Source organism: Python bivittatus, unplaced genomic scaffold, assembly GCF_059951505.1.
Source record: "Python bivittatus isolate LINGU-HERP-01145 unplaced genomic scaffold, Pbiv_v1 ctg000350_np1212, whole genome shotgun sequence".
Taxonomy (NCBI): domain Eukaryota; kingdom Metazoa; phylum Chordata; class Lepidosauria; order Squamata; family Pythonidae; genus Python; species Python bivittatus.
This window is the reverse complement of record NW_028277074.1, coordinates 19,572,062-19,644,150: the sequence shown is the minus strand read 5'-3', so window position 1 is coordinate 19,644,150 and position 72,089 is coordinate 19,572,062. Positions and strand designations below refer to the sequence as shown.

Genomic DNA, 72,089 nt, shown 5'->3' with positions numbered 1-72,089 from the left:
ATCTAAAATAACTGTATAGTAGATAAGGTATAGACATTATTAAAAGCAAAATACTTTATTATCACACTCTTGCTAATATGAAGAACTTCTAGTGCTTGGTTTTTAAATAAGCACATGATTAAATCTCTCCCAACAAAACTAAGTGGTGAAGTACTTAACACCCTTGTGCCTTGCTCTGCATGATTGATCAATTGATTGATTGATTATGTGCTATTTAGTTGGTGTTGGCTCTTAGCAACAACATAGATTTTCTCCATGACAATCTATCCCTAGCTTGGTCCTTCGGGTTTTCCAACAGTGCACCAATTGTTGCTATAATTGAATCGATCAACTTTGCTGCTGGTCCTCTTCTTCTCTTTCCTTCACCTTTCTCAGCCTAGAAAGCTTTAGAGCTTTTTCCAGACAACTAGGTCTTCACATAATATGTCAGAAGTAGGATAATTTGAGCCTGTGAGCCCTACAAGGTAGACCACACAAGAAGCCAGTGTCATATAGGTCAAGACTACTTTTATTGCAACAGCTACAGTAACAAAATCTTGCAAATCTGAATGTGCTTCCTTCTCCTTCACTTTATATTAGTTTGAACTAGGGCAGGACTTTCTTGGTCTGGGCTCAAGTTCCGCTTATCTGACCATTGACTTGGTAGCGGCTCTTCATCCTGTCCTTCAAGGCCATTCCCTATGCCCTCTAAAAAGCCTGTCATTAGTGCTTGAGTGAGAACTCTGGATTGATTTGTTTGATGATCCACTTGTTTGTTTTCTTGGCTGTCCATGGTATTCTAAGGAGTCTCCTCAGACACTACAGCAAAAAAGCGTCGATACTTTGCCTGTCCTGCTTCTTCAAAGTCCAACTTTTGTTTCCATAGAGTATCACAGGGAATACCATAGCTTGTACAGTTCTGATCTTTGTAGGGATAGACACATCATGGCATTTGAATATCTTTTACATGGTCTTTGTGGCATTCTTCCTTCATCCATTGCAGGAACTCTTGCCACAATGAAGCAGCATAGCAGGAATTGGAGGGGTGCTATGCATGATACAAGATATTTATCGTGATGCACTGAACTGCCTGTTGCCTCATATATCTTCCATAGTGGGAAGAAGAAAGAGGATACCTGGAAATCCTTGAAACTGTATGGATGATATCAGGGTTAATCTCCTTTTACTGGTCAGGCAGGGCACTGCAGGGCATTTCAGGATACCTCACCCATAGTTTGTGCATACAGTGGAATATTTCAAATATGGGACAGACTTCATTGCTTTGGATTCTTTGCAGGTTTGTTTTCAGAGGGTAATATTCTGAAACAGTCTCACAGGAAAGGGAAGACATGTACAAAACAAAATATAAATACAACCAATAGCATTAGGTAATAGGTTAGAAGCTAAATTTAATAAATTTAAGAAATAATTTTAAAGTCCAGTGGGCTTTGAGCAGCCTCTGCAGTGCTCCACTGATTCCATGTCATTACCTGCAGAGGACAAGTCCTTAGCCAGCAGAGTCAGCATTAGAAGCAAGAAGTCCACGGCTGGTCACCTGGTGTACATTAACCAATGTTATCGTTTTTCCTTAGGCCTGGATGGCAGGTTTGCATAGCCAGGGATTTGCCACATTTCAGAAGCAAGTAATGATAATAAGGCTACCAGATTTGGATTCCAAAAATCCAAATGACCACAGGACGGCAGCAAAGAGTTAGTATTATTTATATAAAACAATGTATATAATTTACATAAAGATGCACACAGCAATGAAAAGAGGCTATTCATATGTCTTGGGCCAAATTTTATTTATATATATATATATATATATATATATATATATATATATATAAACAGAAATATTTATCACATTTGAATCTTCAAAACCCAAAATATTTGAAAACAATAACAGCAACAGCAACTGTTATTGTTTTCTGTGTCCTCCAAACAAGCTTTCAAAGGGTCCCCATATTTCTCATGTGTTTCAAGAAGCAAAGATTTTCTGGGGTAAATTATTATCCTGAAACTTTTGCAACATATTTTGATTCATTTTTTCCTAAAATAATTCCCTCCAAAAAGTGGAAATAGAAGCAAGTAGCTGGGGAGCTGAAGTTGAAACACACAAGGGAATTTAAGGAATCAAAAGAAAAGGGAACAACAAGAAAAAAGTTGTATCTTTATTGCTGTCTCATGCTGGGTCTGTATCTAGCTGCTTATTGTATATACTGTATAGCACAATTTCAGTTGCAAAGATGGTCCATCTCAAGGTAAAGCTAATTTCAATATGCAGTAATGTGCAGATCATAATCATACAAGCAAGACTGGCTGCATTTTATTGTAACCTTGTTTGCTGGGTGGTCCCTCACTGTGTGGAATCATCTCATCAAGAAGTCCAGGAAGGAGGAGAAAAAGCAAAAAGAGATTCAGCAGTACTGAAGCCATAGCAACTGAACATTGGAAGGAAAAGATTAAGCACAGACTATTTTAATCAACTTATTTATACTTCACCAAAAATGCTAAATGAAACAAAGGAATGTTCAGAGTATCCCTAATCCACAAAGCAGTCTTTTTCTTTCTATGGATGGAAAGAAGTAACATTCTGTCAGAAACAGCCTTCATATATGTAAGTGATTGCCTATCCTGAGAAAGACATATATACCACTGGTTTTTCAGAAATTGTTGACACCTAAATATTTTTACCTCTAGTTTATCTTGGTATTAAGGTTAAACACACACATGCTTAACTTAAAAACACACACACACACAATCATGTATTTGGGCAAACAACATTCTCAGTAGACATAACCATGCATATTATGTCTACGATTCTGAGGGAAATAAATCATTTGGGGAACATCATTGGTAATCTTGTTTTATATGAATACATCAATCTACTTGGAATAAACAAATTCCAATAAAGAACTACTGTGCTGCTGCACTGCCATGGTCAGGTCATGTGATCATCGTGTACCTCTGACCTCTTTCTTGCCTCCCTCTGTCCCCTGCACCCAATTGGCTGGTGGCAAGGCCCGAAGGGCGAGTGGCAGTTGGCTGCTTTGGAAACGAGACAGAAATCTGAAATCTATTAATGGCTGTAGGTGTTGAGGGAAGGAGGGAGGAGTGACTTGGATGCCTGCTGGCGAGGTAGGGCTGGCTGGGGGGGCACTGGTGGTTGACAGCTGAGCCCTCTTCCTCCTTTTAGGGAGGGGGCCCTTAGGGACATGCCAGAATGGAAAGCAGGGGGCAGTTTTTCTCACGGTCTGCGGCTCCCTTTGTTCCACCTCCTCCCAGCAAAATGGCAGGCAGTTCCATGGGTCAGTTGAGGAGGAGGAGGCTTCACTAGGGCTCTCCTGAGGGTTGTGAGGGGAGCGCAAATGGTGCAAGTCTATATTATATGTGGGAAGGAAGGAAGGAAGGAAGGGAGGAAGGGAGGAAGGGAGGGAGGGAGGGAGGGAGGGAGATTTCTGACACTCCCTGCCAGCTCCCCACAAGCAGTCCATGGGGAAGTCAGCAGCAAGTCTCAAGTCGCTCACACTCTCCCTGCTATTTTGCCCTTGGTCATTCTGTTTTTCTGGTAAGGAAATACCTCTGAAACAACGACCCAACGGGTCATGGGTTGTCTAGTTACTTCTATAAGATTCTGTACAGCCCATATAGAGTGGCCTTCTCCCTAGCTCATATAGATGCTTTTCCTACTAGAGTGACAGTTGGTCAATATGCCCATCTTCCATATGAAGATCGAGTATGCATCTGCTCAAATAAAGAGGTTGAGTCTGTTTCACAGCTCCTTGTAAAGTACCCACTGTATTTGCACTGGAGTTCAGAGTTAACATACCCAGTCCTGGGTCTGATAAACTCCATACATGATAAGGAGATTGAGGTATTCCTGTTAAATGACCAATACCCAAGTGTTTTGAAGGCAGTAGCAAAATTTTTATATATAGCCTTAGCCTATAGAAACTGTTTGGTCCCTTCTATGAAATGTTAACTTTATAGGCTTTCTTCCTTTTATATGTGTACGTACTATAAACAGTTACTTACACATGTATTAATGGTGTTTGGTAAGAGTAATGCTGAGAGGTGACGTCCCTCACTCAGTCATCACAGGACTGGTTCCATTACTTAGGAGTGATTAAAATAATTTGTAGCTCACTATCAGTAGAATCTCCTTTGTTGAACTGTAACAAAATCATTGGAAATTAGTTTTTTTTTAAAAAAGAGTTATTTTTTTTTCTACAAAAAAATATCTTAACTGTCCTCCATTTTCAAATAGTGACTGGCATTTTAAAAGAGGTATCTTTACATGTTGTGAGTTTGAGACAAAGTGAACTGTAACAACACTAACAGGCTTTAATGAAGAGATGTATAAGGTCTCTGAAGTATTTGAGGGAACCTTTGCTACTTGTGGTTTTGTATATGGTTATGGTAAATAACCATCTTGCTGATTTTTGTGGTCTGGCCTTTCCTGTGAGTATTACAACGTAACACATTTAACCCCGACCTTGCCCTAGATATAGCCTAAAAATAAAAATCGAGGAGCAATGGGGAGTAAATATAAATTAAAAGAAAGAGGAGGACACAGGCAGCCAGAGTGAAATTAGGAGGATGTGACTCAATGACATGGCTGTTTTCTGAGCTAAAATGTTTTGTTTGAACAATATTAAGAATATGGCTTTGTGATGCTAAGAGCTTAGGAAACTCTGTTAGATGTTAGGTTTATCTCTAAGAGCTTTCCTTTTACCCATGGCTGATTCCGGCACATTTTCTCCATAAATGAGCCCAAAAGGGAGTCCAGATGACAGGGTTGAGGCCCTGAACACCGTTAGCTGTACCTCACAAGGGGATAGCAAACTTTGCTTCTTGACAGAAGGCATTCATCCTGAACTGAAGCTGGAAGCGAGAATGAGTGTCACAATCTGCATATGTAGTCAGAAGCACATGTTTTGGACCTAAGGGGTTTTCCATGTGATGCTTTATCCATCCTGCATTATACTCAAAACTTCCTTGTTAAAAGGAAATTAATAATATCAGATCTGCCTATAAGCAGCCAAAGTAAACAAGAAAGGAACTGGAGAGACAAGAATTCATCCCATATTAATTATACTACTTCAGATCTTTTTTTTTTTTTTAAAACATTAATTTAGTTGCCCAGAACTTGGAGGTGAAGTGAACCATGTTCATTTCCCTTTAGCTCAGCCCTTCACATTTTGTCTACATTTAAAGCTTTAGTATATATGAAGGTTTAATTAACACAAACAATCTGACACATCTACAGTAGAAAGAAATGTATGCTGCGGTGTTACCTAATAGGATTTAACCTAATTAATTCTAGCTGGAACTGTATTATGCACTTTCTCCTAGTGCTATCAAGTTAGTTCACCCCAAAATCTGGTAAAAAAAGTATATTGATCTGAAATAATTTGTTGAGACTCACAGGATGTCTGGAAATTAATACCAGTTCTGAATGGAGTCTGAAATGAATGAAACACTTAGTTGACGTCAGCTATACTGGAACTTTCACTGCTGGACATTTCATCAAATTTACTGACAAAAAATGGTATTGCAGGAAAACCTGGATATATAACATGGCAGGAGTACAGATCTAAGATATTACTGAGCACACAATATTTGCAATGGCATCTGGGAATACTGAGAACTACAGGAAATATAGCTTCTACGTTTTTCAATATTCCTTTCTATTTTATTCAGAATTTACTTTGAGTAGCATTGTGGAATATTGGAAACCCTGGAAAATAAAGCAGTATATGAAGGAAGAAGTTAGGCAACAATAATACTAGGTTATTTCTTTTTTTAGATAAAACCCCCATAAAAATACAATTAGAAAACTAAAAATAAACTATATTGTTTAACTAAAAATAAATTATATTGGAAAACCCAACGAGAAAGCTCATGGAAGTTAATGTGATGTTGGACCATAATGCATTGTTCAATATTTATCCTAATAGCGGTTTTTAAATGTTTATTAAAATTGTAAACGCCATTTTAATCACTGTTCATATAAATCAGGTATGGGTAAATCATGACACACAGCCCTCATAGACCCTATAAAGTAGTGTTTCTCAACCTAGGCTACTTTAAGATGGGTGGACTTCAACTCTTAGAATTCCCCAGCCTGATGCTGGGTGGGGAATTCTGGGAGTTGAAGTCCACCCATCTTAAAGTAGCCAAGGTTGAGAAACACTGCTGTAAAGGTTTTGGGGTGGGCTCCAAGTCTTCTTCTTACTGGTTACTAAAAAATTAGTGGTGGCATTGAAGTTCAGGAGTGATGGAGCTTGCAGCAAATTTTGACAATAAATTATTTACTGTTGAATCTTGGCAGCCCAGAATCATTTTTACTGTTTGTGTAAAGAAATAAAAAGACATATAACATTACAGTCTATATTCCGCAACTCAGATTGTCTCAGAACAAAGAATTGATTAGAGGCCAATGATATACACCAAACCCCAGGACTCTGGAATCTCTTTTGGGTAGTCGTTGGCTACTGAAACCTAGTGGTATAATACAGCCTCACTCACATCGTGGACCTCATCACCAATTTATGATCAGAGCAGACTGAACTTAGTCAGTTTCAGGGGGAGGGGGGAAATATGGTTTTGCCCTATCTACTTTTTGCCCTGGCTACATCTTCTTTTCCAGATTGAATGTGATCTTCCATTCAAGAAATGTGGCCCTTTTTTTATATAAAATTAAATTAAATTAAAAAATAACCCTACTAGACAATTCAAACCAACTGCATATTTTTTAAAAATGAAACAATATTATTTCGCAGGCATCCCATTAGCTGCATTCATACTTTTAAAAAATGTTGGAAACAAAGTTATTACTTCTACAACTTGTGGAACTGGTATCGAAACATGTTTTATATAATGATTTATTTTTCACATTTTCACATTAGATTTATTCAACATAATTGTAAAATATCAATCAAATTGGCATGTTCTTATAACTTCAAAAAGGAATAGGCATAATTTAACAGGCTGCTTTTTCAACAGTGTCTCACTCATGAATTGGAAACTATATTATGCTTGAGGACACAACAGGACTGTTTGCATATATGCCAGCCTTAACTTACTTTTTCTCCATTGCACTCTTGTAAAATTGAACTGACAAATTGATTGGACAACAAGCTAAGCATCCAAGGTATTAAAATGAGTTTCATGTTAGCTGTTATAAACTACAGCTCTGATTTGTATCTCAGTACAGAATGTCTTCCTGGGGCTGTGCCAATGGTGCCTCGTTGTCTGATTTCAAAGCATTGTAATTGAACATTAATGGTGTGCTCCTTATTTCACCTAATACCAGGCCCAATAAACTTTGGAACCATTAGGTAGAAGCTAGGAACTCAATAAGCAATATATTTGCAAAGGAACAGATACATTTTAACATATTAAAAGAGTTGCTTGTTAAGATGAATGGCCATATAGATTTGCTAAATAAAAAAAAAATAAATCCCTTAACCATTACTACAAGTGTATCAAACAAATGATCTTAAATGAGATCAATTAATACTATGCTGTCTGGGTTTTTGTTACTTGGCAATAACTGTCTTTATGTAATCATACAACCATCACTTATTATAGAGTACTATAGAAGTGGTATCAAGAGACTGAACTGCAGACATGTCACAGTGCCAAATTTTTGAGAAAATTCCTTAAAGTTATTTAACATTTACTTTTCAATCACTCTTAATTTTTTAAAATTGTAGAGTTTAGACCATCCCATGCTTCATTCAGAAATTCAAATTAAATCATTCCCAACAGATGGCTATGTAGTAATTTATTTATTTATTGGATTTGGAAGCTGCCTGACTTCAGAATGATGTTGGGTAGCTTGAATTTAAAACAGAAAAAAATAGTAAACAGCAACTAGAGGATCTGAACATTAATATCCCACATAACAAAACATTGACAGGGCTCTACAACCACCATACCCAAAGATCTGGTAGAACAGCCATGTTTTCACAGATCTCTGGGACATAATTACGGTAAGAGCAACATGAATTTCTGGGGGATACCATTCCAGACAGCAGAGAAATCACACTTCCTTGGTCCTGATAGCTGGCAATATTTGTTTAAAGAGTCCTGAAGCACACCAACTCTATCTAATCTTATTGGAGGGGCAGAAACCATGGAGTTAGGCAGTCTGTATCATGTCATGAAGGCCTTCATAGGTGATATAACCAGCATCTTAAATTGCACCCAGGGCAGCTTGCAGAGCAGGGCAGTCACATAGGCATACCAAGGCATGCTCAACATTCCCTACACTGCTGCATTCTGCATCAGCTATAGCTTCCAAGTGGTCTTCAGGGGCAGCCCCATATAGAACTCACTGCAATAATTCAACTGTGAGGTGACTAGGGCATGAGTGCCTGTCATAACCTCTCTCAGTCTCCTCTTTTCAAGACTAAACATTCCCTGTTCCTCCACTCTATTTTCTAGTTTCCCATTCACCCTTATTGTGCTTCCCTGGACCACTTCTAGTTTTCTGATTCTTTCTTTAAGTATGGTGCCTGCAAGTGGACATAATATTCAAGGCGCCTTATGACCTACCAGAACAAAATGAACTATTACTTTCTGTGCTTTGGAAACAATACATCTGTTGATGCAGTATAAAACTGCATATAACTTTTAATTGCCACAATGCAATCTGACTTACATTCATTTGATAATCAGCTATTGTTTCAAGACCCATTTCTTGTCAAATATTATTACCAAGACAAGCATCCTCCATTCTATATCTGTGCATTTGACTTCTGTTTCTTAAGTGAAAAACTTTGCATCTGTGTTTCTATTACTTTCAGCCCACTTCCCTAATCTAATAAAATTACTTTGAATTTCCTTCCTTCCTTCCTTCCTTCCTTCCTTCCTTCCTTCCTTCCTTCCTTCCTTCCTTCCTTCCTTCCTTCCTTCCTTCCTTCCTTCCTTCCCTCCCTCCCTCCCTCCCTCCCTCCCTCCCTTGATATTTAGTTATCTCATAAAATTTTGCCTAATTTCAACTGTAAATGAAGTTTTACTTTAATTAGAGGTGGTATAAACTTGTTTCAAATAAATACCTAAATAGATTATCTTCAAATTTGATAAGCATTCCCACCCTTATTCATTCAACTGTAATTAATAAAAATATTGAAGACCAGAAGCTGAGACTGAATCTTCTGGCAGCCCAACTGATATCTCCCTCCCACTGATGAGTTGTTATTTATGAACACTTTTCAAATATGAATTTTAACCAAATATCCACTTAATTATCTTGTCTTCCAGTTTATATTTATCTGTCAGTAATTTGTTAGAAGCTTTGCCGAAATCAAAATATATCTTTAGCGTTCTACTATCTATAAAGGAAGTTACAAGAACAACAACAACAGGATATAGGTCTAGTCTGGAAAGACAACTTCTTGACAAAGTCATGGTGACTTTGTCAACAGTTACAACACTGTTTGCCTAGACAATCAGAAGGTTCCTTCAGCATCCTAGCAATTCTTCTGACTCTGGAGTTTTAAACTTATTCAAAGTACTCTCTGATCATGTTTCTATCAGTCTCAAGCTTCAGTCTTATCTTTCATACTGCTCATCACAATTTCTTAGTGAAATTCATATTCTCTTGATGAAAAAGACAGAGTCAAATTTGGAACTGAGTAACCTCACCTTTTGTTGTTGCTGTTATTGCTGTTGTTGTTATTCTTAGCGTCCTTTGCCATTTTTTGGTCATTCTGAGCTTTAATGACTCTGACACCATTTTTATTATTTTGTATGTTTTCTGTAAGATTACTGCCATGCAGCAGCATCCACTAGGGGCAGGGTCAACATTGGCAAGATGAAGGATGGAGTGGCACATTGCAAGCCCTACCCTTTATGAATTTGATGCAACAGCAATATTTGATGTTGCTTTCACTGCAACACTCTTCCTTCTTGCTGATTTTTATTCCTTCCCCAGACACTGCTACCTGTATATAATCTTCCCTGGTGGCCTGTTTCTCTTTCCTTCTCCTATGTGTGTCCTCTTTTTATGCTAATCTCTTTACTAATCTTCTTGTGCGACTACTTTAGCATCTTCAATTGTCTTCCATTTCTTTTCCTTAGAGGAATTATAGTTGTGCTTTTACTCTCTCTCTTTTCAGGGGCTTTCACCAGTTGCCTCCTGTGGAATCCTACTTATGCTCGATCTAAATTTATTAAAACTCACTTTTAAAAGTCCAATATACATGTTTAATTACAACTCAACTTTTAAGTTTCCCCTAAAATTAGGAAATGCAGGACTGCACTGTCACTTTTCTTCAATGATTCTGCTACTTTAATTCTTCAAACATGTCTTCTGTATTAGCTAGTACCTTTGGTCAGTGGGATATATGAAGTCGGTGGATGAAAGCTGAATGCAGAGACTATCATACGCTCAGGTTTGCCAAGCAGTTCAAGTAGTCACAGGTTTGAAACTCAATTTTCCAGATTGAAATCAAAACAAGTCTGACTTAAAGCCATGTGTTCACTCTTTTGGGGGGACGTTGATTTTGTAACCATCTTTTTGGGACTGGTAATGGTAATAAAAATAGCATTCAAGCCATTCATGAGAATTTAATTCAGTTCTGCTGGAAGCAAGGGAGCAAATGTCAAAGTGTCCATTATGATGTTGTGACACAAACCATGTAAATTACATTCTTGCATCTGATATTGAGGCCCAAATACCAAATGCTTCCTGTTCTTATTTTCAGTTGGCTCAATAGTTGTGCCATATATTCAGCTTTAGCAATCTAATGCCTGAAAGCCAATTCACAAAAAGGGAAGAACTGTAATTTATTGTAATCTCATGATAATTACAACATTGTTTTTTTCATCTTCGTGATTTCTGGTGGATGCCTATGTTCTTCTCAGGTTTCTAAATCAGGCTGTTCTCTTGGTGACATTCTGATCTTTTGTTCAAGGGATTATCCGATCCTGCAATAGTTAAGTTTCAAAATGACCATTTTAATTTTCTTCTAACCACAATCCCCAGGCATTGGTTAGAGATAACAATATTGTTCTCACCAAGTCACATATGACACAAAAAACTACCCAGCATTTACCACTCTCAATCTGTCAAGGGTCAATAGTGCAAAAGAATCATTCTCAATTGTCTATAGCACTTCCATCGTTGATCAAAAAGTTCAACAGGTTAACAATATCCATTTGTTTAGTGCTTATGTACCCTCTGTCTATAGAAAGAAGTGAATATGAAGCTTTTAAATGGATTTCTGTTTTGTTTTAATGGTTCTTCCATGTAGCGTAGCTATTAAAACATGAAGGCTATTGACCCTATGTTATGTTTATTTGGAGAATTGAAATGACACAGAAAATACAGATGTCAGATTTAAGGCATCTATGATCTGATATTTACAAGGCCAACTTAAAAAGGATAACTTACCTAATATTTTCTATCAAGTAGAACATATATTTTAAATGGAAAACTACTACTGTGGCTTGCCTGTTGCCTGGGTTACAATGCTACAGTATGTCCAAGAACAAACGCCAAAGTAGTATGCCCTGTAAGATTAAAAAAAAAAAATCTAGAAAGCAAGTATGTCTTTTTTAGGAGTTGTCACAATATTATCATAATCTAAGGGTGGATTCATTTTGTTTTGTTATGTTAGAAGAATCCAATAATCTTCAGCCCAGGTCAATTTAATAAAGTGTCTTTCTATAATAGATCACATAGGCTAAAACAATGAAGCAATTCTGCACACTAATCACTATTGTTATGATTTTTATGACAAAAGAATATGTGAAGGAGTTTGCAGCATGACACCCCCATAACAGCACTAATTCTAAATGAGAACTATAATTCTTCCTTTTTGTGAATTGGCTTTCAGACATTAGATTGCTGAAGCTGAATAGTTATATGGCACAACTATTGAGCCAACTGAAAATAAGAACAGGAAGCATTGTTTTCCATTTAAATTGGTTATGTGATATCAACTGGGAATTGGTTAAGATAATAGCAAGTGTATTGGAAAAAGTGGCCAATTAGATAAACATGAAGCTTGAATAACACAGTAATAAATCTGTTTTTTTTTTTAATCAATGAAGAAATAGGAATAAGCACTATGGAAAATGTAAGGAACTTTGATTATAAAAGTTCCAGTTTGGTAAAGTGTTTTGTTTTTTTCCAGGCAAGAATAATAACTTACAGAAAGATGTCATGCAAGTATTTTTCACATGGTGCAATCAGTTCCGAATAGTGAACATATCAATATGCACCTAGAAAAATAACTTTGGTGCAAAGTTTTTATATTATTGGATCACTCTCATATTGTTTTTGATAGTTTATTTTACCTATAACCGTGTTGCCAAAATTCTAATCTGTGTGATGATGTTCTTTACTTTACACTATAGTTTGAATGAAAATAAGGGGCTCTTAGTACACAAAATTTTATAAGAGAGGAATTACTCTACATAGGTATACTGTACTAACCAAGATGATTTACAGGTATGACAGTGTCAGTTTTGTTTAATCAGGAAAATAGTGTATATTTTTATATTATTTAGCGCTGGACATTAGAAGTAATTTAACAATTCTGTTTTCATGAGAATGTATTTGGTTTCTATTTAAAATATAGCCTAAAAGAGTCCATTGGAGTTGGCAACTTATACATTCACACACATACATACTATTCCAAGGTTTATTACCCTCCAATGTTTGTTTATTGTTTCATATCAGGGACAAGCTAAAGGGATTTTTTTCAGTTCAAAAGAGTTGTTGGTTGCAGAAGAATGATGAGGAATGGTGAAGTGTTGAGAAATGGTAAGGAATAAGATTAAAAGTTGCAATTTTCAGCTGCTCACAAGCTGCTAACGCCAACAATCATGCCTTCCAATGGATGATTTCCAGGATGGCTGCAAGGATTTCAGCAGCCTAATGGGATGGGATTGACATGAATGGCGCATCTGATGGTAAGCAAGGAAGGATAGATTAAAAGACTTAGATGGATATATGGTGGATAATACAGTGCATTTGGGCATAACATACATGTTGATTAACAGAGTTTGGAGTTATTTAGAGGAACCAAAGATTTGTTTTGGAAAACTCATATCACATTGTTGGCTTCATTACTCAGACTGATACACAGAAGAGGAGGGATGGTGGTAGAGGAGAAGGAGAGAGTTGACTGTATAGCAGGCAACTGTTGTTCTATCATTTAAAGAATACACATACATGTATAGAATTCCCTTCTCCAATCCAAGCACTTTTGCTGCAGACTAATCAAAAGCCAATCCACAGTGAAACACCTGGATTGTTGTACTGATATACATAGTTCCAAGTGGTTCCCTTGTGATTCATTTGTGATATTCATCTGTGCCTTTGGGTGTGCTGGGAATCCATTAAAAAATCAATGCCATAATTGGAAAACATATTGCATTCTAATGCCAACTAATGCTCATATGCATGATGACAAGCCTATACTCTTCTAGTGCATAGACTTTTCTCATGGCTTTCTGACCAAATGGGGGATGGTGATGGAATATATCTATATTTATCATGATGGATCTCACCTCATATCAGCCATATTCTTTCAAAAATTCCCAAGTTGTTATCTTCTGAAAATTTGAAAGGTCTAAATTTGGTCAATACTCTCAAAGAACATGTATTCACATGAATTTGTATCTGCATAAGTATAATCTGAGTTGTTTTTGTTATTTTTATTTTCCATTTTATTGATAAGTGTTAAAGTATATACATATTCAGCATATTGTGTGACAACAAGCAATAATCAGAAAGGTTTGGAACCAGGCTTTTATTTCCTTATTGAATGTAAAGTGTTTTCCATTCATAAAAAAGAAAAAAAATGAGATTGAATATAAGATCCTGCTGGTAAGTGAAGAACAACAATTTTGCGTGATTCTCCTTTTAGGCTCTTGCACCACCTTCCAGATTATTCCTGAGAGTCCTCTGAGCCTCCAGAAAAGCTTTTCTGAAGGTACAGAAGGCTCACAGCCAGTGATGCAGGTAAAACAGTCTCCCTGCCTTCCTCAAATAAGAAAAGCCAAAAAGTAGAACTTTACTCACAAGTAGGTTAGATCCAAGATCCAAGATCCAAGTTCTGTTACATTCAAAATATTGGATATTGATATTTGCAGTGCATAAGTACAACATTATAATTCAATTTCATTACAGAGAATATATTATATCCCTGACATATTCAGCACTATTGTTTCATGTTTATTATATAATTCCAAAATATCATTTATGATAAAATAATAATCATGCTATATTAACTAACATGTTCAGATTGGGGAATTAATGTTCCTGTCTGTGCATGAATAAGAGGTTACCACTGCAAACCAGTGCAGATTTATTTAGAAATTAATCCCATTATGTTTAGTAGGGAGTTTCTTCCTTGGAAGTGTGCTTTTAGAACTGTTTTCTATAAACAAGTACTTGTGAGCAATTTTCACTGAAAATAATGTGATTTTTCAGTAGTCGTGTTTAGAATTGCATTAAGTCCATTCATTTCAATAGGTCTACTCTAAACATGATCAATAGGCCATAACTCTTAAGTACATTCAATGTATTATGTTTCATACATTACATTGTATATACAGTAAACAAAAAAATGCTTGAAAAATATAATTTGTAGATATAAAAATATATATAGATATGACTTTCAGAGCTCAAGCTACACTTAACTCCTTTCCGTATGTCTTTGCCTTCATCTCTTTCAGTCTCATAAACAAGAAAATAGAATTTAATGTATTAGTTCTTTGAGTCTAAATCTAATCTCCCCTCCTTCTTCTCAATCTTCTTGAGACTCAAGGGATAGAAAATACTTTCAAGGGTCTCTTTGGGAAGCTTACTGCTCATATCTTCAGCCTTTGCTCTTACAAAAGGGCAATTATTACACATAAAGTATAATTTCAGTACTCGTACATCTTCCCTGATCCATTACCTCTCTTCTGTTTTCCGACAGTACATTCAGACCTATGCATCATTCAAAAGTAAAAAGAAAAAAAAAATACAGTGCATTAAACACTGCCTTCCCCCCCCCACTCACTCCTAAGTTCTCTTTCATAAAACTCTAGACAAGGGTTAACTTATACATATGCTTTTAGTCTGATGCAAAAGTTTTGTTAGATCAAGCTTGAATGACCGGTAAATTTGTAGATGCCAACCACCTGATGAACCAAGAAGGGGGAATTACTTGCATGCTTTCGGACAAAATTATCATTAGATACAGCCTTACAGATTTGCATGTTCTATTTATGTGTGAATTTCATAAAGCAAAGCACACCAACCACACTGGTTTTTCAAAGCTACAGTATAGGCATTTCCCAATATTGGAAATCTTCTAAGACTATTTTCATTGGCATTTTTGAGAAGGCAGTGTGTGGCCAATGATTTTCATACATTTAGTCAGGTAAGTTCTCATTTACATAAAAAGTACCGCTGTTCATTTAGTAATCAAAGTTTAATTTAAACATTTAAAACAAAAAAGGGGATGATGTAGATCCAGCAACACAAACTGAATATTCATATATCACCTTTCCTTATTGGGAATTACATTACTAAATGCAGTTCATAATTCATTTGTAATTCATGTGTATAGTATTTCATCTGTAAATTACCTCAAATGGTATTCCTGCACATTGTTGAACAACCTTTGAGTACTTTTTGACTTACAGAAATTAGTGCTGTTACAACAGCTGGTGATTATGCTAAGATAGGACTCTGTATATTAGACCCACTCAGTTGTTTCCCATTGGAAAATTTTATGCCACCAGGATGCTGACTGTAATCTGTGTCTGGTTGAAATAGCAATAAAGTCACTTTTTAAAATAGAAATAAGTTTATTAGTAGTACAACTTCCCTGCCATCTTTTATAATAGTAACCAATATTGATTTTTTCCATCCAAACCCTTCCTAACTCAATCCCTGAAATTGTTGAAATACTATCTGACAAATACTTCTGCCTAATGGGCACGCTAGAAGAATTAGCATATTTATGCTTGCTTAGATCATCTTCCAACACAAGATAGCTAAGGCAATCTGTGTGTCAAAAATAAGCTTCAAAACAGATTGCCTTATATGGATAATTGGTGCCATCCTAGACACCTGGAATCATGCAATTTTTACTTATTCAATACCTTGATCAAAAAAGTGATATTAATCAATAACTATTACAGGATTTTTGCCCAAAGAGAGGGGTTGGGTTTTTTTTTTTTAATGAATACTTTCATAACTGAATTTTATAAAATGCCTGGGGCCACTTTGTTTTTACAATTTGGAAGTGATTAGGGAGAAAACTGATGTTTTAAGCTTTTGAAAGGCATAACCCCCTAAGCAGGTCTTGGGGATGCCAATTCTCACAGCACAGTGCTTGACATGCAAACCCTGAGAAAGCCCACAAACTAATGGAAGTTGCACATTTTGTTCTTACAAGACCATTTTTCAGAGCCTGGCAACTGTCTTTTGGAAATCTGTATTAATGAACATAAGTACAAAATATTGGACTTAAGAGCAAAGCTTGGAATTTAAAAAGAATAATGTCCCAATCCTGATTCTGGGAAAAAATATTCAAAGGGTAATTCAAGTGTTTTATCGAAACACCATTATACTTGACTCGATCTCCAGAAAGCCAAGCCTCTGTGTCTTTCACGGGGAGGAAGAGAAGCATGGCTGGTAAGATGAAATTGAGGGGAAGTTTGTTAACAGCTACAATAGAAAGTCATATTACAGTAGACTTCACTTAATGACTGCCCTGTTTAGCGACCATTCAAAGTTACAACTGTGCTGAAAAAGTAACTTTATGACTAGTCCTTGCACTTACGACTGTCACAGCATTCCCATGGTTACATGATTGAGATTCGGGTGCTTCGCAACCAGTGGGCATTTACAAACATCGCAGTGTCTGTGGTCACGTGTTTGCCATTTGCAAGCTTCACAACTGGCTTCCAACAAGTGGAGTCAATGGAGAAGCTGGCAGTAAAATTGCAATTTGTGGTCATATAATGTCTTGCTTAACAACTGTGGGTGACTCAATTAATGACCACGGTGGAAGTGAGGTCATAAGTCTGTCACAGACACGTGATATCTCACTTAATGACCACATCGCTTAGTGATGGAGTTGCTGGTCCCAATCTTTATCATTAAGCGAGGACTACCTGTAATATCAATGAAATCCCAGCGAAAGAAGAAGAGGATTCCAGAGCTTTGCAGCACTATGTTCATTTCCTTTGAAACTTTACTTTTAATTATTATTTTGTGGGGTTCCAGGCTAGGCAGCTTTGGTGCATGCTGCAGGATTGCCCACAGCTACCCACTGTGGATGATTTGAGATGCCTCCCAAGGACACTCCAGGTTCATTACTTTCAGTAATCCTGCCATGTTTGCACCAAACCTGGAACAATTGCAATGTGCAAGTTGGGTGGCCATATAAATTGTTTAAATAAAAAAATAAAATTTGGACAGCACTCAGTTCCTCTTAGCCTTCTTTGTCAGTGCTCATTGAAGAAGGCTGAGAAGGGTTAAGCAGAACATAATCTTGTACAAGGGGACCACAGTGCTTCATGAAGCAGCTTCAGGAGGGAGTTTTGTGTGAAAGTTTCTTAAAATAAAGTACTGATTCAAAGTGTCTACTATATTGTATGTACCTGATTACAATGATATTGGTTTAATTTGGTATTTCACCCTCAGTGTATATCCTAGGGCCTTATATGTAAGATTCATTTAAAAAACATTTTAAATATTTGTCAAATATAAATTCTAGTTTTTAAGAATACAAACAGTAAGTGCTACAATAAATAATTAAAAGATTCCATAGAACTCTGACTATAAGAATACACCTAGATGCTTATCATGTTTTTGAAAAAACAATTTTAACTTTCTTTTTCAGCAGTGATTTTTTTCAGATATATCGAAGAGTTCTGACCTCAACAAATATTAATTCAGTTCATTTTTTTCCTACCTCCATGCCTTTCAAAATTGCTGTTTGTTACAATCCATTACAACTTTCTCCTGTTTACTTATGTCAGGATATGACTGTACAACTTTATTAACTGCAAGAAAACTATTGCCCTAGAAACCAACTGATCAGCTGATCAGATTGTAAATATCTGCAATGTTCATAGCTTTTTAATAAAAGTGGATATGATATAATGTGTAATAATTTTTGCTTTGTCCAGATATTATGCAGGCAATAGGTTTTCCAATGATGCTGGGGGCAAAATATTCATTTGAGACTTCACCCCAGTACTTTTCTCTCATTGGATCCTGTGTCTATGTCTTTTTTATCAATATTACCAAAAAAAAAAAAAATCCCAGTCTTTGCAAAAGATGGTTATAATGGCATGAGAATACACAAAACAATATGTAAAACTGAAAGATCTAAAATAGAACGATAAAGATACAGTATGTGCTGTATATGGTCTTTTCTCTTCCTCTTAATTAATGGAAATATATTCTTGGATCCATTGTAGAAGTTCAAGAAGAAGAGGAAGGTAACCAACACTTTAATAGTGATGGGCTTTCAGCACAAGCTAAGCTAAGCCCTTAAACAATGGATAATCAAAGAACAACTAGAGCGATCTTGCTTCCAAAACATATATTTTTAAAAAGCTAATCTTCTGGTTTCAGATCTCTTGGTGTCAAAATAAAGAAGAGCTTTAGCATCAGCACATTTTAATCTTTACCCAACTGCCATACTAGAAAGAAAATTCCGAATGCAGCACAGCTCTGCCTGCACGGTAACGGCATTATTGAATCAATAGGCAATTTTCTGTTATACAGTGCATTCTACAATTATTTTCATGCACATTTTATAACATATTAATTTTCCAGGTCATTGATATTCATTTTATCTTCATTTTTAACTATCTGATTTTAAATATTGCAAAATTGTGTTTTACTGCATGTAGAATTCAGCAGAACCTGACTATTTTACCCTAATTCTACTGTTTTAATTTATTTGACTATTAGCTTTTCTTGTTTTCTTGCTTTATTATCTGTTTTAATGAATGTTGGTCATTATACTAATACGCTAAGGCATATACTAATGAAACAGAAAGGGGGAAAAAGCATTGAAATGTTTATATTGCCTTTCAATAATTGTATTTCAAAAGAGCCTATTTTTATTTTTATATAATTTGAGTGTTATTAATTTTCTTAAAATGGACAAATCTTTGGTTTTAAAAGTCAGAATATATATATCCTTGGGCGAGTACAACCAGAATTTGTAGAAGAATTTATTAATTTATGCTAATCCACAATCCCTGAACACAAATTAAGATTGTGACCCTTTATACAAATCACACTCATTGTCTACCAGGAGATGGCAGAGGTCTTGCAATGAGCTTGGGAAATGCATTTCTGATAAAACGGAAAGAACACACATTCCTGGCAAACAAAAGATCAATTAATTTTCTCTCCTTTGAATTCATTTTTTTCCAAGAAGAATTCTCTACTCATAGGTAGAGAATAGGTTTTCTCCTAATTTACCCAAGCTTTCTTTTCTTTTATGAGAGAGAGAGAAACTACATGCATATGTCCAGCAAACAGTTACTGGAACCTCTGGATAGCTGCCTGGTGTGGTGAGCCACTGAACCATAGATCACAGCTTATCAGTGAAATAAACATACTCTCAAACCACTGGATTCTCTTGGATAGGAAATAATATAAGTGTGTTTCCAGCTTTAGCCAAGCCTTACTTGATCAACAAGGTCTTCCTGAACTCCAATATATTTTTGTGTCCTAGGATGTGCTACAGTTCAGTTGCTTATCAGCCATGATTTCTAGCTTGTTGTCAACTTTACTTCCTACTTTATATTTCAGACCTCTATCCTTTTGCTTGGTTGTTGGCATTAATGTAGCTAGGGCTAGTCTTCACAGCCAAAGTCCAGGTGGAATCCAGATGACCTTCTAAGGAATAGCAGATAAGCAAGGCAAAGATAAACATAATGAATAGACAAGTATCTGGGCTGGCATGAGCAAGAGACAAGCAATATCCCTTGAACACTGGGGGGTACCTCACCAAAGTCATTAGGAGGGAGTTAAACTATAACAAAGATGGGAGGGTGGCAAAAACCTAGAACTGAATATCCCATCAATGACTGGGCCAACAACACAAAGGAAAAAACACATGGATAGAGAGAAGGAGCTTAGAGATTGGCAGGAAACTACAATAACAAAACCTACAGGAAATACCACTTAATATCTTAGATGCTTCTATAGCAGTGCAGTGTATGGGAAACAAATAGGAAGAACTTCAAATCCTAATACAGGAGGACAAATATGATGTCATAGGCAACCCTATGACTTGGTATGACAACATGCATGATTGAGCACAGCCCGCGAAGGATACCACTTATTTAAAAGGAACAAAAGGACTCAACAAAGGAGGAGGGGACATTGCACTGTGCATAAAGAAAACACACCCACACAGAAATTCACAAACTGGAATGTGAAAATTTTATGGAAAGTATTTGAGTAAGAATAAAAGGAGATAGAAACAAAAGTGATATTGTTATGGCAATTTATTATAGACTATCTGGACAGGCAGAAGATATGAACGAAGCCTTTCTGTGTTAGATGACTAGACTTTCAAATAGGCATGTAATAGTAATAATAGATTTAGATCATCCTGACATAAGCTGGAAATCTAAATTTGCCCAAGAATGGGAAGTCCAACAAATTCCTCTCCTGTCTTGCTGAAATTTATCTAAAAGTGGAAGAAGGAACAAGAGGATCTGCTATTCTGAATCTCATCCTTATAAATATGGAAAAAATGATAGAAAAAAGGAAGCTAACTGTACCTTGGGAGAAAGAGACCTTGTTATCCTAGATATCCATGATAAGAGGAGTACAGAATAGTCAGAACTGAATAGTAGATTTCATAAGAGTGGATTTTGACAAGCTCAATTGGGAGACAGATCAGACCCAATGTATTGAAATCCTGAAGGATAAAAGTGTCTAGGAAGTATGAGAAAGGTGCAACTGCAAAAATTTTTACTGAAAAGGAAAATGAGAATTATCTCCACAGACCAGTGTGGATACCTAAACATAAAAAATAAAAAAGGGCATGTATATGAAATGGAAGGAAGAATCTGTAAGCAAAAGAAGAAGAAATTTGCCAGAAACTGTAGGGACTATGTCAGAAAGCAAAGCCCTGAATGAACTGAGACTTGCAAGAAACAGCCAGAAGAACAAAAAAGACTTTTTGAGAACACCAAAAACAAAAGGAAAGACAAAGAGACTGTAGGTCTGCTGGGAGAAAAAGGATGAATTGATGACATGCATTCTAGCGTAGTGGCAAGAAGGCAGAATGTCTCAACCAATATTTTATTTATTTATTATTTATTTGATTTTATGCTGCCCTACTTCAAACAATTCTGGATGGCTCACAATACACCAAACAATATACAAACAATATAATAGAAACAAAAGACAACAAAACCAAATTAAGAAAATGAGTCCAGATCTCAGGAATAAGTTTTCCCAATCTATTTAGCCTTTGTTAGGTCCTACTTACAATGCTGTGTCCAGTTCTGGACACCATCGTCCAAAATGGATATCAGCACACTGGAGTGAGTTCAAACAAGGGCTATTAAGATGGTAAGTAGAGCAGAAAGCAAATTCAGTGAGAAACAGAAGGGTAAAATGGAAGAAGTATAAATGGAGAAGGAGTTGTACTGTATGTTAAAAGTATCAGCTCATGTTCCAAAATCCAACTCAAGGAACTTGGCAATGCTGTAGAGAGCATCTGGGCTAAAATAAATAGATGAAACATAAAAGCAATACTGTTGTTGGTGTCTACTACTGCCTGCCTAGCTAAGAAGATATGGATAATATATGCCAAGAGCAAACTCCGGAGCTTTCAAAGAGGCATGAAATAGAATTGGGGAACTTTAATTACCCTGACATCTGTTGGGAGACAGGTTCTGCCAAGCATAGTCTTTCCAGGAAATTCCTAACTTGTTTTGCTGACAACTTTCTCTTTCAGAGACTTGATGAAGGCACAAGAGGATCAACTATCCTTGACTTGATGCAAATCAATAGGGAAGATTTTGTTGAGGAAGTAGAAATAGCAGACGCATTGGGAGAAAGAGATCATATAATGCTGGAATTCTTGACTTTAAGGAAATTGAAGCAGAGTGTAGTCAAATGCATATCTTGATCTTCAAAATCAGACTGTAATAAATTGTGAACTATGATTAGTAGAATTTCACAGCAGGAGAAGCTAATGGGAAAAGGAGATCAATATGACTGTGAGTTCCTTAAAAAGGGCATATTATAAACCAAATGGAAACAATTCCAATTAAGAAGAAAAATTGAGGCACGAGAAGCCAAAGTGGCTATAGAAAAAAGATCATGAAGATCTGAAAACATGACATGAAATGTATAGGAGGTACAAAATGAGGCGAAGGAAAAGTACTAGAACGTGCAGCCTTTCAGATTTAAAAAAAGAAAGGGTGCTTTAAAGTAAATGAGGGGCATTCATATAGAATGAAACTCTTTAAGCCAATGTGTCTTTTTGCAGGTTCTCATATCACCAGTTCTGTGATACCTGAAAAAGACTCACCTGCTTAAATAGCTGCAGACATGACCTACCTGAATGCCCCCATATGTTCCAGTGTACCTTTTTGCTTTCAGATCCAAAGCATTGCAGAGACCTAAAAATACATACAGGTAGCTCAGAAGTGTAGTATAGCATCAGAAAAATGAGATCAGAATTAGCTGAATTTAGCAAAAAAAAAAGAATGCTAAGAATACCCCACCCCTCAGTTTCTTTAGTTATATTCAAGGAAAAGAATCAATAAACGAGCTGCTCAGTAAAGAAGGCAAAATGCTAACATGTCAAAAGAAAAGGCAGAGCTAATCAACTCCTATTTTGGTTCAGTCTTCTCAACAGAGAAGGTTCTATGAGGAAATTGTGAAAGCAGGATGAAGGGACAGAATTGAAAACTGATACTGAGAGGAGCATAGTCAGGGAATGCCTATTTTCTTTTAATGAATTTAAATCTCCAAGGGAACATGAATTGCTTTCTAGGATACTGAAGGAAATTGCTAATAATTGGACTATATGCTTATGTATTGCATCTGAGAAATCCAGGAGAACTAGTGAAGTAACGGACTGGACAAGGACAGTATTAAAAAAAGTGGAAACTATAGACCAATCAGTCTGGCATCAATATCTGAGAAGATCTTAGAGCATATCATAAAATAATATATCTGTAAGCATTTTGTAAATAATGTGATAATTGCCAGGCATCACCATGGTTTGTCAAGAGTAAATCTTCCAGACTGGGTTTATTTCACTTTTTTTTTTTTTCCTGAGATCACCAGTCTCCTTGGTAGATTACAGGAATGCTGAAGAAGTAATATATCTTGATTTCAGCAATGCTTTTAATGGCGTACTCCATGACATTCTAATCAAGACATTAGTTAAGCGTGGGCTGGGTGGCATCCAATTAAGTGGATTAAAGTTTACCTGGTAATTGTACCACTCATCAACTGGAGAGAGATATCAAGTTCAAAGCTGCAAGATTCAGCCCTGAGTTCTGTATTCTTCAACCTTGTTATTAATGATTTGAATGAAGAGATAGAGGAAAACCATAACAGATATCAGATTATACACAATTGGGTTTGATGAGCAATACTGTAGAAGACAAAAGAGAGATTAGAAGAACTAGAAATATTTAGTCTTGAAAAGAGTAGACTGACGATGGATATAATAGTGTGCTTCAAATGCCTGAAAGGATGCCACACAGAAGATTGTCATGACCTGTTCCCTATTGTTCCAGATTATAAAACACAGAATAAGGAATTTAAATTAGAAGAAGGCAGATTTTAACTGGACATTAGGGAGAAAAAAAATTCCTAAGAGTAAGAAGATTTTGACAGTGGAGTTAATTATCAAGAGAAATTATGTGCATCTTCTGTCTGTCAAAGATATTTTACTTTGGATTCCTGCTCTAAGCAGGAACTTGAACTCAATGGTCTGTTTAGCATTTTTCAGCTCTAGGATTCTATATGTTACTTTTCTCAGCCTTGTTTTATTACTATTTATTCACCTTCTTCTGCCGTTGTTTCTGTCTGGAATTATTTATAGGACAAGGCGGCTCTAACCAACCAACAATTATGCAGTAATTAAGGTAATATCATACCATATATTTAAACTGGTTATACAACTATGTCAGCAAGGTTACAATTTTCAGATCCATACTCATTACATCACACAGTCTATCTAGCATTTGCTGCAAATCATTTGGTTTCTTAGTCAACAACCACAAGAAGAGAATTCATAATTATCGGTTTCTCATTCATTTTATTTGTTAATTTATGCTGTTTTCCATATATTCCTCTTGCCAAGCACTCCTCTTACATTCCAAGTTGCAGTCTTCTACACATAAGGGTTATCAACAGATGGGCTCATGAGTATTGACCTCCACTGTTTTGATTACCATATTTTTCCATCAATAAGACGCCCCCATGTACAAGATGACCCCACTTTTCCAACTCAAAATTAAGAAATCAATATTTTAAAGATAGTGCAGAACACATTTTTATTTAGTAATTAGGTAACATTTACCTGATACACTCGGTGGGAGGAGGTCCAAACTGTCTCTCTGCAGCTCTATTTCCATGCTCTTTTGCATAACTGATTACATTCAATCACAAGTGAAACTGCCGATAGCTTGTCTCTGCAAACAGACTTCCTCCAATTGGTTTGTTCAGCATCAGCTGACATCAGTTACATAAGGCTCATGATTGGAGGAAGTCTGTTTGCAGAGACAGTATGGGCAGTTTCACTCGTGATTGGAGGCTCGTGATTGGAGGAAGCCTGTTTGCAGAGTCAAGCTATTTCACTCGTGGTTGGAGGCTAGCAATAGGAGGAAGCCTGTCTGCAGAGACAAAGTATGGGCAGTTTTGCAACCGCATGGTTCTCTCCTCAGCTTACTTCCTTGCATAAGACGCCCTTCAATTTTTAGCGTAAGGATTTTAGAAAAAAGTATCGTCTTATAGTCGGAAAAATACGGTAGTTGGAGTTTTCACATTTTACATTTTCATATTTTAGAAAGTTAGGGAAGACAAGCTGATCAGATTTACTTGTACCCATGCCATTTGCAACTTTAGCCTCTAATGTAAAGATACAATAAGAATCCGTTTTGGCACATTTGGACAGAATGCCTCAAATTCAACAAAAGCCCATTTTACTCCAAGCATTCTATGGATGATTACTATTTAAAGACTTAAAGGTTCTATAAATGTTAATGTACAGCCTATCTTATAAGCCAACATATTGTCACATTTCTAATGCTTTCTTATCAGGCTTTGGCATAAATGCAGAATTAAATTTAAAGCATCTTTTTTATAATCTGTTATTGAGAAAAGGTCCCTGAAGTGATTTTACTTTTCCTGTTCACCCACTGTGAACTTTTCTTGTATCTCTTTGGAGATTGGTGTTATATATTATTTCATGGCATAGTGCAGTCAAAGTTTTAAAGTTTGAATATTATATGACTTGGCAAGTTATACCTGGTAGAGTATGCATACAATTTAACTGCTTGTCCTACTCCATGTGCTTCATTCGCCTAGTAAAAGCAATAGGACTGCATTCTGGATCATGTCCTATAAATTTAATGAGATACTAAGGAGTTTTTAAACTAAACTCGGGCTAATTATAAATGTTACTTCAAGTATAGATATTGCCTTTTATAATTTTACCAATCAATTAAATATGGAGAAAAAATTAATGACACTACAACGTTTATATTGAGTAGTTTTTGTATCTTCTATACATATAGGAGAACCAGAAATATCTATGCAACTTAAAATACATATTTTTCAAAATTTTAGAGTAGTGTTTACCACTCAAAATATTTGCATGAAAATGCATATATTAGGGGAAATAATACATAGGCTGCATTTTATTACAGGACACAATGCTTGGAATGCTCACAGTAGGAATCACGCATATACAATATACAGAGAAAGAGGCCTACTTTGTGTCTGAACATTTGCGTAACTATCTAACAAAATCTTGCAAAAATGGAAATGACAGACTTATCCATCCTTCATACTGACTCTGGTTTCATAGAAGACCATGTAAAGCTACCGCCCTCAGTATTTGAAATAGGACAAGGTCTTTTGGCAAAGAAACCTTGTTTCTGAATTTTGTTCAGCCTGCTTTGGGAAGCCCACAGGAACTCTTAAGGTTATACCAATCTGCCTGTCTTAACTCCAGAAGTGGCAAAAAAACAGGTCAAGAAATCATTTCATTATATTCCTGAAATGGAAAATTACAGTGAAACAGCATCCTTCCCCAAGGGCTAACTTCACTTAGAGGTTAGAAGAATAGTTCTACGTTATTCCACTTATGGGTTTTGTAGCAGTCACTCCTAAGCAATTGTTGTGAGCAAACAGTGACTAAGATTAAAAGAATCCTCACTTAAAATGCAAGTTTACTATTTTTCTGTGGATGCTTAACAGATACGAAATCTGAGGGGAGGAGGGGCAAACTCATAACTATTCTGCTCACATGGAGGTATGAAATGGTAGCTGGCTATTCAATATGTTGGAGCCAAAAGCAGACATAATATAGTGAAATAATATTCAGGCTTTGAGTCAGCCTTTCAGTAAGTGAAGGGAAATTACTGTCCCTCAGTGAGTTTCTGTAATGAATTTGTCTGAAGGCCAGTCCTAGCTGGGCTTAAGGGCAGACATAGTTCAATTTGTTACTTGTGGAAATGACTGGATACTTTTGCTTAAGAAAATAAAGGCAGCTAAATTGAAGCTTAGATTTAAATGGTAGCCAGTAATTGTGCTCTGGTGTTCTTTCATAAAAGTTGGGCTGATTTTGTTTCTCTCTTTTTTTGGAAAGAGAAATCTTTATGCATTTCAGATGTAAGGAATTTTTCTGGAACAATATTGTCACTAATAATCAGCTACAAATGGATATGTTGGTGTGTAAAACAGGTAAAGTTCGGTTTGGGCCAAATCATTTTTTTTTCCTTCAGTGAAACTGTTCCTTGTTGATATTTTCTGGAGAAACTTCTTCATGTGTTCCATGGATTCTGGGGCACATAGTAGAAATAGACCTTTCAGACTTTTGGAGTTTTGAAAGTATCTTATGGTCATATCATAAAAATACTGCCAGATGTTCTTAACTAGCTTAGCTTACCTTTATTATTTTTTTCCTGGATAGGTGTGCATATTTCCAAACAGAACACTAGGCTTCAATCACCTTCCATTTTAATTTTTAATAAGGCATTTAGGAGCTATGTGTGTCCTAGAGACATTATTAGAAATAAAGATTATGTTTTGTTTCCCTTGTAAATCAATCAATTAATCAGGAGAAACATGGAGTCCTGAAGGTTTTAAAGGAAGTCTATGCAGATATATTGGCACCACGAGTATTACATTAACCGCCTAGGTAGAGGATATAGCCTGAACTGGCTTATACTCTGGGACAGGGATGTCCAAATTTTTGAGCCTTGTAGGCACATTAGGGTTTGAGAGCATGCTGTGGAAATTCCCACAAAGTGCTTGCTAAAAGTCTGGTCATTCACAAAATGGCTGGTATACAGAAGTCAGTTACAATTTGCTACATGCCACCCTTCTAGCTTTTTTGCCACAGGATGCTCTCTATAGCCATGCTTACCTCCATTCCAGATAGATGGGCACACTTCGAAACAAAACTCTGGATCCCAGGTACCCATCATGTCTGTTTCTAAAGAAGCTTAAGGGGCCTATGTGCTATCTTAGAAATAAAGAATGCTATAAGCCCAGGAGGAGAGGCAAGAGGCCTAGCAGGCACATTATTATTCTATGCACTACATTGGGGACCCCAAACATACTTTTAGCACAGCTTCAAATGAATTGAGAAAGTATACTTCTGTGGAGAGAAAATATAGATGAAAGAGAAGCCAAACCACCTTTCCAGAAATGGAAGGCCACAGCAAAAAGATATCATAACACTGGAAAGAGATGGAATGCAAAGGAACACAGCAGCCTTCTCTTGTGAGAAGAGAAGGAAAGAGATATAAAAAGTCTATTTCCCAATGTCCAAGTCCTCGTCACTAAAATCTCATGCTTCTTATGTTCAGGGGGAATATGTAAAAGAGTGCTTTATTCACAGGCATAAAAATGTGAGTAAAAGTCTCAAGTGCAATCAGAAATCTTGTTGCTCCGCTTTGGTGCAATATTTCATACTCTTTTGTGAAAGAAAGCAGAACTATTCAAAACAGAATATCTGTCATGAGGGTAGAGTCAGTACCTCTTTAGCCTAATATAGTTGTGTTGATGGGCCAGAATATGAATGGACTTTTCTTTTTTCAGTATTAAGACTGGTTGTTGAAAACCTTTGTTCTATAGAGTTCCTCAAACCAGTGCGGCATAGTGATTAAGGTGTTGGATTAGAACCTGGGACACCAGGTCCAATGTTAGCCATGAATGAGCTTTCTCAAAGTCACAGTGAGCTTTCTTTCAGCCCAACAAAGGCTGTCAGCTGTATGTAACACTGTATGTGTACCTCTTGTGTGGAACACTATACAGTACATACCACCATTGTCCTAGCAGTTGGAATCTTTCAGTGAAGAATTACTTTCAGATCAATTAAATGGTGGAGAAGGGAGGGGCAGGAGCAATGTTGTGAGGAGAACACCAAAAGCAAAAGATGGAGGAATTTACAGAGTTTTCATACATCCTAAAAGAAAAGCAAACTCTATGAAAAAAACAATCAGCCTATTCCAAGAAGGAAAACAATGTTACTATGCAATTTAAACTGTATAATGTACCCTAGATGGCAATTGGGCAGCTATCTAACAACTCTAATTTCTCCTGCTCAACAAAGAGCTTTTTTCAGAGCTAAGCATGAGGTGTTCCCTTCTTCTGTGCTTAATGGGAGATTTACTAATATCCTCATGTGTCAGAGTATTTGTCCCTGCCATACAGGAGGCATTGAAACTCACACACATGTGCTGCTCTGCTATCCGTATTAACAGGACAGTCACCAAACTTTCATTTCCCCCCTACTACCATACTACATAGACCAAAACGAAAGCCTCCTTGTGGATTTTTTCTTACCTGACAGGAAACCATTCATTACATAAAATGCATAAATTTTGCATGAAGGCAATCAAAATTCACAGATAATAGCGGGCTTGGATATGTGCAAACACACTGAAAAATCTCTTTTATCTGCTATCACTATATTTGCCATCAACAGTGTACTGAATCAAATTCTTTTCCTCCATTAAAACTGCTCTAATCAATTTTATTAGCCCTATAACAGAGTAATAATTTGTTCCCTCTTTGTTGACAGGCTTAATATATTAGTTTTATCTCTGAGTTGTAACCTGAAGAATAATATTTTACAACTGTATTACAGTATATCTGAATGTTGTTCAATAGCTGACATGGATCTGGAATTCTCCCCTTTGTATTTGTTCTTTGCCCTGTTCTTGTTTTTGTCTGGTTATTGTGTTAGCTGGTCATTGACCGAAATAAAAGAACTTATTTATTTACCACTATGCAATTCTGTTTTAAATGGCAAGAACCTTTTGGGAATATTTCCATGCTAGTTGCTATGATTAGCTTATCAATATTTATGAAACAGTATGATTGTGTCAGCTTGATTATATAAGGTTTCTCATAGTGTGATGGCAGCTTAGTTGACCTCTACTTGCACTTCAGCTAACAGGTTTGTTTTCTTAGGTTAAAGAGCTTATCTCATAACCCGCAAAGAAAGTACTGAGGAAGTAATTATCACCTTCAGGATTCCACTTCACCTGTAAAAGCCAAACACGACTCCAAAGCCTCATCGAAAGCCACAGTGAAAGATTAAGAGATTGCAGGTGAGAGACTGATGAATGGAGCCAAATCGTAGGATTAGTAAAGGATCTGTTGCTGTTAACAAACTAACATTGCCAAAATAATGATGCATTCCTTTCAAATGGAGGTAATCTGGTGGGAAATGTGAACAAGCTAGTGGGAAGATAGGTAAAAATGTAAGAAAATTCCTTCTGTCATTCCAGAAGGAATGGTTCCTTTTTAACTGGCTTCTCTGCCTCTTCTCTGGCTTCTTGGGGATTTCTGAATCAGATGTTCACATTTGTTTCTCCATTGTATACACATCCGAAGTATGAGTGAATGCATACTCTCTGCACATATTCTTTATTAATTTTGGTATCTATCATGAGCATAGATAGGTAGGCATAACATTGGGATTCAGTACAGAAAATATAGGCCCCATCCCAGAGTCTTGAAAATGTTAAAATACTTGTTGATGTGCAGTCTCAATCCAAGCAATTAGTCATTGGAGGGTTGCTTCAAGGCAGTAAGGAAAACTCAATGAACACTTTGCTGTAAGGAAATATGAGATTGAAGTGACATCTGAAACACAGAGACACCAATCAAGGAGAGGAAAAGAGGGTTGCTAGTGCATCCATGATGGATTTTCATTTGCACTGTGTAAGCATCAACTGTTCTATGGAATAAAATCAGTTAAATTATTCTTCCATTCATTCAAATCCCTGTGTGGAGCTCCTGGGATTGCCAAAGATATATAAGGATGAAAAAAGGGAAATATTTCTTTACATTGTCCATAGTCAAACTGTGGAATTTAGTACCATTAGATGTGTTGACAGTCGTTTTAAAACCATCTAAATTAGAAGTTATCAATGGTTCAATGACTTATACAACTACCTAAGTCTAAACATATCTTAAATGCTACTTGCTAGAGTACAACAGTGGAAGATGGCTATTACTGTCATGTCCTCCTTGTGAGCCTGTTTTGGAAAAAAAAAAATTAAAAAGAAAAGGAAGGCAACTGTAGTTCAAACATCACTAGACAATACATTGACAATGAACTGCTGTAAATCAGGTAGAGATTAATTCTTCCAATGTTGTGTAGTAATCCTTCTGGCTACTCTCCAGTGCATGATGAGTTATTTCTTGATAAATTCTAAGTCCTGGGGATGGAACTAAGAAAAATATGGGCATCCTTGATGAATAGCAATTGTTCTAAAGTTATCTTGACTAAGTCTGGTCACACTCTGAAAATGACTGGGAAGAGATGCTTCAAAATCTGTGAGTGCAGCACCTGCTTAGAGCAGCTACATTTTTTTTCAGGCTTGAAAAAAAGATACACCTGTGAGGTGCCACCCTCTTGTTCTCAAATGTTTTGAACCACAACTCTGGAATCATTTTCTAAATATGCATAGACATAATCTTGAACATCCCGTGAATTTCAGATCAAAATATTGCTATAACAGGAACCACCACATAATATTTCAAATCCTACATTTTATCTCCAATTGGAAGATGATCAAAATCAGAAATAATAATAAGCTGACTTTTTTTAAAGGGTAAAGCCCTTTCATCCCAATTTCTTTTTCTTCCAGTGAAGGATTGTTCTTCAAAAAGCGAATGCATTTAACTATATTCTAAGACAATTGAGCTTGGGGAAAGAAAAGGGCCCTGAATAAAAATTGCTAGGAAAGTCTCCCCACTTATTAATTAATTCAGCAGTAGCTATTTATTCTATATTGGAAGATTTATCCCTCGGCCAATCTTTAGAGTTCTCAGTCCTAGGTGAAAGAGTATTGCTATGCTAAAGATCTCTCTGCTGAGTGACTACAATGATGTCCCACTGTGGATATTTCAGTTTTAAAAGTGAGATGAGACCTGATAGTGATACCACATTAAACACATCACCTATTGATTCTCTCTAACCTTGTGAAAGAGCTGCCTTGCATTAAGTACCTTTTATTTCACTGCTACTGATGGGACCACAGATGTTAACTGCTGGCTAAATATCCTCAGAGGTCAGCAGACAGGGCACTTGAGAGGTCACAAAGTCATCATTTCCTGGCTAAAAAAACTTCAAACAATCACAGTATTTATTTCTCTGCCCTCTACTACAGTTTGAGGACAATGTTGTAAGCTGCTGCCTAAAGTTCATTTATCAGTGCAGGCTATAATAGTTGAATTACCTTTTTCCCCACACTTTTCCTAAATACATTAAAATAATTTATGTGAGTTGCTTCCTCTAGACAAACAGCTTTATAATGAACCAATCAAAATATACTATATATGCAGTTGTTCATGACTGGAAATATCTTGCTCTAGTGTATGCATTTTCCCCATGGGATTGCTTTTTTAAAAAAATGGGAAACCTACATTGAATCTTTGGACAAATATATTTTTAGATGAACCAACATAATCCATGCTTCCTAGACTAATATGTAAAGTGGTATTGTTGTTATTGTTCTTTCACTTTTCCATATTTTGTGAAGGACCTATTAAATTCTGTGCAAACATTTGAAGAAACTGTGCACAAAAAAGTATATAGTAGTTAAGTAAAAGTATTTACATGAGGCTAATATAGTAAACTAAATAGATGTATATTAAAAAATTTTCCTGGAAAAATGCATATATCAAAAAGATACATTGGCATACCAATGTTCATATGTTAAAAAACATGCCAAAAAGACGTACAGGTACTCCCCAGTTTAAAAACAAGTTCCATTCCCAAGGTCTGTCCTTAAGTCGAATTTGCACATAGGCTGGAACAGTATTATTGTATAATACTGTAGAAGTAGTATTGTGCAATGAACGTGAACCATTGTATATTTAACCTGAATCATTGTGTATTTAACTCAAATTTTGCTACAATAGGCTCCATTCTTAATTATGGGTCATCTATAACCTGGGCCTTCTTGATCCAGGGACTACCTGTAAATTTTTTGCGAGGACTTTAAACAGAAATATACAAAAGTGGAAATATTGATGTGGAAATATGAGAAAACCTCTTTACACCTGAAAAGTTGTTATGTTATGAAAAGCAAAATATGCAAGATTTGTCCATTTCATTTAGGAGCTAAATGAATTATGAATAAGAGGTTTTAGATTTTCAAGATTTCTGGCAAGACCCAGTGTGTGAACTATGAATAACCAAACCAAAATCCAAGAGTGAATTGTGAGGCTGTACAGAACTAAAAAGTGCACGCAGCTATATGTACACTCTGAATGGCTCAACTGAGCAGCTCAGAATGCTGGAATTAGTTCTTATTAGATAGTTTAAACTTTGGCAATTCTTTTACTGTGCATTTCAAAAAATCAACCAGTCTATAGTAATTTTACACATCAAAAATTGATGCATGACAATAAATTATTTGAATTTATCTTTTCTGTTTACATTTGCAATACTTCTAAAACAGATGAATGTATTTATTTTGCTCTGTGCTGTCTTGGCCCAAAGAGGTTTTCTTATATCCAAGTGCAATACAATTTCACCTTTCACTGAATTCTGTTTCCTACTGATAAAAATGAGCAACATCTACTCATTTTATAGGTCATCTCTAATCATTTTAATTTACTGTATGTCAAAAAGTATGGCACTTTGTTTACTGATTTTTTTTCACATACTTTTAATGACTACTTTTTACTAGACATTCTGTCTAGACATTCTGTTTGAGTGTGAAAATACACAAATAAGTAGGTGGTTCTTGGAGACAAGGAGAGGGAAACTGCCACAACAGAAATGTTACATTGGACCAAGAAAAGGCTGTCCTATATAACAGGGTTCCTCAACCTTGGCAACTTTAAGATGGGTGGACTTCTGGGAGTTGAAGTCCACCCGTCTTAAAGTTGCCAAGGTTGAGGAACCCTGCTATATAACATATATATAACAAAGAGAAGTAGGATACAACCAGTGAAAAGGTTTGCTTAAATACTACATTCTTCATCACTAGGTTTTCAGGGTTTGGCAGGGGACCTTGGCTAAGAAATTAATATATCAAAGCAAACAGATATGATGGCTACCAAAATAAGATTTTGTGTGGCTGCTGAATGGAATGGTTTTCATTAATGGTTTTGGTTAATTAAGACAACCTTACGTATTACCTAACCGTGACAGCAGATAGTATCCTTTACACTCCAGATCTGAAGCCTCATTGATGCCTGAGGTCACCATAGACTCCCATGGATTAATTAAGAATAGAAAGCTTTAACTCACCTGAAGTTTCATTTTGTTCTTGAGCCTCCAGCGTCTTCCTGAAGAGTTTCAAAGCAGCAGTCTTTTGATCTGGAACCTAGACCTTCAGACATTTTTGATCAATTTCAGCTCTTGTTTTGTTCGTTACTTGCGCTGGCCTGTTGGGACTGTAGAGGATCAGCCTCTTAATATAAAAGAGCCAGTTTCTCAGAGGAATTTCCCATTCATGGGGGCGTGTGCCTATGCAGTCCTTACTCTGTTTCAAAGCCTTTCTCTGGATACTGCTCTCTGAAGCTTGTACCACTGCTTCACCTCCCCCTTTGTGTTAGTTTTACACACTGCTAGGGTATAATTCCCAAAGTTTTACTCAAAGACAGTAGAATGCATAATTTAGAAAACGAATGTTTATGTGAAACAAACAAACAAACAAACAAACAAAAAGATGAATTGACAAGTATTTCAGGAAAACCAGTATTTGATAATCAGAAAATTATGTGGTGAAAGTTTGTATCATTCTTTCTTGAAATCACATCTTGAAAAATGGCAGCTGTGGCAATTAAAATAAATTCTTAAACTTAACCTAAAAAGAAGGAAATTCTTTTGAATGAAACAGAAGCCCTCAAGTGAGGCAGAGGGAAAGGGAGGGGAAGCAAGACGGAAACTTGCAGCATTAAAACACCACTTTCTGTGGAAACAATTAGTGATGTAAGTGTATTCTTGAAAATGAAGTACTTTAGAATGAGATTACTTACAAGCATCATCTCTGCTAAAATACCCATAAAGAGTCCCACAATTCTGAGAAGTCCTCTTCAGAGACAACACTTATTGGAATTCATAGACAATATTTCATGCTGTACTCTAGCTAATGTTTGCGTCATGCATAGTCTTCAAATGACCAAAATCCTAGGTTTTTGACATAGGAAAACATGGTGTAGCGTATAAAGTATTGAAAACACAAATAGATATTTATATATGCCTACCAAGGGGTATCTTAAGGGGCTTCGAAAAGTCAGATATGACAAGTTTTCTTGGCCACATGCAGCAAAGATTCAGGTGCTAATTTATCTAAAGTATAAATGTTTTGTTCTTATATGTTATACGCAAGTCTGCATTTCATTCCATCCAACTCCCTGTTGCTACAAGTTGTTTAAGCAAGTATCCATTTTACATAAAGAATTAAACAAGTATGAATTAAAAATGAATTAAACTACTATCATTCCTATCCATATCAAGTCCTATCATGCCTTTCTGTCACAGTTCCACAATACATTTGGCTCATTCACCAGAAGATCTTTGGCTATTGCTCAGGCTACGAGTAATAAAGATAAGATCTCCCCATTCTAGGCCTTTGATTTGTTTGGTCCTGCATCCTTACATCCTTCTTGCATTCTGATTAAATATGCCCTCCTCTCATAGTCGTGCAGGCAATTGTGTAGAATTAGTATTGTACTGCCCTTGAAAATGGAGTGGGAGTGGCAAGCATAAGTAATATATCCACATACAAACAAATGGAGGCTGGAGTTTGAACTTGTAAATTCTTGCCTTTCAATTTCTGGCCCTTTTTTGTAGAACTTTGGCATTCACCATCCTGCTCTTGAGGTAGGAATGTTTATCAGTCGTTTTTGCAGGCTACAAAAAAGACACACCATTTCTCTGCCTTTCACTGTATATTACACCTGAGGATGAAGAAAAGTTTAAATGATATAGGTTGCTATAAGTTAATTTAAGGTGAGAGGGAATTTGCTAAACTTGCTGTTCATGGTTTGGGGACCTTAGGAGTAGTGAAGAGACTCCCTCTAAAGTTTGACCATACCTGAAGTTGTGGAGCTTCAACACAGTAAGTATGAAGACTTCCTTCGAACATGTAAAATTCACTGTTTTGGATGGAGTGGACTCAGGCTCCTCCTTTAAATGTATAAGTGAGAAGGCATTTGCCCATTGATTCCTGCCTTAGCTAGACCCCATGGTATACAATTTGAGTGTCAGGTGTACCTTTATGCTGTCTTTTCTTTCCACTCACTTAAGTTACTGTAGATTTATTAATTGAACTGACCCTACAGGAATCTCTTTTCACTTATTCTGCATTTACTAAGGATTTGTAAGTGAAACCTATGTTACAAAAGTGAAACCTATGCTACAAAAGATGACCTGTCTGGGTCTTCTACATCCATTGTGGAATTGCCGCCCCTGACATCTAGGAATCACTTTCAATTTATCCCACATTTACAGTAGATTTGTCAGTCAATCCATTATTCTGGGAATACCCCTTGGGGTTTTCCCACGTTTAACTACTGAGGTCCATCAGTCAGCTACACATTCCAAGGATTTCTCTGCTGAATGTCTTGCATTTATTGTATTTTTCACACAATCAGATTCCATTCTGATTTGTGGCCATGCCACAAACATTCAAATTACACCCCTTTCTATTCTTTGACTAAGAAGATATTGACTATATGCACAAGCTTTGAGAATCACAACAGATCTTATTCTCCTTGTTTCTTTACTTAGCTACTTAAAAGATTACAAAATTTAGCATCTAAGAATTGGTATGTGATTGAAGTAATCCAAAAGGTGAGGGGGGAGAGAAGGGGGGAGGGAAAGGGGACAGCAGGATAGGGGAAAGTATGTCAAGATTTTGTTGGAAGATTCAATCTGTAGGCTGATGTTAAGTTCTCACCATCCATCGCAAAGTCACTTAGTGCTTTCTCAATCTCTCAGAAGGCTTTTCTGCAGTACCCAGTTGCCACATCACTAGAATGGATCTGCAACCATTCCTGGAGGATAATAACTGATAACATTGCCCTCTACTGATACCCACTCAATGTCAAAACAATCTCAGGACACATTTTTATGCTCTACTTCTGAAGTACAGTTTCCCATGTTATGTCATCTCAGAAATGTCTGCCCATTTCTGCCCAGTTTATTATAGACTAATCCCTTGGCTACTTTGCAGAGACAGAAACTTCTTCAGTTGAGTTAGTGGTTACTGTAGCCACTAATACATCTTCAAGTACTTACTGTGAATGCTGTAATAGCACACTGGCTAAAGCTCTGCCTTTGTAAACAAAAGGTTGGTTTTTTTTTAAACCCAGCACATTTTTAAAAATTGCTATTTTTCTTTCCCTGAGCTTCTTACTTTCCTTGTGATTTTTTTCCCCTTAATTTGTCCAGTCACATGTGGTATAAGGATTTCACCTTCATCTTCTATGTAGCCCAAACACACACATAGACACAGACAGAGGTGTAAATGTCTAGGAAGTGCCACCCACAGGAAAGAGATTGGCAATTGCTTTCCTGGAAGAAAAAGCTGGGAAGGCATAGCAGCTGGAAAATTGTCCAGTGAAAAGAAGGGATAGCCTGCTGTTCAGAATCCCTTGCAAGCTGTTGCCAAAGTGCCTTAGAGCAGACAGGATCTTCTTAAGACAGACAGCATGAATACTGCCTCCTACAGGGTAGGACCAGTTTAATTGGTAAGTGTCGATATGCTCAGAAACTGGATCAGGTGACGATGTTTGCTGAGGAAGACCAGTTCTTCTTCCTCTTTGTTTTGTGTGTGTTTTATCTTCTTCTCTTTTGAGTCCAACACCACATTACAGCTTGTTTACTTCACTGCTTCTTCAACCTAGTTCTCCATATAAGAAATAATTGCTTGTTTTTTTTTTCAAAGTTTCTCTTCTTCACCTATGTGTTTCTACTAGTGAGAGTTTGTGATCAGCTACTCTCTTGATGTTTCCTCTTGCTGAGGTTAGCTAGCATCTTATTATATATCTAAAAAATCTATGAAAAGAAATGGCAGAATGGGTTGGGAGAGTGCTATATTCTAACAAAATAAACTTTTGCATAACAAAATTATATCCAAACAAACCAAAAATCAATGTTCCTGACTTGACTTCTTTCAATCCCACTACTCTTAATATTTAATGAAATTTTGACTTATTTGTCTCTTTCTTCTACATGTAGGTATGACAGAATTTTTGAAAATAAGTCTGGAACTGGAGCCAATACAACTCTGTTTTGTATATGTTGCCATGTTCCTGAAATGTACATATTGCTATTAATCATCATCATCTGGTTTCTCTTTAAATTAAAATTCAGTATTGGCATAATCATATGTATAACTCCATTGGCAATATACTTTTACAAATTGGCAAAATAACCTCTCCAAAGACTTGGAGAATAAAAATTATATGGAGATAATTTCCTTCCTTAACAGAAGTAAATTCTTTTTGACACTGTAAATAGGTAAATTTCAGAAGTCAGTGTCAATGTTTGTGGTAGTACAGTCAGTTTGGATGGTTTTAAAAGGGGACTGGACAGTACTTATATTCTTAGGACTGAATTTTATTTTGCTTAAACAACAATACAGTATATCAGATATCCATACATGTTACCCAAATGCAACACTGTACTGCATTATGTAACAACAGGACCTGAGACGGCTGCTTATGGAATGGTGTGAGTAGATAGCGTGCTCTAAAGTTCCTAACATTTTCTTTCAGCAACTCAATGTGGAGAAAAAACAATCATGGAAAACATGTCAGCATTCAGGTACCTATATCAGCATTACCAGTCTTCCCAGTTCTAGAGCTTCTATATACAGATTTATACTTTGCTTGAAATCTTGGGAAATCACTCAATCTCAGAAGATTTCAGCAATCAAGATCTTATGTGTGAATGCTGAAAGCCCCTCTCTTGAGATTTCCGAATTCTCCTACAAGATCCCATAAAAATGGCTAAATTCCAGAAAATTTCTCTTCTCTTCATTTGAGTTGCCTTATTTTTCAGGAACGATGGGATACCTGATATACATTGATAGCATGATACTGATCCCTGCTATAGATCAAAATATGTCACCTCTTGTCCTGAAGTAAGGTCTGCATGTACAAAACAACTCATGGATTTAGGATGTTATTTTGGGAGCCAAAATAAAGTTACATTTTATAATACTTGTTTTGTTAGATCATTTGCATGGGATCTACCTCATTTTTTTTTTAAATCGAACCTGTTACTAAGTAACATATCTGTTGCATGAATGTCAGAGGTGTGAAAGTGAAAAGGAGAAATGTAGAGTTTGCTTCTATATAGTCTGCCTATTTCAACTGCTATAGCACTTGGGAACAGATAAACAAATAAAAGCCACAAAATTTAGTCTGTCATTTCCTGATAGCTCACAATAGTTACCTTTGTGAACTTAGCTCAGGTTTAAATAAAACGTACGAACAATAAGGTCAAAAACCATACAGTACACATTCTGTGAAATAATTCCCACTCTTCCAAGGATTGTGTCAGTCAATGCAATTAATAACATCAATCAAAGGAAAATCACAGGTTATATTTGCTGGAAATACTTTACACGCAGCATAGGTCAACAAGTAGAGGGTGGGGGAGCTAAACAAATATTGAATGTCCATTAGCCATATAATTAACTGGAAACATTAGAAGATTTAAGAAAATATTAACAAATGTCAGTCTAAAAGATCTCAGCTGCCAAGATATGGAGCAGCTGTTTTCACGTGTTGCAAGACCACTTGATGATAGACCAGAGTAACAACATAAAAACCAATTCATGTAACTATGGCTGCCTGTGGAAAAAAATGCATATAAACTTTCTACTCGTAAGCTCATGAGTGAATAGGGGCTTCAAATATTCCTTTATGTACACCCATTGATTTTTGTGACATATTCCTAGGAATAAACAGTTAAGGGCCCTACAGCAAACTGAACTAGAGATCACTCTAACCAGAATTCTGAGCTGATCTCAGAGGGATTTAAAAATTTGACAGAGGGATGCATGTAATTAGGTCAAGAGGTGCAGGTTACCCAGTTCAGGTATATTGTGTAGCTTTTACTGTTTGTAGAAGAAAACATTGAATACCATATATCAAAGCTGCTACAACTTGTAGTTATGTGAAAATGAGTCTACGATGGAGCACACAGTTAAGACTGCATTCTGTTTCAATCTCAGAGTAATAATAAAATAAATAGCTATGTTCTGTTGGAACATTTAGTGTTGGCTGCATTTCATTAGAACAAAACTCAAAAAAGTTCAAGTGTTTCAGTCACAGGAAACAAGGGGGAACTTAGAACAAGCTTCCTCTTGCTCATTTCTTTTTCAGAGCCACAAGAATGGGATAGAAGCTCAAGCTGACTATCACCCATTGACCATGTTGTAGAAAATTAGCAAAAGAGATTGCTTTAAAACATTTTTTAAAATTCTCATTGAAAAAAGCCAGTTTGGTCTAGTGGTTAAGGCATCAGGTTAGAAAGCAGGAGACTGTAAGTTCTAGTCCCGCCTTGGGCATCAAAGCCGGCTGGGTGACTTTGGGCCAGTCCCTCTCTCTCAACCCAAATCACCTTACAGGGTTGTTGTGGGGAAAATAGGAGGAGGAAGGAGTATTAGGTATGTTCACCGCCTTGAGTTACTTATAAAAATAATAAAGGTGCGATTTTAAAAAAAATCTTTAAAAAAAGCAATTTGTTTCTTCCTGGGATGCCTTCCTTGAACTCACATAGCCTTCGTTTGCCCGGAGGTTATGCTAATTGAAAGGAATGTGTGGAGAGATTAGGTGGTAGTTGTTGCTGCTGTTGCTACTGCTACTTCTAGTATGCAAACCTAGGACCTAATCTATTACATACCCTTTTCAAACCAATTGCCTCTTTTTCCAGGATAGGAGTATCTTATGGCCGAAAATAATGTTCTAATCAGCCCTTTCACATAAATGGGTTTTTTTAAAAAGTGTTTGAGACTAAGCCTCTTAATCTGAACCTAACTTTGCAGACAGTGAGGAACATAGTCACTATTCCTCTACTCAGTATTGACTTTGCAAATTTAGCCTCAAGTTTTACAAATATTACTCACTTTCTTTTCCGTGAAATTTTCACAAAAAGAATTTCAGTTCCAGCCTGGTGAGATGAGAATATCAGAAGAAAGAAAGAAGGACAATACGTGTGGGAAATATACACACAGGTATCCACCCCCCACCCCCACTAGCTGACAGTATTTACACATCTTAAAACATTCTGAAATAATAATGAGTCATGCACACACCTTCGCTCAGCAAAACAAGTCTTCGGTTAACACTTGAACTGCTAAAGAGATAGACAAACACAGCAAGCAGGTCAAACCAATAAGAAGGTTCAAACATGCCTTTGCAGTAAAATTAGCATGAATTGCACCAATAGTCCACAGCAGCAGCATGAAAAGAGTCCACACATCAAATCAACTAGCATTTTTGCATGTATTTGGAAATATCCATGAACAAAAATATAAGGAAATACCATAGTCTAAGCAAGGCTACCAACCAGTTACTGCTTTTTCAAATGTACCCAGGTCAAAAGCTCCAAGAGAGCCATTATTCATTCTGCCAACTAAACTAAAGGAAGTTATTCTCACAGAGAACTTTTCGAGAACTCACCAGCCATCACTAGTTTTCACAGTAGCAGAATCATCAGCACTGAATCCCAAAATCCATAAGTTCCTTGCAACAGTTTCCCCTGTAGCTCTTTCTCCAGCTATGGTCAGAACCAAAATGGCTCCCACACTGTGCCATGTGCTTCTCAAATACTTGTTGCTTTGTTCTAAATCGCTACCCTTATAACAGCATACATAGCATCAGAGATATGACTGATCCCTCTGGCTGTACTGGTCCAGACAGGATTTAAAAAGAACAAAAACAAAAACAGCACTTAATTGCAAGAAGCAAGACAATATTCTGACATCTAAAAGAGCATTGAAAATGGACATTTTTTTTGTTATCAAAACAAAAACACCCAAAAACCTGTGTTTTATTTTGAACACAGAATACAGAATGGCTGAAATATTTAAAACATGTTATACATCCCTCAGTTTGTCCCAGTGCAATTCACATAATGGCCACAACACTTTCAGTTCAGCTTCATAGACTCACCTAAGGCTTGAGGGGCCTTTGGGAGAAGTAACTATCCATAAGCATCCTTTTACCTGTCTGATTGTTTGCTTGTTTTACAATATTTGTATTCCACCCCAACTGAAATTAGTAGTGTATGGAAGACAAAACCAAAATTCAAAATACCTCAAATAATTTAAAAACAAAAAATAACAGATGGCTACCTACCAATCATCCTAAGGTCTGAAAACCCATTGAAACAAAATAACTTTAAGGACCTTCCAGAAGACAGCACAGTAGGGCCAAGTGTATCTCTCAGGGCAGTGTGTTCCAAAGTGTGGAGGCTACTACTGCCTTCTGGATCAACTCCTTGACTTCTCATAGGACCTTTGGCAGGACCTTCTAGATGTTCAGTTTGAATGGGAAGAATCATATTTAGTAAGGCGGAACCTGATATATCCCAGTGCCATTCTGTATAAGGCTTTATCAAAAAATCATAAGGTTAGAAGGGATCTTGGAGGTCTTCTAGTCCAAACCTTGCCCAGGGCTGGAATCCTCAGACCATCCCAGACAAATAGCTGTCCAGTCTTTTCTTGAAAACCTCCAGTGATGGTGCACCTACAACTCGTCCATTGCTTAATAGTTTTTAGCTTTATAGGTAATAAACTCTAGTGTGAGCTGGGCCTGGAACCCACCTTTCAAAGCCTGGTAAATTTAGTAGAATAGTCATGCATCAGTTTTTAATAGAATTTTACTGTGATTTTCCCACTGCTTACTTTTACAACTAGCAAATGGGATAGATAATTTTAAGTAAAACTGAGATCCAGTCCAATATATTTTAATATTGATAAAGGAGATAATGGGCTAGCCCCTACTCCTTTCAGTCTTCTTCCTTGGCAATTGCTTCATTCATTTACCAGTCAAAGCCATGTGTGGACAACTTTTTCATGCCTCCGAAGCCATCACACAATATTATGCAATGACATAGTTGCTAAATATCTGGGGTATTTCAGGGAGTCTTAAATGGCATCTGGGGTATCACTGTTGTTTTGGCCCTCATAAGCCCCATATTTCTGATCCCTGGTATAAATTGATAATGCAGTTTCATTCCATTTTAATAAATCCAAACTTTCTCAGAAGAACTTTCTTTTTCAGAGTTTTAGAGAATGCACTTTCCTGCTTTTTGATTCACCACCCCCAAATTAGGCAGAAAATTGCAATTCTGAATTTCTCCACAGTCATGACCACATGCAGATTTTTACACCATATTCAGACATTCCTGTCCAACCAAACAATATTGACTACAGGCCTGAGAGCCTGTTCCAAAGATAGAACAGAACAGCCCTACTCAGAACCAACCCTTCTGAAGCAAACTGCCATATAAATAGAGGGTTTCAGAGTGCCCTTAGAAGCACCTTGGAAGTGAAGACGTATGCAATAGGTCATGGTTATCACAGGTCTCTGCCAGCACAGTACTGTAACATTCACTAAATTTGGACCTTCTCTATAGAAGACAGGTTAAATTTACTACTAGCCAGTGTTCTCTTTTTACTGATCCTCCTGCCAAACTGCAACCAGGGAAAAAAAAACACTTAAAAATATTTGCCATCTACTGCCATTAAACTGGCTATTTTGATAATATCTTAGGTGAGGAACAGAGTCTATCAGGTTAACATTCAGATCTGTCACAGTAAAAATACCATTAAGCTGTCCTCATTTAATGGTTTTAGTTACATTATAAAAACTAAATGATTGTAATTTACCTTTTCGACTCATTTATGTTTCAAACTAGGCCATTTGTCTGCTTTTGGCAGAACTTCAAAATTACTGATGAAAAATTTAACTGAATTGACTTACTATGAGAGAATGGGAGTGCCTACCTATAAAAACATTAATTTAAGTATAAATTTAGAATGAAGAGGTAAAATCATTATCATCACCATCACCACCATCATCAGTAATGGATGCCTAAATTTACCCGCAGCATACAATTTTTTAAAAAATCAAACCCACTTATGATAGTTTCATACTTCTACAAAAAAATTCTAGAAATATGTAGGTAGTGTGGAAGAAAGAATGAATGTGGGAAAGAAAGCAGGACAGTGTTCTGAGATAAAAGCCCCCATATTAATCTGCCTCCTCAAACCTACAATGCAGAGTCAGTGCAGGAAGCTTGTTCTTCAAGGTACTTAACATTTCAAAAGCAAGCTTGTAGCAATTAGTGCTTGTTGTGCGATGGAGTCTGCTGTGTTGACTGAGCCAATTAAGAGATCAATTAGCACAGTTCAGAGTGCTTGGAGAGGTAGTCTTGGATGACATTGGTCAGGTGAGCAGTCCACAAACAATAGAGTACTGGGATGGCTAAAATGCATTTAATGGCCATGAGTTTAAAGGAGTACTAAACCACTTATCTCACTTTCTGAATCTAAAAGCAAAATCACATTTGCTGCATTATTGCCTTTAGAAGCCTTTGTACATTGTAGAAGCACTCAATGTAGCTTACTATTGTCTTTGGACACAGAGTGGCAAGCTCAAAGTATTGCAAATGTTATAGTTTTCTTTATTTTTATTTTTAAAATCAGATTGCTAAAAATAACTCATTTCTTATTCCCCAGCATGAAAGTGTGGCATAAGGAGGTACAGAAAAGGAGGGTCATTTGGGGTCATGTTTCCAAATCCAGTGTCTTTATCATTTCATTATTTGCCTTTGCTCTGGCAGAAGTGCCTTTAAGGAGAAACAGTCACGTCTTTGTGTGCTACTTTCAGAAGTTCTGTTGGTGTCTAAATGCTTCTGAAATGAAGTGGGTGTTCTGCTCAGTCTTTACCTTCTTTGTTATAATGCAATTGCATGACATTGGTGAATGGAACTGTTAGAGAACAGGAACGAATGGTGATGGTGGTGGTGGTGGTGATGATGATGATGATGGTGATGATGATGATGATGATGATGATGATTCATGTGTATGTAGAACTTTCCAGGATAAATTGTAGCATAAAGTTTTAATTTAAATAAATAGAATGAGCAGATTGGGGATAGGCAGAACTGAGAAGAAAGGGAGAGGCGATGATAGCAAGCAATGTGGACATAGTTCACACGTATGATGTCTGGGAGTTCCACTTATGCCATTTCTTTCTTCCCTTTCAAAAAGAAAAGAAATTAGTAGAACTGCAGAATACTGTCTGTCTGCAGGATTTTTACAGTGCAAAGATTGGCAGAAACAAGACTAGTAGGAGAGAGAGAGATGCAAATATGCTCTTAAACAGAACAAAACATTTCCAAACAAATATTAAAAAAGAATACATGAAGAGCCGTTAAGTGCATCTTTTGGAAAACACATCCAAATGATCCTTTGGGACCTTGACTTGTGAAAACACGGTGATTTTCAAAAGGATTTCATGAACATGCCAATAGGTGGCAGAACAATCTATTATTTTTTTCCCACATTTCAGGCTCCACATTTCTCTACTGCATTTACAGAAATGATAAACAAGGCAAACTGTCTTCAGTGTTCACAATGTATATTTGCTTAGCTTGAAATAGTACTTCCTCTAAACAAGCATGTTTAGCTTTCTTTATTTTGATCTTGCAAAAGAGCAAGTGTTATGGTCCGCAGAGGATGAAAGTAGAACTAAAATAATAAAATATGATTGCTCTTTATTTAAAAACTGTAATGTTTAAACAAAGTGTGCATTAAAACTTATGAAAATAAACTGTCACAGCTACTCTTCCAAATAAATCAGAATGAGAGACTGTACTTATATCCAACACGTCTTGTTGTTGTTGCTGCTGGCATTAGTGTTCATGACATTATTTATTTATGCTTTACATTTATAACTTTCTTTCAACAAGCTCAAGATGAGGTACAGGCTTCTTCTTCATCCTCCTGTCTTTCTTTGCAGTAATTTGGTGAGATAGGTTTGATAGTGGACAGTTCAAAATCATCCTATGCATTTCATGGCTTCATTAGGTCTCTCCAGTTTTAGTTCAACTTTCAGGCTACTGAACACATGGCTAACTCTCATAATCTGACCCAGGAGAGAACATAAATTAGAAGCAAAATGCAAGTAGGATATGAGTTTAAATGTGCATGTAGGCTACAATCCTGGAGCAATTACCTCATAGTAACAATTACTGAGTACAGTGAGGCTTATTTGTGGAAAAGAAAACCCTGCATAGGCTTTCTCAGTTAGATTTATTTACAGTAAGGATGTAGATTAAAGGATTATTATTCCAAATGCTTAATAGAAAAAAAAATGGGATGTGGAGAGAAGGGAGTCATTTTTGCCCCTTTGTGTGCTATCACTCTCATTGCAAATCTACTACTTCTTTTCTGCACAACATCACAAAAATAGGCAGTGCTATGTAAATAATTGTTGGGGCCCTTATAAACAAAATGAAAACAAAAGAATTATACTTACATTTACTTTTATTTGCATTTACAAATTTCTATTATCTTATATGTAAATTATATTTACATTTAAGTTGTGTTATAATTTTTGTTATAATGACATTTTTTGTCATGACTCAAAATGTTGTACTGTGGTTTATTAAAGAAAATGAAGAGGAAAATTGATTCAATTATATTTATAGATGCTATGTAATTAAAAGTTTTTCACAAATGTATTTACTTATTACATTTATATCTTGCTGCAATTCTATTAAGGACTCTTACTGGTTCATAGATATACACATATACCTCTGGAGTAAAATATTAATAAATATTTTAAAATATTTTTAAGGCATATGATTATGTGATATCAAGTTGGTGTTGACTTTGAACAACCACACAGACAGAACTTCTTTAGGACAACTGGTCCCCAACCTGGCCCTACAGGTCAATAGTGTACCCATTGCCACTATAATTGAATCCATCCATCTTGCTGGCAATTGTCATCTTTTTCTCTTCTCTTCCACATTTCTCAGCATTAGGGACTATACAAAGGAGCTGTCTCCTCATATAATGTGATAGTTTGGTCATTAATGCCTTGAATGAGAACTCTGGATGGATTTGTTCTAAGATCCATTTGTTTGATTTCTTCTCTATCTATGTTATTCACAGGATTATTTTGCAAAACCAACATTCAAAAGCGTCAATACTTTTTCTATCCTCCTTCTTCAAAGTCCAACTTTCATTTCCATAGAGTGTCGCTAGGAGAATCCTTGCCAGTTCTGATCTTTGTAAGTATGGACCTATCATGGAACTTGAGTATCTTTTGCAAGGCCTTCATTTTTACCCTACCAAGTGCTATTCTGCAGCATAATTCTTGATTGTTAGTTTCCTTACTGTTGATAGATGATTCTAAAAGACAGAGGTTATCCACTTCTTTAATGTTTTTATTATTAATTCTAAGGCTGATTGCTATACCTGTTGATTTGGTCTTCTTTATATTTAATCTTAATCCCATTTTCATCACTATGCTCCTTGACATTCATTATTAGAGCTTGCAGATCATTTGTATTTCCAGCTTTTAGAACACCATCATCAGCATTGTGGAGATTATTGATATTGACTGTGTGACAAAGTATGAATGCTGTTATTTATATGCAGTTCTGAGTCTGTGTGTTTTAAAATGATGTTTCATATGTTTAAAATACTATTTCAGTATATTGAAACCCTGTAATATGCAATGAGTTTATAAAATTATGCACCTTCTCTATGAGAATGCCACATATCTTCTTGAATTATTTTTCATACATTTCAATTCACAGTTCTTCATTCATATCTATAATCTAGTAATATAGAAACTAGATATTTGTTACAATTAAGACATGTTTGCAAAGATTTCAGTTTGGGTTGATATTTATAGGATTAATGGTTATCAGGCTGATAATATGATACAATATTTAGTTCAAGAATCTTTCATATGAGACTGTGTTATGTGTAGAAATGCATCAATTGAAAATTTAAAGGTTCAAATACATAATTATTGTCTTCTAATGGGAAGATGTAGCAAAAACCAAAGACCAGATGGGCAAAAGGAGAGCACAGTGAAAGCCTGTGTGGTATCAAAGTTAAGATGTTGGATTAGGGGCAGAGACAGACCCAGGTTCTACTCCATCCTCAGCCACAGAAGCTCACTGAATGACTTTGGGTCACTGTCTTTCTCTCAGCTTGACCTACCTCACAGGGGTTATCATGAGGAAAAATGGAGGGGGGGCTCCTAAATGAAAGGTGAAATATATATTACTACATGATATGATATGATATTAATGAGAGCCAGTTGGTCAAGTGGCTAAGGTGTGGGACTAGGAGGGGGGAAACCTGAGTTCTAGTCCAGTCTTAGGCACAAAAGCCAGATTTGGGCCAGTCATTCTCTCTTAGCCCTAGGAAGAAGGCGATGGCAAACCACTTCCAAAATTGTTGCCTACAAAACTGCATGGATTTGTCAGATGAATCCAGAGTTATGCCTCCAATCATCTGAGAACTGATTTAGAGGAAAGATGGGATATAAGGGAACAGCAGCAACCAAAGGAAAAGAAATACCAGGAAACTGAGAAGAAAGATTTGAACATGTAGGAGAATAGCCAGAGATTTTTTTTAAAAAAAATATGAATACAATGTCAACATCAAGGCCAGTGTGAAGCAATATGATTTAGGGACAGAGTCCCAGCATAATGAGGGGCAAAGGTCTTGAGGAAATATTTTGGATAAACATTTGATGAGAGGATTAGAAGTGAAAGCAAGGCATTCATGTTTGCATTATTGATTAGCCTATATAGCTAAGCTTCTGTATTAGAATCTTCTGTGAATTCTATCTTCACTTGGTTTATAAGTAGAACTAAGGAAATTAGAAGGACACAGTTTGGCTTTCGAGAAGGAATATGATGGAAAATTCCACTGAGAGTAAGAAAAGAAAATTTGGCCATTGCTTTAGCTAGGGATAGGCACTTGTCTAGCCAGGCCAACTCTCTCTTACATCTTCATGTATAGCTTTTACAGAAATAAGTAAAGAAACTTTCACAAACAATACCTGATTTTATTGAACATGTGTTTTATTACAAATACAGTTATATTTTATTTATTGCATTTTTAAAATTCTGAACCTAACTGTGAAATCCATACTCCTAAATCTAGGATTATAAAGGGTAAATTTTGATTTATTTTCTTGAGGAAAAAGATCATAGCAGGATTATTATATTAAAAAAACCAAAGGAGAATTTAAGAATCATTAAGAAGGAGAAATCTTGGGCTGTGGGTAAGAATCCATCTCAGAGTTGCCCATCTCTTGAATTATTAGCTGTTGTAGGAATCTCCTGCTGGCATTAACATATGTGTCTGAGAGCAGATAAATGTTGTTGATTTTACCATGCCCAGAGGCAACTCCCCCCCCCCTTTTTTTTGGTCAGGAAGTAACAGTTCCAAGTAGAAAGTGATCCTTTATTGATGACAGACATTGCAAATGCTTTGATGACCCACTTGTTGGAATTGCACAATTACATTGGAAGCTGGCCAAAGCTAAACATGCTTAAATCTCACTGATTTTCAGTAGAAGTGCATCCCTAAATCTTAGCTATTAGAGTCAATGAGATTCACCTGGATGGTGCTCTTTCCACTTTTTAAGAAAATATTCAATGCATGTTCAGTGGGTGTGCATAGGACAAGGTTCCTGTAACTGCACTTGTTGACATAAATTTGCAATGTAACTAATAGGAACTATCATGATAGGAAAGGCTTCTGACTATTTAGAGAGGGATGCGTGTGTGTGTGTGTGTATGTATACGTATATGTGTGTGTGGTGGTGTGGGGGTATGGGGGTGTAGGTGTGTGTGTGTGTGTGTGTGTGGGTGTGTATACACTCACACTCACCCATCCATCCATCCATCCATCCATCCATCCATCCATCCATCCATCTTTCCAGGAATTCTTGGTTCCTGGTGATTACATGGATAAGTCCATGCAATTTTCTTGGTAGCTTTCTTTGGAAGTGGCTTGCCATTGCCTCCTTCCTAGAGTTGAGAGAGAATGACTGGCTCCAGAGTCACCCAGCTGCCTTTATGCCTAAGGCAGGCCTAGAACTCATAGTCTCTCACTTTGTAGTCCAGTGCCTTTAAACTAGTACTCCAAACTAGCTGTTACCTATGTAATGCATTCCATTATATATACTGTACATAGTGTGTTTGGAATGAGATTATTCCATTGCCTTACAGATAAATCTGATGTATAAAAAGGCCTACCAACTCACTGGAAAGTAAATAATATTGTTAAACACTCATTTTAAGCAATAACATAATATAGATATTTCTTTCTTTCTAAAAAAGTACAGTGTAACTATTGACAGTCTATATTAAGGTGCATTATACAAGGGGCTATTTTAAAGCTTAGTATACCTTTGTTCCCACTCCCCCCCCCTTTTTTTTTGGTTTTTAAATCTACATCCAGTCAGGACTTTTTAATATATAAAATTGTCTGGGAGTAAGCCTACTTTCTCTCTGGTGGAGGAAGCACCTGGATGAGGCCAAGGATTACTTTTCTTCTACAATAGAGCCCTTGGTACCTGCATGCTATATGTGCTACAAGATGGACACATGTCCAGATGGCACTTACGGCACCCAAAATATAGATTGTAGCTCAGTGTTTTTGATGGATATACATTATAAGCTTGATTTGCCTGGAGAGCAATGCAGAGAATGCAAACAGGTGGCAATTGTCACTTAAAAGTGACTGTGGGAAAGCACAGAATGGAAAGGTGCCAGCATTAAGCTCAAGAGGATATAAGGTGGGGTATCAGCCTTAACTGCCAGAAATAACTAACTATTGCAAAAGGGATTCAGTTCTGATGTTATAATAAACATTCAGTTCAAGATGGCCTGTGTCACGTACTAGGAAGCCTGACAGATATGGTGAAATGCCTGTGTCATCTTGCATTTGGAATAACGTGCCACTTGACACATGCACAATACTTAATGTAGTATTTACTTAACAAGTAGACACATACACACCTAGCAACAGTGCTTTCATCCCATGGATACACAAGAAACAGACTGAATTTGTTAGGACACAAGAAGGTTTTTTCACATACATGCAAATATATAAGAACTAATCCAGAGTAAATGGAGCAGGCCTTTTTATTTTCTATTTTTTGTTTAGTTCCATTCTCCTTTGTAGGAATAATAGTTATGAGAAGTATATGTTTTTACTAACCAACATATGTCTCAGATATAATATATTTGGAGCCCCAATGCTTTATCTGCTCTAGAAACTTGGGGGATTCTTTGGAACAGATTTTGAGCAGATCGAGTTACACTGGAAAAAGTAAATCATCGAAAATTATCTCCCTCCCAATTTCTCTTGGCAGAGAGAGGCTAGTAGGAGACTCTTCAATATTATAACATAAGAAAGAGGCAAACACCATGTTTAATTAGTAATGTTTTCATTGTATCTTTCCTATGAAAACTATTTATTATTTTTGGACTATAGAAGATGCATAATATATATTTAGAAGTTTGTCCAATTCCATAACATAAGTGTTATTTCCAGTTTTTCTCATTATTTGAATGTACTTCTTGATTTCAGTGTGCAACAGATTATTCTCATGATGCCAAATATTGTCAACTGCTGTTTCTAATTTCATGGAATAATACATAATTATACAGTAATATATCGTAATAATACAGTATATGAGATACTTAAGTTGTATACCCACTGTTAACCTTTCAACATGCTTACAGTGTATTGATCTAGAAATATGCTATGCATTATATTTGATATAGTATGATTTGTTATATACTGCTAGAAATGCATCATCCTCTCTAGAATATCCTCATTTTGAAAAGTTTAAATATTGTAACACTAGTTACGTTGCAGACCATTTTCTCAGCAATGTATCTAAATCAAACTGGGATCTTTCTCAAACTGTTATAAAAGTGATTCCTGAAAATGATTCAAAGTAAAGCAACAACCAAGAAAGGGCTCTGTCAGAATTTTTCAGCTGATGCTTTTTTTTTCACAGTTGAAATATAACCTGCTGCTACATGTAGATTTCTCACCAATGCTGTCTGGAAAAAGTGGTATCATTTAATCTTATGTAATTCAAAACATGTCTCATCAAGCAAGACTATACACCAGTGAAAGTTCAACCACGGTTTACCTGTGGTGGGGGAGGGCAGATTCATTCTATCAGCCTGTCTGAATCACAGGCTGTAATGAAAGATACTTCTCACATGGCATCTAAGCATTAATTCTGCGTAGACATGCCAGAGGGCTTGGCAGTACAGCTTAATATGGGGGACAAGCCAAGGATCTGTCTTCATGCTTTGGGGCAAAATACCAGCCAAAACACTGGAGTTGCTGAATACACAATTGCTGCATGGAAAAAAAGAAAGAAAAAGAACATAAAAATATATAATGTTTCATGCTTAAGGTCACCATGACCACTAGAGTATAGCGCTAGACAATCTGGCTATCACAGCTCTACCCTGATGTTCTGTTATTAGTGGGCACATGGCCAAGGCTCAGAGGGCTTTTGAGAACAGGTCAGACTTCCTCTGTGCAGCAAATAGATTTTTTAAACATCAGGCTTTGGCATTGTGACCTTCCATAAATTACATTACATTGGTACCAAACAACTTTCCCCTTCTCTTGTGTCCTTTTAATTCATATGCTTTGGCCTGTATAACATACCATTTTAATGGCCTTTTGCTACCTTTTCTGTATATAGGGAGGAGTCTGTTTCTGTCCTCACTTCACTGAAAGTCTGAATTTTCTTTCATAAATATTTATCATTTTTTAAAAGAAAAGGCTTCCCACATGAAGGAGTATGGATATGAATAGAAGACAAACAGACTGAACTGGAAGAATTCTCCTGTGTGTAAAAACTACTGCATAACAACAGATATACAGTGGAAAGCAAGGGAACTTAGCCATATTGGAGGGCTGATTCAGAGGACTTTTTAAGATGAGTTGCCTTAAGGTGACTGGTTTGTGACATTTCACAAAGAACCAGGAGCCTTTAAATGATCAAGCAGGAAATCAATTTGAAAAAGTCTAATTTGGGGCTGGGGGGGGGGGAACACTGTGGAAAATGTTAATTTCTGGGAAATGTTGTAATCTGAACTCTTAAAACCACAGCTCCAGAGAACAACTTTAGGAAATTGGAGATCTAGTAACCAGTTCAACAAAAGTGATTAAACTGCTCCCTCTACAATATTACATTTTTGATGTTGAAAAATTCCTTTATTATTTCATTAGGATGAACATCTACATACATTTATATCTACATTTGAGGCATTATTATAACATATGGTAGTCCTACGGGTTCAAAGAAGACATGTTGTGCAGTTCATCTGTGAACACAGAGCTGGTTCTGCAGTCCCAGTCTGGAAGTGCAGAGTCTAGCACAATGAGGGCACTGGAAGTCCATTGTTGTAGTAACTGTGGGTATTATTCTGTGACGCCACTCATGGTTTTCTGTCAGTTTTTGGTGGTGCCTGTCTTCAAAGCTGGTTGAGGCTTCATAGCACAAGGCTCACCAGTGGGTTCTGTCAGCAGCTGCAGCTTCTAGTTTCCTTGCTGGATGTCACAGGGGCATAGGGTTTCTTTCACAGCGTCTTTGTAGGGCTTGTGTGGTCGACCTCAAGGTCTCTTCCCAGACTCCAGTACACTATAGAGCAACTGGCAAGGCATACAGTGGTCATCCATTCTGATGACATGTCCCACCAACTGAATCTGGCCTCTGATAATCACGGACTCAATGCTGTTGGACTCCATGTGATCCAAGACCTCCAGGTTGGAGACACGGTATTGCCAAGGAATGTCGAGGATGGAGCAGAGGGTTGCATGTGAAATTTCTCCAGTTGTTTGATGTGCCTTTGGTACAGAGTCCAGGGCTCACATCCATATAGGAGAGAAGGGATAACCACATCTCTGTAGACTTTCAGCTTTGTATAGCCACAGATGTTTTCTTGATTGATCACTCTAGTACCCAGCTGCCCCAGTGCCTGGCTGGCCTTGCTGATCCTGGAGTCAGTTTCTTTGTCCAAAGACCCATTGCTTAAGATATATTTGAATTTTACATTTACATTTGTCAGCTGGGTGTCATTAACAGTGATTTTTGGTTCTATGGGGTTGCTATTTGGCATGGGCTGGTAAAGTACTTCTGTCTTGTTCAGGCTGATTATCAGGCTGAAGAGCATAGCAGCATCTGAGAATTTGTTCAGCATCAACTGTAGATTGCTGTCTTTGTGTGCCAGGAGCGCACAGTCATCAGCAAAGAGGGCTTCTTGAATGAATATAACAACAATGGTAATAGTATTTATGATTACTATTAATCATAATAATTTAAGAGTAACCTTCTGCAAGTCTTAAATCACAATTTTATCCCTTAATCCACCACACCCAAAATAAGTAAAAATGTTGGTCCCATCTGCTCTCATGATGTTATGACAACCCTGATCACATGACTGATTTCAAAATAAGTATAGATCCTGGCTACAAAAAAAAAGTTCATTTGTAGCTTTGGCTTTCATCCTCTATAATCCAAGTTATAAATGAGTACCGGATGTGTTGAGCTTCTATATAAAGATTTGGTAAATTTGCTCTTCCGTTTGTCTAATGGCTCACAGAAATGTATGTGGTATATTAAGCCATTTAAGCCTTAAAGCAGGGCTGCATAACTAGGGACTCTGGAATCACCCCTCACTCCCCAAAGCAGTGTTTCTCAACCTCAGCAACTTTAAGATGTGTATACTTCAACTCCCAGAATTCCCCAGCCAGCATAGGGAATTGAATGTGTTGAAGTCCAAACATCTTAAAGTCGCTGAGGTTGAGAAACACTGCCCCAAAGCCTTGGGGGTGGTACCTGCAGCCCTTCTAAAATTTGTCACCAATGTTTGATTTTTAAGCTGAAAGAAAAGATGTATTAGGTAAACGTATATTATTCAATTGGGCACAATCATATTAACTAATATGTTTTAATTAATCTAATATAACTTTAATTAAACATAAATTAAAATTAAATTAAATTAAATTTAGTATGCCTTTATCTTATCCTGCCAATGAAAGGATGGGCTCCATTCCTGATAATTCCTCATAATTCCACAAGAAAGTTAATTCCCTGTTTACTTACACACATTTATGTCTACACACATTTGTATGGTGCTTAATCTAACGGCTCTAGGCGACTCCACATACTTCCCCCTTACTTGACCTTGCAACAAGTAGATGAAAGCTAAATGGCAGATACAAATAAGGGAATAGATTCCTTTTGTTCTGCCCAAGAGGGCAGAACCGAAACCAATGGGTTAAAACTAGAAAAAAGTAGATTCCAGTTACACATCAGAAGGAACTACAGTGGTACCTCAGGTTACGATCTTAATCCGTTCCGTGACTCTGGTCGCAACCCGATTTGGTCGCAACCCGAAGCAAATTTTCCCATAAGGTTCAATGTAATTACTGTTAATCCGTTCCGGCGTCCGCGGACCACGCATCAGGGGCGGAAAAACGGCCGCGGACCACGCGGCAGGGGCGGAAAAACGGCCACGGACCACACAGCAGGGTGGAAAAATGGCCACGGACTACGTGGAACAGGCGGAAAATGGCCGTGGACCACGTGGAACGGGCGGAAAAATGGCCATGGACCACATGGAACGGGCGGAAAATGGCCGCAGACCACGTGGCAGGGCGGAAAAATGGCCGCGGACCACGTGGAATGGGCGGAAAATGGCCGCAGACCACGTGTCACGGCGGAAAATGGCCGCGGACCATGTGGCATGGGTGGAAAATGGCCGCGGACCATGTGGCATGGGCGGGAAAATGGCCACGGGCCACGTGGAACGGGCGGAAAATGGCCGCGGACCACGTGTCACAGCGGAAAATGGCCACGGATCCGGTTCATAACCTGAGGTAAATTTTTGCGGCCGGAGCTGGTCGCAACCCGAAAAGTTCGTTAGCAGAGGCGTTCATAACCCGAGGTACCACTGTATATAGCCAGCCAGCCAACCAGGCTGCTAAATAAAATGGTGAGTTCTCCTTTGCTAGACATTTTCAAACAGAGGATTTATGGTCATCTCTCAGAGGTACTTTAATGGTCTCAAGGGGTTGAATTAGAAACTTCTAAGATCCCCTTCAGTTGGGATTCTACAATTCTGTGATATGACAGGAGATAAAAGAGGGTGATGCTAATATTCAAAGAGTTAACAAGAATATCATTACTGTGCATGTTTAGAAAAATAATTTCTACTTTTGCTTCTCAATAATCCAAAACAGGTCTGTCTGGCTAGGACATAAGAACCATTTCCAGATCATTCCTTACCAATTTTGACAAAATTGAAGAGATGCAATTCCATCCCCTTTACCTTCTCTAACAACAAACAAATGAAAGCTAATAAGAGGGATGGACTCTATAGAAATGGGTTGCTAATATTTAAGCAATTGAACCTCATTTTGAACACTATACAGTACTTACTAAATGATAAGAGGAGAAATTGCAACAGAAAAACAGTGGGGAAAGGAAGGAAGGATTAAGAATGTTGATAAACCGCACCTCCTATCCCTCCCAAAGCACTTTTCCATTATAAAATAGCATGATGCAAAATTGCTCTCTGAATTGACTATGGAATTCCACTCAGATTTTCCAGCAGAAAATACAACAGAAGTGGCTAGGTGACTGATTTTAGAAAAGTAAGATATCTCTCATCCTGACTTGCAGTTCAGATGGGCTGGAAAAATGGGTAAATATACAGATATTTAAAAGAACCATTTGGAGATAATTTGAAACCATCATCATCAAGAATTAAATGTGAAAAAAAGGGTTCATAGTTTTAATTAGAAATGCATGCTTAATCATGAAATCTTGATTAAGAGAATCAAATGGTATTGGCTCTAATAAAGCCCTTTGTATGATCTTCACTCTTTGTGCTATTTGAATGTCAGCTTTTTGATAATCAGTATTCCCAATCTGTTACTGAGTTCTATTAATCTTTTAATAATTAATATTTAAATAAATAAATAGGAACGATGTAATCCAATTAGAGTAGTATTTGTGTAGTTGGCAGATTGGCAGTTTTGAAATACCCATCTTCTGAGTGGAGACTGGACCAAACAGTCTCCAATTATACAGAGCAATTAGAGCAGATCATCAAGACATTTCTGAGGTCTCGTTAGTAAAAAGTGCTGGTGATTATAGACATCTCCCTAAATCACAACAGTGTCTAGGGTCTATTGTTCCCTCTCTCATACACACACATTGGGGAACATTAGAGAATGACTCATTTCTTGTAAAATAACTTTTTTTTTTTTTACTATTTATTACTTTAATATTTTTAATATAAAGAAGTGGGGTTAAAGTCTCTGATGGCTGAAGCTATTTAAAACATAGCTATAAAATCAATATCTTTGTAAACTGGACTAACAGCCCATAACAATCTCTAACACTGTGTCTCAACATATTGCTTTAGCATGAGGTGTTTGGCGCACCCTTTATACTTTTCTTGTATTGTCTGCAGAAAAGAAATATTTGTCTCTTTTATTTCTTCAATAGCATTAAATTAATATTTAAATATTCTACTACAGTGGTTAGCCAAAGAATATGATTTCTAATAGAAGAGAATATGTGTACTTTGGCTAATCATCTGTTACCTAGTTGGTTAATGAAATGTCTGTAAGCAAACAACCAAGCTCAGAGCGCACCAGAGACTCCAATATGATTTCTATATTGAGGATATTACCTTTTTAATTACAAGAAATTGGAGCTTTATTTATTTTTAATTTTTATCTATGTAGAAATATTCAGTAAAAAAAGACACAGATCTATATAATTACTTTCAGCTCCTATAATTTATGCAAGTGCAAAAGCACTCAAGACCCACCAACAGCAAATATATAGCATGTATGGCTAATGGTGGCTGTTTGATGGGCTGACTGGGCCTCCTTCCAGCTCCATTTTGCCCCTGAAGCTCAACATTTCCAGATTCAGTGGCAAACCACAGAATTTCAGCTGAAAATATGTTTGCTTTTTAAAATTAAAATGTGGGCTAAGTGGATGCATATTTTAACAGTTACAAACTAGCCCTCCACAGAAAAAAATAAAAATGAGAAAAAAGTTAGTCCTATTCCTACATTGAAGTCACCCCTATAATTGCCACAACCCTGTAGTTCTTGGAGGCTTCTGGCCCTAAACTGTAGGACATGGTGGAAGATCCTATTATTGGTAGGGTATGAGATAAGTCACCATAGATACATTGGCAAAACTTCCTAAAACTGCCAACTAAACACTATGCCAGTTGAGTTCTGCTGGTGAAAATATGCCAGGGAGTGGTGAAAACATTATAGAGACATGAAAGATATGTAGATTGCAATGAGGAAGAATGTCTATAGTCCATCAGTTCACATCAAAACCCCAAGCGAAAGACCTCACATAAGAAAAATATTTATATACTACTATGGCTATAGTAGAAAAATATTAGTATGTTATATACTACTAACATACCTACTAAACACTGAAGTTCCTTAAATACAAAAACAAAACAAAAAAAATCCCACTACCCACAGGAAAAAAAAACACTATTTCCCTTATTTGATTTAAGTGATTTAAATTGGTTAAAGTAATTAAATGGGGTTTTTTTTCAATAAAAAAAGCCGGCCCTTTGTCAACAGCTGTCCCCATACGCAAGTTATGTTTTTATAATTGAGCATAGGATATACTATAAATCAGCAGTGCTTATTATAGCATAGCATCATTATAGAAACTTCACCTGGATTATCTTAACTTTGATGGTAAAGCATGGCAATATATCACTCTGGTCCCATATTATGTACCCTTAGACCTCACATGGAGGAATTCCCATTATGGAAACCATGGAGAAAGAAAACACTGAAGATAAAGAGGACACTTTGCATGAAATGGCTTGTCCTCAGAATATGTATTGATAACACACGCTTGTCTGATTAGTAGCCTAGCAGTTATCTCACTTCAGGATGCACATCAGAACACCCTATACCAATGCTTTGCAGAAGAATCTACATATTGTATCATTTATAAGTGCTGTTTTCATACCTTATATCTTTCCCTTGTTTTTGATAAGTGTGTATGCAGATTAATTTTTTTCTTATCAGAGTGATGCAGCAATCCCTTTCAGGCATTGGTTGAGTATATGAAGAGCTTAGCATGAAAGGGGAATGGGACTTATGCTGACACCTGCACAGGCATTCAACTGAGTGCCAGTAAAGCTCCTTTTCAAACCTCTCCCCTGCCTCATTTTTAGATAGGCTCATATCCTGCCAGCCCATAAGTGGGAAGCAATATCTCCCACAATTGATACAACATTGCTGTGGGCAATTTGAGGCAGTCCGTTTGGTGAACAGGAAGGAAAAAGGAGAAGGGAATTTAGGCTTGGTATGATGCTAGTTATGGAGGGCCAAAATGCTCACAAGAATATGGCAAGGATGTACCAGATGCAATAGTAGGATATGCAAAAGCCAGGATTTAGGACTGTGTAAAGTCTTTTGGTGATGAAATATCTTGGATTCAAGTTAAGGTCCTCCACTAAATAAAGTAAATTATGCTAACAGATCAGAGGAAAACTTATTTCTGTCATCTATGACAAAATGTTAGGTGCAAAACACTCCTCACGGAGCTTGGGAAAAGATATGGATTCCTATCTACTGTTGGGGAAAATGATTAGACAACTACTTCTCATTAATTACATGTGGATTCAGATCCTCAGCATTCTCTTCTTCCTTCAGAAGCTGCTGCTGATGTCCATTGTTATGGCTGTCCTTGTTGTGTATTTTATCCTGTTTTTTTGGTTGCCTGGCAAAAGAATGCTTGTTTCTTGGCAGTTCTTGAATTCTTATGCCAGAAAGAGTATGGTTGCATGATTCCTATCCTGAGAGCTATACATCTGCTTCTTGTGTGACATCTCTTGTTTTTCTCTGCAGTACTTTAAAACAATGGTTGTTAGGAGGGTTGAAAGCATGATTCTGGGACATTTGGGGACTGAAACTTCATGAGTTGGTTGCTGATTAAATTACAGGAGTTAACAGACTGATGACCCTCTGACTCTATGTTATGTGGAGTCATTGGTGAGCAAAAAGTGACATGTGTACTAAAAATATGTCCCTGTCATCATGAGTTCTTTTGCTCCCTCCACATGTGGTTATTTGTTGTGTTGGGCTGTATCCAATACAATCTCTGATTGAAGAATACTCCTAGTATTTCCAGGAACACTGTGGGTATCATTGAAGTGATCTTATAGTCAAAGGCTTGCCCTCAGTGGATTCTACCATCATGTATCTGTTTACATGTGGACTGCTTATTCTGAGGGAGAAACCTAGAGAAAAATTTTCTTCTGAATTATAAATGCTTGATGTTCTATGAATTCTTTTTTTAAAAAAACCTCTTTTGAATATAACCAGTTGAAGTAAATATTAAAAGCCCTATATTTCTTCTGCATCTATCACTTCTCATTAGTCTTGGCTCAAACTCCTTAAATTATTTGTCAAGTCTTCCATGGAATGCCTAGCATGGCATCAAGTAATGAGGAAAAAACCAAACTAAATGTGAATGCCCCATTCCAAGCTTAATGACAAAAACTAATATTACTTGGATTTTCATGTCATTCCATTTTTGGCACAACTTATGCCAGTTCAGGGCAAGGAGCTAATAGTGAAATTTCCTTCTTGAAAGAAAAAAACAACAACACACTTCTGGACATCTACAGGGTGATCCTGTGGAGTACACCATACATCCTTAGAATTATAGTAACAGTGATCCCAAGCAGAATTTATAACATGATCCTCTTTGAAAAAATCCTTGACAGCAAAGAAGAAGGGATTATTTTGCTTTGTGCATTGCTCCTCAAAAAACCTTGGGCATTTGAAGAGAAAGGTAATGTATGACAGGTCAGACAGGGGAGAGGGTGGAGTGATTCCAGACTGTAAACAAGCCTCCTCATTGAAGCCATGATTAGGATGAAAGGCATTCTTTAAGAGTTCAGCCTTGAGTGGCTCTCTGGAATCAGGTTTCTGGCATCTGACACAGTTGATGATGCAGAAAAGCTAAGTTTAGAAATTCAGTGTGGATTTTCTGAGCCACACTTTCCTTTTATTATCTTGCCATGATCTATATTAGTATAAATTCAAATAAGTCCTTCTTTTGCCCAGTCAAAACCTATGCTAGAAGAGGTAGGATTGCAGGCAGTTATGTGTTCACTACAATTTAAAGAATGGTCCAGTGCTGTGTTTGAGCTCTTGGTATGACAAATTCCAAGCTTCGTGCATTACCAATGAAGTATAAAGAGCTGGATGCTTCAGGAAGTTCAGTAGTGCCAATGTACTGCATATACCTAATAGTTGGTGGAATGTAGGCAACAGTATGTTGGCTTTCAAGATAGTCTATAGATTAGAGTTGCTAGCTTGCATACAATAGCCTGAAAACACCTGGAGTAAAGGTGGTTGCCCTTATGGCATACTGGCACCACTAAATCAAAATAGATCACTACTATCCTCACTGTTAGTAAGCAGTAGTGTACAGGTGCAACAAAGGCCAGTTACCTAGGGCTACACTTCCTTTATCTCACAAAAAAGTATGTGAAAACCTTGATGGACCAAAGCCCTAATAGGTAACAGAAATCAACAACTGAGGGCCCATGTGGTCATGACTGGAATATGGAAGATGGTGATTTGGGATGTAAAAGGACTAAATGGTAAAGAACACGAAGTAACATATGAAATGTAAATTACGTGTATAGGTACAAAGTGTGTCTATGAAACTAAGAAAAGGACAAGGATGTTGTAAGAAACCTCAATGAACATAAACTGATATTGTGGAGTTGATGTACAATGAGGGAGGTGAAGTGTATCATTAATAATGAATGAAATGAAGTTTTTGTATGTCAGAAACTATGTTATTATTGTTGGTCACACAGTCAGCCAGATGTTTAGACTGGATTTGGCATTTTTATCCACCTATCGAGTCCTTCCCAAGGACCTGGGTCAGGCAGATTGTTGCTTGATGATGTTTGAGGTATCATTGCAGCATGTACTGTAAGCTGTTCCAAGTAACATATACTCCAGATGTTTTGGGATTACTAAGACGCCTATTACCATTGGTACTATGCTTGCTTTCTTTTGCCACAGTTGTTCTATTTCTATTTGCAGGACTTTGTATTTTGTGATTTTCTCCAGTTCTTTCTCTTCTATTCTACTGTCTCCAGGTGTCACAATGTCCACTATCCGGACTTTTTTGTCTTTCTTATCAACAATTGTTAAGTCTGGGATATTATGTGGCAGGTGCTTGTCTGTTTAGGAATTCCTGTCTAGGAATTCTAGAGTCCCAGAGCACTTTAGCCTCTTTATTTTCTATTACTTTGTCTGTTTTGTGATCCCACCAGTTCTTGCTTGCAGGCAAATGATATTTCTTGCAGATATTCCAATGCACCATTGTTGCTACTTTGTCATGCCATTGTTTGTAGTCAGTCTGTGTGATCTTCTTGCAGCAGCTGACTAGGTGGCCCACTGTTTCTTCAGCTTCTTTGCAGAGGCGGCATTTGTTGTCTGTTGCTGTCTTCTCAATTCTGGCTTTGCATGCATTTGTTCTTAAGGCATGGTCTTGTGCAGCCAGAATTAACCCCTCTGTCTCTTTCTTCAACTTTCCTGCTCTTAGCCATTGCCAGGTCTTCTTGTTATCTGCTTTGCCTGCTAGTTTTTTTGTGTACTGGCCATATAATACTTTGCATTGCCATGTCTCTTTTCTATTCTTTATTTGGTCTTTCTTGTAGGCCAGTTTGGTCTCTTCAGTATTCAGTAGTAAACCTTCATGGTATACTAGCTTCAGTGCATTTTCTTCACTATCCTTCAGATATTCTTCTAATGCCCTTTTTTCTTCTTCAACTGTTGGGTGTATTTGCAACATTCTATGCCAACCTATGTTCCTTGGTAAGTAGAGTCTGTCAACATCGTTGTGTGGATGAAGGGCATGATTCATTATCATTTTTTCTTTTTTGGTCTTCCTGTCCAGAGCTTCTAGTTTTGCTTAAGTCCAGTCCACTATTCCAGCTGTGCATCTAATGACTGGAATTGCCCAGGTGTTGATTGTCTTGATGGTATTTCCTCCACTGAGTTTGGACTTTAAGATCTTCTTTGCTCTCATGATGTATTCACTACTAACCTTCTTCTTGACTTCAATGTGCTTGTTGTCAGCTTGAAGGATGCCTAGGTATTTGTAGAGATCATCCAGACTCTTGATGTTATTTCCATAGGGCATCTTGATTCCTTCAGTCTTCACTAATTTCCCCCTGTTGATGGTAAGGGTGGCGAATTTGTTCAGTCCAAACTCCACTGCAATATCTTGGCTGTATATTTGGACAGTGTTCAGCAGTGATTCCATTTCAGATGGTTTTTTTCCATACAGCTTCAGATTGTCCATGTAAAGGAAGTGGGATAGCCTGGCAGATGGTTTTGATGTCTGATAGCTATGGCCTGACTTGTTCAGTATTGTTGACAGAGGAATCAGTGCAATGACAAACAGTAGTGGTGATAGTGAGTCTCCTTGAAAGATTCCTCTCTTGATGTTAACCTCTCCCAGTCTATCCCCATTGACCAGCAACTGTGTCTTCCATTGTGCCATTGATCTTTGCACAAACCTTCTGATGTTTCTACTGACTCCTGTTATTTCTAGGCACTTGATTATCCAGTCATGTGGCAGGGAGTCAAAAGCCTTCTTGTAATCAATCCAAGCTACATTCAAGTTGGTCTGAGCAATCATCAGAGCTTGAACAATGAACTCTGCAGGGTGTAGCACTAATGCATCAAGATGGAAGTACAGAATACTGGTTGACTTCCAGTCAAATGTTGTTGCTACTTTTGGTAATACATTTGAACTAACATAGGATGGCCTGTTCAGTCCTCAGATGAAATTAATGGCAATTAAAATAAGGAAACGGCTATAAAAACTCCGCCAAATTCCTATTTGTGAATCATTATTGTTTTATCATTAGATGTATTTCTTACTCTGAAGAAAAGACAGTAAAGAGATAGTAAACCAGGAATCAGAAATTCCACTCTTTCATGGAGCATTTTGTTCAGCAGAGTCAATCCTACACTTGAGGAGACCCTGATATGGTACCTCCTCTACAACAAAGCTACCCAAATCTTGGGTTTTTTCCCAAATAGGAAACCAGGATGGGAGCTGGCAAAAACAAGGAACAGGTAGCATACAGCAATGGTCAAAGTAGCTGGTGATGAGCAGAAGTGCAAAGAAAGCCAGGAGTGTAACTGCTAATCCAGCCAATCATTATTCCCTATCCCAATGTTAGGTTTATTTTCCCAGCATCCTTCTGGGCTGTGATGTCAGCATAGAAAATATATAACACTGGGGACATGGCTCAGAGTTGCCGGGGATAGCCTGACCTTTGGTTCCTTAGTTCATGGCTCTAAATTAACTAATCCAATCAGTCAGTGCCAGCAGTGGTCCTCTGGGTCATTGCAATTGTTAAGTATACTATATATTGGTTTTGGCCCTGGCCAAGAGATTTCATCAGGTATTCTCAAACTTTTCAAGCTTCTAATTTATAATTGGAGAAAAGTACCTTTCATTTCTAAAATGAAAGCAGAAAATCTCAGACAACTGATTATGCTCAAGCTTGGGTGGGCCTCTTAAGCACAACTAAATATAATGTCTAAACCTTGTTTTGGCCAGTGTGTGGCACCAAAGGGAACATTTCCTATATTCATGAGAAAAAATATCTTTTTGTACTTCAAAGTATTGGAAACAAAGGAAAAAAATCATTAGTCTGAGGCAGGCAGGCAGGCAGGCAGGCAGGCAGGAAGGAAGGAAGGAAGGAAGGAAGGAAGGAAGGAAGGAAGGAAGGAAGGAAGGAAGGAAGGAAGGAAGGAAGGAAGGAAGGAAGGAATGTTCTGGAGGCTTAGGTAAAAGGAGGGACTAATAGCCAGTGGATTGCTTGTTGCAAGCTGTTCTGATGAATGAAATTGGGTTTAGACATTACACTTTTCTCCAAGGATCTCTATGTGCTTGCAGACTTCTCAGAAACTGCACAATACAGTTGTGGGATACTTAGAAACTAGCCATGCCTGAAGTCTTTAGGATACCACAGTGGACACCATATCCCATGAATGGACCTGGATTCTGCAAACCTGAAAGACAGACAATGGAATAGAAAAGAGATTATCTTTCATGAGAGGTATGAACAGCAGAATAGATGTGTGAGTCTTTCTTCCATAAGCTTGGGATCCTGGTGTGTTTTAGAACATTCAGAATCTCTTGAGGAAGTTCAATTCCAGCACAAACAGGTTTGGGCCGGGAAAGCTTCTTAGTAGTTGCACCCACATGGTACACTTCAGTAATCAGATAGGGAGGATGGGATCTGTTTTATAGCCTTTTTGCCCCCATCCCCACCCCTGAAAGTTTGGTGAGGAAGAACAAGCATATAACCTCTGAACTGCTGACATTTTAAAAAAAAGTTTATTGGCTATCTACTTGCTGTATATTTTAATCAACTTTTTATTGTTCTATATTTCTTCTATTAAGTCTGTAAGTGTTTTGAGTGTCTGGTTTCAGAAAGAGAGGTAGAACATCACTTTTCCTAGCAGCTGAATATGTTACAAGGGCCATTTCTTCACATATTGCAAATCAGCACTAATTTTCCTTTCCAGATACAACAACCTTAATTTTATATTTTAGTTTTTCTTTACCACCCCACTAAATCAGAGGAATTATTTGTTTAAATTGTGATATTCCTAGGGCTTACACTACAGTTTACAGCTGATTTCCACTTCAAAATGGTGGAAAATTTTGCCTTCAGTTTTTAGCATTCATAGTCAGTGGTAATCTAAGGGGAGTAAAAAGGGGCTTGAGGTTGTACATTGTTGCCCATACCAAGAATAGATGATCTCAAAGTTCTTCCATTTCCATGATATTCTGATTTGCAAGGTTTAATAACATGTTTAAAATCTTTAGAAAGATTCTTAGGAATGAGACATGCTCACAATATCCACATCTTATTTTTCCTCTCTTAAAATCATAATACCCAAACAGGCCATTTAGGTTAGGAAGTTGAATTAGATGCAACTCCCTGCTTAGTGCAGAAATCCAAATTAAAATATCCACAACTAATAGTTGTCTAGGCTCTGGTAAAATCATCCAGTAAAAGTTCCAGTGTTGAACTACTCTTACAGTTAGGACTTTTTCCCCATAAAATTCTACCAAAATTTGAAATCATGCAACTTAAATGCAATTTATTTTCTTAAGTGAAGCATTTTGCATTTTTCAATTTCTTATTTTCAGCCCATTCTTTAACCTATCACAATCATTTTGAATGTTAATATTGTCTTCTATGGTGTTAAGCATCTCATCTAACTTTGTGTGACTTATGACTTGGATCAGAATTCCTTCTACTTAAGTCATTGATACAAAGTTTGAGGACTACAAAATCTAGAATTGAATGTTGCTGCAACCATTTAATACCTGATACCTCTTGGATGGGTAACATTGATGACTATTCCGCAAATACAGTTTTAAAGTTAGCTATGTAGCCGCTTAATTGTCAAAACATCCAGTCATTATAGAAATGGCTTGCTAATCTGAATGTCATAGAATTGTTTGCCAAGTGCTTCTTCCATGAGTAAGTTATACTTACAATGCGGTTAACATTGTTTATACTTCTTCCCTAATACTATTTATAACATTTCACACAGAGTTTTAATGCTATCAATCTAAACTAAACTAAGGTAGATAGAAAAGTAGGAACATGAGTCTTCAATAGCCTTTTCCAACATAGGATCCTTTGGATTGAACATATTACCTATATTTCCACTTCTGGTCAATAGTCCTGCCTGTGGCTGAGAATGAAGAGTCACATTTGTTCTATATGAGAGGAAATCACAGAATCACAAAATCTTAGGGTGGAAGGGACCTTGTAGGCCTTCTAGTCCAACTCCTTGCCAAGCACAGGAATCTTCATATAGTCCCAGACAAATGGCTGCTTGAAAATCTCTAATGAGTCTAGTAAGCAGGCTGTTCCACTGCTCTCTTGGTCAAGAAATTCCTTCTTATTTTGAATTTATATTTCCCTTTGTGAAGATTCTGTCCACTGGTTCTTGTTCTACCCTTGGGAATCCACACCCTCTTTCCTGTGTTATTTCATGGCTTCCTTAGTCCTACATTCTGTTCCTATTGTTAATGGGAACCCATAGCAAAACATTACTAGAGATGAGGGAAGAAGTTAGTTCAGTTCACATTTGAACATGAACTTATCTAATGATGACTATTTTAACCAATATATGAACGGAAATTTAATTATCATTCAAAATGTGTGGCTCTTCGAACTTTGCAAAACAGCTTGTAAATCATAGAAAAGTATCTTAGGGAAAAGTCTCTATAAAATGCAGATATTTGGGAAAATAATATACTAACATTCATTATGTTAGGAAATGTTGTTTGTATATGTTGTAATTGGGCAAAATTACAACAAACATTGTACTAATGAACCAAAATATATACATTTTAATGGACACTGAACTTGACATATTCACAAAACTGATAAAGTTTTTTGAAGTCACAAAAATGAGAAACTGAAAGAAACAAAACAAGTATTTGTCCATCTCTACTTTCCACTTGTATGCCCCTACAATAGATGTTCTATTGATAGTAGGCAGTAGTGGGCAATCCTGATTTTTCTAATTCTCTTTTAATACTGTGCAAATCACCCACTGTCCTGTATCTTTCACCATTCAGTTTCACTGGAAGATTCAATGAAGAGAAGAAAAAAATATCCCTAACCATTTTCTCCAACTGGTTGAGAATGTAGTTTTCAAGTATTTGGGGAACAAAGTCCACCTTCATTTTGGAATATCTTATGTGTCCTATCAGAAAGAGACCCCCTTCTTCCATGAATCAACATCCTCTTCTTGTGTAGCTTTATTCGGAAGGCCAGTCATATTGAGGGACCACCAGCTAGGATGTACCTGAATGTTGTACTTATATGCTGACTAAGGAATAGTGAACCACGTACAAGTCAAAAACAGTTTGGCAGTTTTAATCATGCTTGAACTTGAAAAACCAGTAACTGAGCTAGAACTTGACATGGGGGACATTGAGAGGTAACAAGCATGTGGTAACTTTGAAAGATCTCTGTCAATTGGCTCCTGTTTCCCAGCAGTCAGATCTGACATGAGATCAGCTGTTCTCTGGGAGAATCTTTATCCAGTCCGAAATCTTAGTCTCCTTTTTGGTCTTCTATCGACTTTAAAATTCACCGGGGCTCTAGTCTAAGTTGGGTGACTTGCAGCCGTGACACAGCTCCCAAGGGGGAGAAACTTTCTGGGGTAAACCTCAAATGCTGGTTGAGCAGATGCCATCTGAGGTATTTAAACAGGGTAGGCTAGCTTTTCAAAACCTGGCAATCAAAGCTGTGTGGACTAGGAAAAGGCATGTAATATAAGCATTGTGGTGTGCAGCACCAAATCCACTGCCTTATTTTGGAAGGTTTTTACAAATGGGAAATGACTTTCTGGTCATGGGATATAGGCAAAATTATGCATGACTAATGCAACACATGCATAGCTGTGATATTCTCCTTTGTGTGGTGCAGTCGGAGTGGCACGCCTCTTAGGAAAATGGCTTTTGGTGTTGTGTAGAATATTCTGATCCTTCTCTTCTGCATTCAGGAGATTGAAATCAGGGTATCCATCCTGTATGTGAACATAGAGTGACAGGGATGGGAAAAGCCACCTTTTTTATTCAAGAAACATAAAAGAATATTCGAGGACAAAGGATCAAAGCAGTGTGTCTTTACCACTGAACAGATGGAGGAAACTAGAGAATCTACAGTGCAAGCCTGTACATACCTCTTCAAAAACATGCCCAACTGAATGCAATGGGGCTTACTCTTAGTAAGCAAAGATATGATTGCAGATAAAGGTTTTTATCTCGGTAGTCTCAATCCAGCTATCAAACATTTGCTACAGCTCATGTCCACATTTTACATCCTTTAGAAATATGCAGATTAATACACTCAGCTTTTGCCTGCAACAGAAATCAATTCAATATGCAACATGTTTACTGTGGTTATTAAAAAGTTGCCATGCAGCAATTTTAGCTATTTCTTTCCTGAAAGGAGAAGCCTATTTTCTACTTGGTGTTGCTTTTCCCTGCACATGGAATTTGCATAGCTGCAGCATATGTAAATTAAGTAGAGAAAGCCTAATGTCTATGCAGGACTGTGCTATTGCAGCATGCCCAGTTAGCATGAATGTGATATTTGGGAGCAGTTTTCTACGTGTTAGCCAAGCACAATCTGCATGACAGACATACGATGGATAAAATTGGACCTTGCTGCAATAGTGTGCATAAGCTAACATTACTTTTCTCTACCACATCTGAAGCAAGAAGACATATGGGTTTGAAGAAAGGAGCATTTCAAGGAAACTTGGTATTTATTTCCTTTTTGTACAAAGTTGGATGAGGACATTTTTTGTGTTCTATGATCTGCAGTAGCTTGGGGGCACCAGATGACGCTTCTTTTGCTGTCTTTATTAGTCAGCTCTCAGTAAGTGTTGATTGGCTTACTGTGTCCCCTGCATGTTCTCAATGTTCAAAGCTCATGAAAAATGAAGACAAAGGGGTCAGTTTTGAACTGTTTTGAATAGTTCTACCATTCTACAATGGTGTTGTAGAAGTCTCCTGTGGGTTGGAAGCTGCTTTAGGATAATGCCAGTATCAGAGAAAATCTGTGCTGTATACTAGTGGGAAAAAAGTCCTATTTGATTTTTTTTTTTTTTCATGCTTCAAACTAACCTTTCCTGGCCTGACATCCTCCAGATGTTTCAGATGATCACAGCTAGAATGGTTGGGCAGCTTTTGTCTAAGAAAGTTGATAATCCAAGGGCACATGTGGAGGGCATCCTTGTAAGTTGTTTTAGACATTTTAGATGTCAGGCCAGGCTACTCAGTTTTTAAATATGTGGACTTTTAACTGTTTTGGGGACACATTGTTGGCCATTTGACATACACCAATAGTAGTACTCATCAGATGGCAGCTTTACCAACTTAATTATCATTTTTGTTTTCACATTGCTGGCAAAGAGTGAAAGAAAATGACTCATATACCCTGATGCTCATTTTGCCATGCTTATTCAATAAGACTTAATCCACAAATGTAAGCAATGTGTGATAAATGTGCTTCATTAAAATGTGCCACTTTTAACCAGTAGGTAGCTAAAGTTTCAGCTGGGAAACCACAAACCAATGGAGTATAATAACATGGGTGATGAAGGGGAGAAAATGCTATGTGCTGTAATTATAGTCCACGAGGCCCTCACCAGCAGATACAAAGCCACAGTTTGTAGTGACAGTGGGAAGCTACATGTGTCCTAATTCAAGAGCACTGTAATCCAACATGTGTGAAAGGCACCATTTGAAGTAAGTAGCTTTAGGCATTCTGGATGTCAGGCCAGGCTGGCTTCTGAGACCCACAGCAAAACAAGTCCTGTAGGAACTGTATATTTTCTTGATGGGCCTCTCCTTTCCATAAGCAGTACCACAAATTGAAATGGTACATAAACATTTGAATAAAATAAACTGAGCTTATTTTCAAATAACTGATTTTAATTTTAACACAATTTTAAGATATTTTCAATAATGTCAAAAGTGCAATACAAGATATATCTATTCAGAATCAGCCATGCTGAAGGGAACTGTCAGACAAAGGCATCTAGAGGGGTAGTTAAAAAAGAGTCAAGAAGGCAGCTACAAGACTAAAGCCCTGCTTCTTTTTTATGTGATGTACAGGTAAAAAAGAGCCAGTTTAGTGTAGTGGTTAAGGCATCAGGCTAGAAACTGGGAGACTGTGAGTTGTGTCCCACCTTAGGCACAAAGCCAGCTGGGAGACCTTGGGCCAGTCACTCTCTCAGCCCTAGGAAGCAGGCAGTGGCAAACCACTTTTGAGTCTTGCCAAGAAAGCTGACTCAAAGGCACTTATTCTTTTCAGGCTCATGAGAACCCTGAAAAAAATCATGCTGTTTTATTGAATAATTGCGAGGTATTACGCTTGTGCTCTGTCTGAAGCATTTCTTCTCTATCATTATGGAGTAGAGCGGAGCGGAGCGGAGCGGAGCGGAGCAGAACAGAGAACAGAACAGAACAGAACAGAACAACAGAACAGCAGCAAGAATAATATACTATGTTGACTCTGTTTTTTTTTTCTTTCTCCCTTGAGAAATCTATAAATACATTAGTTAATGGGACATCAGAGTTAAAAAGTAAGATCTACACAAGATTGATGTAATTTATTATAGTTATTATCTCTATAAGAAATCAGTGTTAATAGAATGATTCAGACTGCTAGAATTCTGTGGTCTTACAGTATTCTCTAATCTTAAAGCAGCATTCATGCTAGCTTCCCATTTTGATATTAAGTCTGCCTTTGTTAATTACTGATTCTAAACTCTCATGCTTCATCCTGCAGAACTTTTCCAGTATTTTAAAAAGAAAGGCCAACAAAAGGTCAAATGTACAAAGCTGTCTTCCCATCTTTGAAACTGAATAAACCCAACCACAAAATAAACCACTGTAAAAAAATGAATTACGGTGAATAAATACCTTTTGCATACATGGTTATCTAGAGGGCACTGTCTTGTCACACAACAGCCAATTGATTTCAACCACAGTATTTAAATACTAGCCTAAGGCAATGGTTCTATTTTCCACAACTATTTTTTTAAAGAAATGGAGCGGCTTCCTACTAAAACACATGAGGAAAAAAAATTAAACCCAAATAACTATGGATTGTATCATGACTTTGCACATGTGAATTTTGAAATTCGTGCTCTCATTCATTTCCCTACCTCATTCCCAGATTTTTTCAAGGCTTACTTAATCTTGCAGAATGGAAGAGAGTGCCGGTGTTTGGGTTTGGTTTATATTATTCTATTGCAGTGTGTCCAGTTGCCCAATTTGAAAAAGCTCCAGTTGAGGCATTTCTTCATGAGATCTTTCTTTGGGATATAATTGAGGTGTAAAGTATGGGAAATCATGGTGGCTGTTAATATTTATTTATTTATTAGATGTGTATTCCATGTTAATAAAAAGAATGACTCCTAGTACTTGATGATGATGATGATGATAATTAATTAATTTCCACTGGCTGTATGGGAAAATAATAACTAGTTTCCATTGGCATGTTCAAATAGTGGGCAAAATTCCTCATGGCTCTACAAGATGCATTTTGTCTTTTAGCAACTCCTCCTTCCTCTCTCCAAATGCAAAAAGGATCTGAAATGGTTATTCTACTCATTTAGTGGGGCTCCAGAGGGATTATTGG

At 37.0% G+C, this 72,089-nt stretch overlaps 2 long non-coding RNA genes across 2 annotated transcripts in view; both read right to left on the bottom strand.

The window, feature by feature from the left end:
- The window catches only part of LOC112540124 (uncharacterized), a 15,178-nt gene extending 11,029 nt beyond the window's left edge, over positions 1-4,149 (bottom strand). The window contains exon 1 of the long non-coding RNA XR_003084197.2: positions 4,018-4,149. This is a non-coding gene — a long non-coding RNA (uncharacterized LOC112540124). The remainder of the gene's footprint in view (positions 1-4,017) is intronic.
- Positions 4,150-30,117: 25,968 nt separating this feature from the next.
- Positions 30,118-40,869, bottom strand: LOC112540121 (uncharacterized). The gene is made up of 3 exons (XR_003084194.1): positions 40,810-40,869; positions 33,972-34,117; positions 30,118-30,316 (listed from the first exon to the last, which is right to left on the bottom strand). It is a non-coding gene; the product is annotated as an uncharacterized LOC112540121 (long non-coding RNA).
- Between the last annotated feature and the right edge of the window lie 31,220 nt (positions 40,870-72,089).